A 50,510-nucleotide genomic window follows, 5' to 3' on the forward strand; every position below is an offset into this window, starting at 1 on the left:
ACAAATAACCAACGGATATATGAAAAGACATTCAACTTCACTAGCTATTACGAAATGCAAATCAAAACTATGAGACACTTCCTCACACCTGTTAGAATAACTATTACCAACAAGACAATAAATGCTGGAAAGGTGGAGAAAAAGGAACCCTCATTCACTGCTGGTGGGAATGTGAACTGATACAACCATTATGGAAAACAGTATGGAGGTTCCTCAAAGAGTTACCATGACCTTCTTCTGGGTATCGATCCGAAAAATTTGAGAACATTTATTCATAAAGATTTATGTTCCCCTATGCTCATTGCATTATCCATGGTGGCCAAGATATGGAAACAATGAAGTGTCCTTCCACAAATGCTTGGATAAAGATGTGGTACACATATATACACACACAACGGAATACTACTCAGCCAGAAGATGAAATATGGATGGATCTGGAAAATACCATACTAAGTAAAATAAGTCAGACAGAAAAAGAATAATATGATTTCACTCATGTGGAATATAAAACTGAAAGCAACAAATGAACAAACAAGACGAAAAGAACAAAAACTCAGACACAGGTAATAGTATGGTAATTACCAAAAGAAGAGGCGAGTATGAGGGAAGTATTAAAAGGGGCCAGATACATGGTAATGAAATGTTCAACTTAGGGTGGTAAACATACAATATACAGGTGACGTACATAACTGTACACTTGAAACCTATATAATTGTGTTAACCAATGTCACCCCAATAAATTTAATTTAAAAAAAAAGACAGCTGTTCTAAATTCTTAGTAAGGGACCATTTTTTTTGGTGGTGGTTGTGAAAGCTGGACATTTGATTTGTATGACATGCTAATCAGATCCTTTCTCTTCACCTGGGTGGCTGGGATTTTTTTTCCTTGATAGTTGTGCCAGCCTAGGGTATAAACTTATAAGGGCTTCTCAGTTCTCTTCTGAGGATGCGCCTTTTCTGGGGCATGTGTGCTTTTTAAATTCCAGAACAAGCAGTTGATTTTTAAAGTCCTAATCCTTAAATGTCTGTCCTCCAAAAAAGGTAAACAAGAAAAAAATAGAAAGTGAAAAAAAAGGCACTGGCCCTTTTAATTTCCTGATTCTGATTCAGCTTATGGGAATTGCATGAATGGGAGTCAATCTCTTCTACCAGAAGCAGCAATCAGCAATGAAGACATAGAATCCCAGACCTGACTGGTGTGGTCTAATGGTTTGGATATCGTCCCACAAAGCAAAAAGTTGGTTTGATTTCCAGTCAGGGCACATGCCTAGGTTTTGGGTTCAGTCTCCCAGTGGGAAGCAGGCAGTGCATAAACAGTAAGCTACAAAAGCTAAGCTGACCAAAATTACTGTGATTTATTGGCCAAGACTCTCCCTCAAAGACGCAAACCTTCAGAGTTCCAAACTAGTTACACACACAGGTTCTGCCAGAGCCACTTTAAAGAAGTTCCTGGTGCTTCCTACTCTATCTTCCAAGAGTTTGAGTTTCTCATACTATCTTTTCAGCATAGATATGTGGAAATGTATTAAGTCCTCACTTGATATCATCAGTAGGTTCTGCAACTTTAAGTGAAACGTGTATATAATAAAGCCAATAGTGACATAGGCTAATTAATACAAACTATTCATACAGCACCTCATGATGCAAGATTACTCAAGGGCCTGCTGTATGCAAAACACTAGAAGACTGTCATACACAGGTATAATTAGTGTTCCAGAAATCAGTGAAGAGGACTTGCTAAAAGCATACAAATTATATGGTAATAATGGTATTGTTTTGTGGACAAGAAGTGATGTTTTACACACTTAATATTCTAACATGTTGAGGGTTTTGAGCTGCTAAGTACCTCACAATGATATCCGTATAAAAAAAATTGAAAACAGACTCCGAAAGGTGCTTTTGTGGTAGTGTTTGGGTATTTGTGTTTTACTCATCATGTGATTTTTTAGCAATGGACTTCTGAAGCAGATATCCACATTTAATTGCTGTAGTATCTGCCTCAGGCTACATTTTTCTCCACAACAAAGTATTTTTGCTTTAAAAATTAAAAGCCCCCCCCCTTTTATTTGGCCAAATTGTCAGTAATTTGCAACTACCCTACTCTCCCCCCCTCCAAAAAACCCCAAATAATCAAAACTACTTTCCTTCAGAGTTTATTTTGGATAAAATAGCTGAAGACAGATTACAATGATACATTGTACAAAAAAAACAGAAAATAATTTAGTGCGGGCGTGAAACTGTGTCTGCAAGCAGGACTGGCAGCCTTCTGCCCACAGCCACAAGTGGAGAGGTTTTCTTTGCAAGAAAGGACTATTCACATGCAGGGAACCAAACCAAAGTTCCCTCTTGCTGAAGAGAACAATAGTCACACCAATACATTTTTCCAATTCTGCAAATCTGATGCAATCAGAAGTCCATTAAATGCAGAAACCAGTGTACTCAAAAGTATTTATAAAAGTATGCAGTGATAAAAATTTCTCAACCTGTACCATGAAGGGTTAACCAGTTTTGAGAAAAGGAACAGGTGCTTTAGTTATTTCACTATCATTTGGAGTTTACAGACCTTTGACTCCAATTTTATGAAACTATATCATATCAAACCAAGAAACAAACTACAGTCTAGCCAAACTGCTTCAGCTGAGAAGGACACTATCTCCTGTCCTTCTTACCAGCTTTCCTCTTTCCAGAGAGTAAGTGCTTGGGCTTCATATCAAATACGTGCCTATCTGCCTCCCCTTTCCTCCCCAACCGATTCATCTTCTTCTGAGCACTCTTCATCATAGTCTTGGCTTTCTTCACCATCTACAAAAGAGGAGAAAACGTAAAACGCATTAGTCACTGAAGACCCAATTTCCACGGCCCTGATAACAGAGTCTGTCTCGCCCTGGCGGGGTGGCTCAGTTAGTCGGAGTGTCATTCTGTACACCCAAAGGCGGCCAGTCTGATTTTCGGTCGGGGCCCATGCCTGGGTTATAGGTCTGGTCCCGGGATGGGATGCATATGGGAGGCAACGAATCGATGTTTTTCTCTCACATTGATGTTTCTCTCTCTCCCCCCTGCCTTCACCTCTCTAAAATCAATAAACATATCCTTGAGTGAGGATTTAAAAAAAATTCTGTCTTTGTGGTTTAGATCTGTTCTGTGTTGAGAAACCCAGGTAAATTGCATTCACTGTTATTCTGGACCCACCAGAACGTATCTGCAGCAACTCAACCAAAACCTGCATGTGAAGGCAGGAGGAAAGTTGTATCTAGACAAGTTCTGTACCTATAAGGACCAGATATATTTAGTGGAAAATTAGACTATTCTAACTCCCTCTTGGACAAAAAACTCAGATTAAGACCCATGAGACTGTACTACTCACATCTAAATGACAATGTTGATATTAAAATCCAGATTACTAGATGGAGATGGCATGGTGGAATGAAAAATTCAGGTTTCCATGAAGTAGACTGCTTACCCATTTATACAGACTTTCTCCTTTACCTGAAGTTTTAAAATGCTGAAACAATTTTTGTGTTTAATTAAAAAGCTTCATCAAGAGAGTGTACATCCAGAGTGTCTTTCCCAAGACTGACCAAAATAGGTCAGTTGGTTCCCAGGATGGTTCACTGTGGGTGAGGGCCCCAGGCCTCCAGGGGCTAAGCTGGGACTATTTCTTAGCATGTCCAAAAATGGCTGGGACCTAGGCTCAGTACCATATGATACCATGCTTCTGTCTACCCTGAGAGGACACCACGAGGGAGTGGCGTACCCAGAGCAAAGATCCAGGGACACCCAACTGAACTGGCCCAAGTATGGATATCAGGATGCAGCACACAGCCAACCCCCACCTGCAGTCCCTGTTCCAAATGACAGCTGGAAAAAAGGGGCTTTGCCCTGAGTGCTCATGCAGCCAAAAGCAGGGGCCATCTTGTTATTAACTGCGCATGGCAGAGACTAACCTTGACGTCCCGAAGACCAGACACATCACGTGGGGTTCGTGAGCAACTGCGACTCCGGGCAATAGACGTGGGTGGGACAGAGTCTTCCCGCTTCCTTTTCCTAGTGACACTCCGAGACCTTCTGGCCTGGACTGCATAATGGGCCTAAAAGGCACAAAAAGCACATTTCAGGATCCAAGCATGGCATTCAGGCTTAGTGACAAACATGAAATCACTCCAATACGGGGAAAGGACACTCAGGAGCTTTTATCAAAGCCACTGCCAAATAACCTAAAAAAAAATCTCTGAAATACACATAGTTATTAACTTTACATTAATTATCAGTCACATATTCTTTTTCATTTAATATGGCTGCATTATGTTATGAAGCTAATCGTACTCCATTAAAAAAAATTTACTTAGAGCTGCTCATTCAGCAATGTTTTCTCTTAACCTAGATCATTAGCTTAGCATCACAACTGGAATTTCAGACTTGGAGTTATCTTCTTCTTTACTCCTCCAATTTGGGTTATATATCTGAACACAGTGATGGCCATCAGAAAGCTCAGCCTCCAGGTTCGGTCAAGGCACACAGATGGCCACCGACGGGTTCTGCTGGTGGAGGGTGCAGGGTTCACCCACCCCAATTGTCTGAAAATAAGAATAACGTAGTTCCCTCAAAGGCATGTAGTTAGTAAGCCCAGCACTTAGTAAGCCCCCGAATATCAGAGGCTACATATGCATGGTAAACTAAGACTCCACACAAGCAGGGTGCTTTCTCAGTTGTTGCTGATGAAAATCCAAATCAGCCAAAACCCTCTTGGAAAGAAACTTTTAACAAACTTTACTCTGATTTCATTCTTCTGCTTCTGGGAACATGTTCTGAGTAAATAATCCAGAATATGAAAACATGCTTGCTCTGGCTAACATAGCTCACTGGACTGAGCACTGGCCTGCGAACTGAAAGGTTGCCAGTTCAATTCCCTGTCAGGGCACATGCCTGGGTTGCAGGCCAGGTCCCCAGCTGGGGACGTGTGAAAGGCAACTCATCCATGTATTTCTCACACATTGATGTTTCTCTCCCTCTCTTTCTCCCTTCCTTCCCCTCTCTTTAAAAAGTAATAAAATCTTTTAAATAAACAAAGAAAGAGTTCTTTTATATAAAGATGTATATACATAACTCACCAAGCAAAAAACAAAAACCTGGAATTCTAACAGGTAGTTGAAATGCCTTCTAATCACTGAGCTTCCAGATAAACAGCTATGAACAATTTGCAGCCTAATTTCCTTTCACAGCTGAGAGACTTATTAATAGCACTTCATGGTTATTTGGTAACTAAACTGAAGTTAATTAAAACATCACATAAAATACTCTAGTCACAAAAATCAAAGTTCAAAGAAAAAAACTGTCAGACAGACGACATCAATTTGTTTTGTTCTAACATTTCCAATTTGTGTTTTTTGTTGACACAAATACTTGTTTTTATTGGGTATTTCTTACACATCACCTTACATTCTTTCAGGCAACAACAAATGAATTTTTAAACTGCAAGTCATCCAAAAGACCTAAAATAAAGAGACTGAATTTTTTACTCAATTCCCCTAAGATGAAAAGAGCCTGTGGCACAGTAAAAAGTAGATGTAGTGTGTGGCATGAGGGTATAAACAGATTTCAAAGAAAGAAGCAGAAAGACGAAACCCCTCTGCATAAACACTGAATAAAAAAGCCCCGACTACATGGCATCCTAGTTCATTTTTGTGTGCTATAATCACAAGTGATTTTTTTCTTTCTAGTTTTCGAAACTTTCCAAATTTTGCATTAGCCTGGAACAAAAAATGTACATACAAATACAATAAAACACTGAAAAAAAGCAAACCAACAAAACCCTGAATAAAAGAAATTCAGTGCAGCCACCTCACACATGAGATATTAACTAAACAGAGCATTAGAGTGACATCCAGGGAAAACAGTCCACCTGCCTACAGAGAAGAGTTCTAATCAAGGATGATGGTGTGGGCAAGGTCTTCCCAAATGGGAACAGCAAGAACTGAGTCTGGCAACGCCATCCTGCACCAAAAGCATGGCCCCTTGACCAAATGCCCAACCTGTTTCCCAGGAGGGAAAGGATAACAGTGTAACTAACACATTTCACCTTCAACCAGCCACTTTCAACCAAAATCTCAGGCCACTGAAGGTTCTCAACAGAAAGAATGGTGGTTCTAATTTCTTTTTAAATCAACTCTGTGGTCCTATAGGTTTCTGAGCCCCTGATTTTCTAGGACACAGCTGTATCCAACTACAAAAGTATCTGAAACCATCTCTGCACACTCACGTTGTCATTATCATCCATGTTAACACCAAGACTGCGCATCTCATTCTCCAAGACTTTCCGCTGAATCTGAAAAAGGGGGAAAAGGTTATTTGTTTTAAGCAAAACCAGTTTGATGAAATGTCAAACTCAAGGGGAAGTGCCTTTTATAATGATTTGTGATATACCTCTTTTATAAATTATATCTTTTACTTGGGTTCATAATGTTGTTTTCAGACAGCTGATTGAATCTGATGAAAAATAACACTTCCTGGGCACTTGCCACGTGTAGGACAATGTATAATTTATCCCTGGATTCTGCACAACTCTGAAGGAGATTCCCTGTGTGCTGATAAAGTCACTGAGGCAGAGGTCACACAACACACACCCCAAGGCCACTGTCCCCACAGGCACACCAAGCACCACTGGAGATACTGCATCTGCCAAGAACCCCTCACTTGCCATCACATGGAAAGTGGCAAGCACAGGAATATCCATGAAGTATGTATGTGCGCTGTAGTCATTTTCTGTCCTGTCCCACTATAACTGCCTTGCACGCGGTCTGTTCTTTGGGGAGCTCTCACCCACCTCTCTTCCACTTTTGGTCCCGCCCCAAGGTTCGGAGATGACTGCAGGACCTAACCTCACCTGCAACCCCGACGAGAACGTGAGTAGCATGAGTACAGAAAGATGCCTACAGAGACAGGGCTGAGAGCTGGAAAAGAAACCTGACCTCACTGACCCACTGGAGCCTAATCTGTGGTAATCAGTCCTAACAGATCACAGGAGGCAATAAATCGCCTTCAGATTTGTTAGACTGGGTTAGGTTTCTGTAAATTTTAAAACACGAATCTGGACGAATAAATAAGAACATAAATAAGATCATAAATAAGAACATGTTAATTCATGGCTTGCTTTACAGCTACGTATCATAAATTATGATCTTATGAACTTTAAAAAATCACCAAGAAAAGGCATAATAATCAACCTACCATAAAAGCCAATACATACCAGCAAAACAAAGCATGTACAATGTTATGGCTACACACAGATAGAAATGTTTTACCTAGCAATGATTATGCAATATGCAAATAAATAGGTCACACCTCCCTGAATGACAAAAAACTTGCCTTCTTAGCAGTTCGTGGCATTCTGGGTCCCTGTGTGTTCTTCTCTTTGGACTGCAGAATTTTCAACTTCCTTTTTTCTCTGATTTGTTTTGCCAGCTGTCGGATTTCCACCATTTCTTCGTCTTCACTTTCCGTTTCACTGTCATACTCTCCAGCTGCTGTTCTTAGCTCTTCTTCTTTTTCTAACTCTTCCAATTTCTTTAATAAGAGTCACAGTTAAACAAAATCAGCAATGAAAACCTCAAAAGTGTAGGAATTCTGGGAACTAGGTTTCTCTGAAGCCTTTTGGTATGCAACGGATGCCAGGATCATTTCACGTGAGCCTCGTCACATGCCAGAATTAACCTCTCAGCGAAGATTCTGGGAAGAATATAAAGACTACATGACTGAGCTACAGCATATTCAATGCTCCGTGCCATGTCTTTTTCTTCTTTAAAAACAATGAGTGCACACACTGCAGTTATAAATGTGCAGACAGGCAGCACTTCCCTCAGTCTCTGTGCTCCCAGCAGATACAGGGAAGACATTCTTAAAGAACTTAAACTGCACTGATCTTGTCCTACAGTGTTTCATTTATCCATCCTAATGCCATCTCCAAAAACAACCTCATTGGCTATACAATTAAAATTAAACAGAAATACACATATGTAGGTTCTGGATGGGTAGCTCAGTTGGTTAGAGTGTCGTTCCAATATGCTAAGATTGCGCCTTCCATCCTGAGTCAGGGCACATACAAGAATCAACCAACAGCCCTGACCGGTGTGAGTCAGCTGGTTGGGCATCATCCCACAAAGCGAAAAGTCACGAGTTCAATTTATAGTCAGGGCGCATGCCTGGGTTGCAGGTTTGGTCCCCGGTTGGGGCATATTTGAGAGGTTGCTGATCGATGTTTCTCTCTCACATCAATGTTTCTCTCTTTCTCCCTCCCTTCCCCTCTCTCTAAAAGTAAATAAAATCTTTTAAAAAAATTAAAAAGAATCAACCATTGAATACATAAATAAGTGAAACAAGATAGCAATGTTTCTCTCTAAAATCAACAAAAAATAAAAATACATGCATGTACATCATAATCCAACAAATAAACTGGCTGGAATCCAGCAGTCCGTTGTGCCTACATCACTATTTATGTGACAGCGTTGGGGCAGAGGCTGGGAGGGGCCTCAGCGTGGGTGCTGGGTGGCCAGTCTACTCAAGAGTTTAAAGGAGGAGAGTGACATCACTTCTCATGTGAGGGAATGTAGACAACTGGATGAGAAGGGTAAGGGATGGAAAAAGCAGAAGACTAGTTAAAGCCCAGGCAGCAAGGATGAAAATCAGACAACAGAGAACAAGGACTACTTCAAAAGTGGACAAATAGGGAAAGTGTGAAAGTGGCTTACGTTCGGATTCATGCCCTTGATACCTGGAGACTACAAGTATAATTTAAGGGTACCATTTGGGAACTGAAGAGAGGAAAATGAAGAAATGTAGATGGCAAATATTTATAAAGTTCTATTTTCCAAGAAGCTTGACTGAGAAAAGACAGGATAGGAGGACCCAGATTATTTTTGTTTTTTAAAGGTGAGAGACACTTGCAGACAATAATATGCTAAGAAAAAGCAAACAGGGAAGGGACTGAAATAGGAGGGAGACGCTGGTGACAAAGCAAAACTCTGAAGGCAAGAAGGAACCAGGCCTGAGAACCAATGGTGCTGCACCCAGAGGTACCTGCTGATGAGAAGCAGCTGTGCGAGGACAGTGTTCACATCCAGGGCTGCAGGTTCTTCATAAAGGCAGGCGGCCTACTGAGACGGGCAGAGGGAAGTCGAGGAGGAGGCTGAGAAGGGAAAAGGCCTCTTTGGGAAGAGGATGAATGGTGCTGACAATGGGCAAAGCACTGGGATCTCCACGACACTTGGCAGGAGCATGCTGTTAGTGACTGGGGACAGGGAGGCTCGTGGGTGTAGAAGAAACAATGGCAACAGATGCAGTTGAGCCAAAAGCTGTGTTTGAGTCATAGACCAAAGTATTGACCAATACACCATGAGACAAGCGAAAAGCTGTGCCAGTATCTTCTTGTGGTCATATTAAAAAAGAATACAAGTCATGTAATTTAACAAGTGACACAAACCTGCATGATGTCAGGATCAATGTAATCAGCTACGTTATGGCCTTCCCAGATCTCAGGTATCTTATCGTACTTTTCTGATGAATTCATTATGTCCCAGTACTCTAAAGTTAAAAAAAAAATTTTTTAAGTTACTTTTACAGTAGTTTTAGTATCTTCAACTACATGTCCAAAATGAGTTATAACTTATACAAGTCATGCCACTCTGTAATTCGACACAATGAAAGCAAAGCCACCTGCTTATGAAAGATTCACCACCTCCCCGCCCCAGGCATTTCCCAAGGACTATCAGTACCTCGGGATGAAGTGACCACAGAAGGAAAACAAAAATAAAACAAATAAAGAGGGAAAAGGCATGAATAACAGACTGCTGACAATCAACCTGACTCAACATTTACCTGCTATGAAAGCTACAAAAATAATCCCTTATGCTGAAATGACAAAAAACTACCAGAAATTTCATCTTTAAGGAATTAAATTTAAAAAATACTGGAAAACTTGTGCTCATTAAAGCTGTTTCACACTTTTCTGAAACACTTTACACTTAACTGGCAACTTAAAATAACTATTACATGCAAGTCCTTACTTTTAAGATCCAAAATATAATCATCTCCTAGTTCCAGTTCAATATCTCGTTCCTGCAATTAAAAAAAATATGATTATGATCAGCTCTATCTGACCCTTCACGTTCAGAAATGCTAAGGCCCCTCCTTGTTCCTGTGAAATAACCTCCTCTCCCACCTAACGACCAGTCCTTTCCACACCTGACACCACTCAACTCCTACATTGAGTAGGAGAGCCACTGTGAACATCTGGAGGGCCACATACATGCGGGCAGGGATCTTTGTTGGGTTTCATTGGCTGTCTTCTCATAGAGTCTAATGGTGTGGACACTAGTGCTGCTGGCTGTTCACGCTCTAAGTCTCCATCCCTTTCTGCCCTTCTCCACAAGTAAACCCAGTGAGTCTGAGAGTGACCTACCGTCTTCCTCCGAGGCTCCCCGATCTCCATTCTCTTCCTGCGTGCCACCACTCCTTCTGGGATGAAAGGGGGCCTCTCCTAAGAGGATATTAAGGGAAATGTTTATGTAAAACACCTTGCTGAATGTGAAAGATCACAGAAATGAAAAAGAATTGTCTATCTGAGCCCCCCCCCCCAAATTATAGAACCACACCCACACTAATGAAAAACCAACAGATAATTCAGGGGGAGAGGGTAGGGTGCAGGGCCAGTTTGGGCAAGGCAGCCGAGAGAACTCCATGAACTAATTCTTAAATTCATTTAGAAAATAAACTTCAAGATTACCAAGAATAATTATTAACAAAGGAAGGAATACAGAAGTAAAGCAGATCATGAATAACAGAAATTTAGGTATAAACCTGAGATAAATGACTAGCTACCGAAAAAACAGAGCTGGACAACTACCTCCAACTGCTTCCTAACAGCAAAATGAATTCACAATCAGGTGAAGACTTTTTATTCAAAACAGATAAAATTTTAAAAAACTAAACCATCAAAGCACAGAATAAAAACTATTTTTGGAATGGATGGTAGGCATTGATATGCATGACATGGAACCCAGCAGCCACAAAGAAAATATTAATATATGTTAATAGCTTAAAATAAGGTTAAAAAAAAATCAACTCAAAAGGCAAATAAAAAAATAAAAAACATTGTTTTATAGTACAAAATATTTTGTAAAATACATGACTGTCTAACCACTATGCAATATACCTGAAACTAGTACAAAATAACACTGATTGTTAACTAATTTTTAAAAATTAAAAAAAGAATATTCAAGAGACTGATTTCCTTAACATAAAAATTGTAAGTCAATGAGAAAAGATAAACAATCTGAAGAACAGAAAAGGCCAAAAGCCCATCAAAAGTGCTCATCTGCATTAATCATTAAAGAAATAAATCACAACAAAACTATCTTGCTAAAAATTGTAGTAAAATTGGTATACAAGATTATATGTATTTTAGGTGTACTCATCATAATCCGACACTTGTATACATGACGTAGTACCCGCCACTGTCCATCCAGTTAGCAGCTGTATATTTAACCAGCTTAATTCACTATACTGACAGATGCCAACATCCAACACTAAAGGTACAGGAAACCATCAGCGCAGTACACACTTGTAAGGCACTATAGAGGATAACGTCTTCAATGCCATACCTTAAAGGTTTCCTCTACAGATAGATTTGCAAATAAAAATAAAGAACTGTATGTAAGGGTGTGCACTGGAGCACTAAAATGGCAATTAAATGAAAAATTTCAAAGAATATAATACAGTTTGTGTTTAAATATTTTAAAAATATGCTTTTATACCAAAAATATTTCTAGAAAGATAAACAGTACAGAGCTAACAGTAACCTCCCTGGTGGAGTGAGAAGCAGGTTTTCACTTGACACCTCATGCTCATCTTTTACCTTTTTGATATACACAGAATGATTTTTAGTCTGAGTAAAATGTTCAAGTCCACTCACGCCATCCATTTATGCATGTGTGTGTAACTGCATCTGCGGCCCCTGAACAAAAGCACGCAGCGTGTCCACACTGTCAGCCACAGCATCATAATCCCATCTCAAGGGCTCTCTGGAAGGGCAACCTTACCTTATCATCTCTTTTGTTTGGCACAGCCAAATGTAATCTGTTCAGCACCTCATTCACTTTATTTCCTTTCATTTTGGTTTCAACTCTATGAGCCAAAAGCCTGTCACAAGCCTAAGAAAGTGTGAAAACAAGGCACAGAGTCACAACGCATCCTGCAACAGAAACCACAGACTATGGTTCCAAAGGTTTGGAACTGCCTAAGCACTTCTGCTCACTAGTGACATCTGGTGGCTTAGTCCCCAGGACCGCTTTAAGGTCCACTAACTACCCTGGGGCAGACCCTACTCTCCAGGATGGAGGCTGCATCTCTCCCTTTCCAGGTCAGGCCCAATCTGAAGAAGAACCCAGAGACAGCACCACCACACAGCTGGCGCCAAGCGACCCCGCGGCCCTTTCTGGGCCCTTCTCCCACTGCCAGTGACCTCATGCTAACCTAATTCAACCCACAGCCCACCTCAGGACTCTAACTAGAACTGAGCCTGAGTGAAAGTTATCAGAGGTGCCCTTTCGTTTTACTTCAGGTGAAAATAACAACAAAATAAGATTATTAGGACCATGTGAAATCTAACAGGAAGTGCTTCCTTAAGCTGTTCACATTTGTACTTTTTTCCTTCTGAACAGGATCCATTAAAGTACTTTTCAGTCCAGTTCCCATGGAAATACTGGCAGGTCAGGAGAAACAGCAGGCAGTGGACGAAATTAAAATGACCTGTGCTGGCAGTGTAAGTATTTCTGCAAAGTGCCACTTTCATCGGGGCAGGTGGGACTAGGGCTTCAGTGAGGGCACCTGCAATCATGCCTCCTGCCTAAGCCACTACACATCCTCAGTGTCATATACCTGGAAAGAAAACTCTTTCCCCATGACTGACTTTTCTAAACAAGAGAAAGACAATTAAGGGCTTGACACCTGCCTCTAAGGAAGCACCCACCTCTGTTTTCACTTTGATAACCCCTTCCTCCGTCAGGGTGCTGGTCTCTATTACAGGAAATCCTTCAGCCTGCAAATCTATAAATATTTTCTGGGAATATAAAGGAAAAATGAGACACATGTTATTTCTAGGTCATCATGAACAAATCGTAGTGTTCCTTCAATGGGTATTATAAATGCTACTTAGACCAACAGCTGCAGTTTGTTTTAACTCTTGAAAAACATCTCCCAAAAACAGTTATTTACTTTTCCCTACATTGTTCCATGATTAATAAATTACTAAGAGGATCAAACCAGACTACAACAAGCAAACCGGAGGCTTTCCAGGATATTCCAACGAGATCTTACCTTACAAAAACAAAGTTGGCAAGAAGAACAAGGTAAGATTTTTTTTAGAATGTTTTCAGTTATTTTTAATAAAGTATTTGGCCTCCAAAGCCTAAGAGAATTCCTTAGAAAACAACACAGAAACGTTCACAAATAATGCTCCTTACAAACCACTAAGACTCATCGGACCTCATCTGTGCACTTTTCCACATATGGCTTCATTCAAATGGAGGTGACCAATCCCATGATCATTAAGCTTCCTGTGAACAAGACCTGCTTCCTTACTGGAAAGAGGAGTGGGCCTGAAGAACAGTGGGATTGGAGAGGCAGTCTCGCTAGTGACTGATATGTAAACCCAAGCAAGACACCTACTGCCTCTGCCTGAGCTTGTGGTGACAATGTCCATCACAAAAGATGGGGTAGTAACCTTACACTGCTGCCAATGAAGTCAAAGCACCAATGAATACAGGTTACAAGATAGCGTTATGCAGACAGTAGCATAGCAGCAGCGCCCAATGTCACTTCTCAGTTTCACTAAATCTTCCTGACAACATCACTGGTTGTAAAAATCCAATGGCGTCACTATTGCTCCAGAGAGGTGATTTTACCCACCAGGGCTGCTAGGTGACAAAGCTGAACTCAAGCCTCTGTTAATACTGGAATCAGAGCCTGAGCATCTGGTACAGCAGTCATTCCCAACCTTCCTGGTGTCCTTGACTTTCCCTTCTTCTCCGCCTTCTAGTGCTTTTAAACTGAAAAACTGAGATTGCTTGATAGGTACTTGGGTCCTTTCAAAGGTAAGTGAATTATCTGACGGCACTGTTTATATAATCAGTAATTTAAAGAATACACCACAGATCCCCAGGGAAACCAGCATACCTGTTTGAGAAAACCTAATTTTCACGAAGCATTAAATGTCCACATATGAGGGACACTGGGAAGAGAGCAGCATGATGCATCCTCAGGACCCTCTACCCGTTCAATGAAGTATGCTCCCAGAGACAAGGCCAGATGGAGTCATCATTCTACCACAGCGGCTCCTGAACCCCGTGTGCACCCATCACCCAGGGACTGTTCAAGCCCAGACTGCTGGGCGCCCCCCAGTTTCTGATTCCAGTGACCTTTTATTCAGAACATACTACCATGGGAAAGCAGCTGTCGCTGTTGCTGGGGCCACGACCTGAGAAGCACTGTACTAGTGCAAAGTTTCTCACAGTGTCTGTCCTGAAAGATGCAACTAAAGAGGGCTGCAGGGCTCAATTTAACAAGTTTCCATTCCCTGCCTCTTGGAAAACTTCAGCAGACACTACAGATTCCAGTTGTGGAGAGTCAGATGTTCATTTTCCTTTGTTCACTCAAATTTCCAACTCACTTCATCAAAGACTCTGCAGCAGACACGTAGGTAACACTACAAAACCTGATACCTAGAAATTTATTCAGCAAAGTGCTGCTCCTGTGCACCTGGCTGCCGAGGCCTGCGCTGCATTTCCTTTAAGGCCTTGGTGTAAGAGAATGGTCCCTTCGCATGTAAGCACATCTTCCAGAGGTTGTATGTACCAGCTTGTTGCGTACACAGATGTTTCCACAGCCTCTCACAAAACAGCCATCAGGAAATTTCTGGTTTAGTTTGCCACTGAGAAGTGTTTATGTTATGTTGACTGAACCAGCAAGGATACTACTGGGTTGGCCAAAAAGTCTGTTAAAAAGTTTTTTTTTTTTTTTGGATGATGCTCTAGGAGTGCTTAGCTGTCTTTAACTTCATTCAAAACAATTTTGTTACAGACTGTATTGTGATAGCTGTCATATCAGCATGCATTTTAGAAAAATATCAAAATTGGTGAATTTTTGTATAACCATTTTAATATTGAAGATGGAAGAAAATATGCAATGTTTTCAACGTAAATGCAACAGAAGATTTGTGCAGTGTATAGAGAAGGTGCTGTGACTGACTGAACGTATCAAAAGCGGTTTGCAAATTTTTGTGTTGGAGATTTCTCCCTGGACAATGCTTCATGGTTGAACAGACCAAATGAAGTTGACAGCAATCAAATCAAGACACTAATTGTGAACAATCAATGTTATACCTTGTGGGAGATAGCCGACATAGTCTAAATATCCAAATCAATAAAGTTATTAGTGAACATGAAAAATGTCTTTTATTTTATGGTAGAAACTATACGAACTTTTCCACGAACACATTATCTCAACTGTAAAACCAAAAACTGGACTACAACTGCTACACTTCTTTCTAAACTCTGGCTGTCAGATGAGATTTAGAATTGGTAAGAAATACTGAAACATTATGGTAACTTACCTGGTCATCTTCTGGAAGCTCAGCTATTCTCTTCACGTCGCATTTGTTTGCTACGACTATAAGAGGCTAGGGAGGTAAGAAAGATAACAAGGTGATTACTACCTTCACACTGCAAGTCATAAACTGTGGTACTGGTCATTGCACTCACCTTGTTGACAAAGAGAGGTTTGATATTCTGGAAGAGCTCCAGCTGCGCCTGCAGCCCATGCCCACACTGCTCAGACAAGTCCATCACATACAGCACTGCGGCGCGTAGGTGGGCCAGGGCTGTGATGGCCTGCATTTCGATTGTGTTCCGATCCTCCAAAGGGTGGTCCAAAATCCCTGGGGTATCTACAACCTAATGGTCAGACTGATCACTCCAAAGCACATCTGCTCACAAACTTACTGTCCTGGAATTGCTCACATACCGAAATTAGCCCTTATAAAACTATTTAATAAAACACAGGTCTCCCAACTGACCATGATAACATAAACCACGCTACAATGGAAAAACAGGAGATAGAGGGACCTACAGGGCTCATTAAAGAACTAGCAATGAACTTGAGAGAATGCCCCTCTGCTCACTAGTGACATGATGAAACAGAACTAGAATAATTGGTAAACACGCCCACGTGCGAAGAACCACTTACTCCCTCAATGATCAAGTTAAATTCAACTGAGGAAACAGACTGCTTCATGCTTTTCAATAGTTAGTAAATGCTATTTTTAATAACGGGGTCAAAAAGGGTGACAAGGAGACTGTCCTCAGCAGCACCATTGTTAAGGTAATGCGGAACCTTCCTGGTAGCTGGCTGCTCCCCTAAACTCCACCAGAAGAACAAGAACTGCCCCAACACAACACCAAAGCTCAGTGGAGTTCTCATCATGGGGTGCTTCTGGCAACCCCAAGAATCTACTTCCTACATCCTCAGTCTCCCCACCTCTAAGTGCACTAAGAAATGAACACTCTAGTACTCTAGGAGTCAAAAATCATACTCCACTGACAAAACCACAAGATGTCTGTTCCATTTAGAGATAAGAGCTCTCACCTGCCAGCGCAGATACTTATAATCCATGTGCCCAACAAACAAAGACTTGGTGGTAAATGCGTAAGGCTGCACATCCACATCTGCTCTTGTCACCTGGAACCAAACAGAACAATTACAGTGTTCAACTCTTTATTTTCTTTCCAACAGCATCAAAGTACCCCGGCATGTTATCAAGACTGTTTTGGTAGGCAAAAGAAAAAAAAAAAGAACAAGTGACTCCTCTATGGTTAACTGCTGGGGACAGGAGCTCTTGTGCTTTGACAAATGATGGGCTCCACTTCCTCATCACCAGCCCACAGGGGAGGAGTCTGAATCAGGAATCAGGGAGGTGAGGCAGGCCCAGGAGGAGGAGGAGGACACGCACCAGCTTCTCCTTGTCAGCCCCAGCCCCAGCAATATCCAGCACAACTTTCTTTAATGACGAATACGTTCTACATCTGCACTGTCCATATGGGGCCTGCTAGCCACACACTGTCCATGAACTGTTGAAATGCAGTCAGCATAACTGAGGAACTCCAATTTTTAATTGTTTAATTTTAATTAGGCGGCCCCTGTCTCTGCCCCACAGCACTGGCTTACTAATGTTGGAGACATAGGTAAGGCACTGTGGAGCTTCGGCTTGTCACCAGGTCAGCATAACGTGTGGACAAAATAAAAATCTACAAATCTGCTTAAAGGCAAAAGTGTTCTCAGTAGCAAAAGGCCACCTGAATGTAACAATTGTTCACTGGTATCTAAGCTGTTGCTGCTTGTGAAATGACATTTTAATAGCCGTTTCTTCTCTGCTCACATCCCTCAAAGTCACGTAAATTATCCTGAAGCATCAAGTTACTTACATAAACAATGCCCTTGAGTTCCAATTAATAAACTCACTCAAGCAAGAATGACTCAGCATTTCCCACTACATGGACTAAATAGTTTACGTGAAAGCTGATACAACAACCAAGGGGACAGTACCCAAGAAATACCGGGGGAGCCTGGGAAGTCCCATTCAATGAGAGCAGCCTGCCACAGTGAACAGCAGATCTGCTGGCAGCACTAGTCCCAGAACATGTCAAAACAACATGTCCTGTGAGAGGTTCTTGTGTGTTAATATGTTCTGAAACATCTCAAATCCCTTAGAAACTTTTAGGAAATATACAAGAATCAAAATGTGGTTTCTATAATAGCAATATAAATCTAGAATCTGACAAACTCAATCCTCCCTTCAAGGACAGAATATTTTAAGCCCAGGGCAGTATCAACTAAAGGACTAATTGGCCAGCCACCCTCCATCCCATGTGGTCAGGACATGGCATCCTTTTGGCCTCAGGTCCTTGGTTACCTATGTAATTATCAGAGACAGACCAACCTTATTGATGAAGCTGGACTTGCCAACATTTGGATACCCACAGAGAAGTAGGGTCCTCGTGTTTGGGTCAATGGTTGGCAGACGGGACAGGTGCTGACGCACTGTGAGAAGTTTGAATTAAATGTGCTTAATTTCACAAAAAAAAAAATAAATAAATAAGAAATTCAAGGTTTAAGATCTGTTTTACTTACACTCCAGGCCTGTGATTATATTACCCTTACTCCAACATTTCTAATGTAAGTGATGAAGAAAATACAAATGAATGAAAAAAAGGATCATTTGCAGAGGCACGATGGTATTAAGGATTGTATTTCTCAAATCTGACTGTATCAAGAGTACTATTCCATGGTCATACCAGCTTGGTATTTCTGTCCAACTGGTCAAAGGTGGGGTGAAAAAAAAACACACATGTCTAAGTGCCCAGGCAACTCATTAAATGAGACAGTATCTGGAAAAGTGCTTTTGAGGCCAGTACACGTGTCATCATTTTCAGGCTAGACAGAGCGCTGCTTCCATGTAATGACTACTACTCAAGGGGACTGCCCGCAGTGCACACAGTGCCAGTGACACCACTGGTTAAACAGATCATCAGAAGCACTGTCAAAGCAGCCAAGTATTGCATTCTTATTTTGCAAATTATTTGCTAGATGCTGGAGGAGGTGGAACAAACCACCTGAGTTAAAAAACATTCACAGTGAAGCCCTAGCCATTGTGGCTCAGCTGGTTGGAACATCATCCCATAGACCAAAGGGTCGTGGGTTTAATTCTTGGTCAGGGCACACGCCTGGGTTGCTTGTTTGGTCCTCAGCTGGGGCCCATACAGGAGGCAACTGGTTGGTATTTCTTTAGCTTTGATGTTTCTCTCTCTCTCCCTCACTCTCTTTCTCTCTGGAACCAGTAAATATATCAGTGGACAAGGATTAAAAAAATAAATTTGTGATGAAAATTACATGCACGTAAAACAGAAAAGAATTGTTTATAAAAAAAACTCCTACCATGTTGATTCAGATGTTGTCCTAGTAAATGAAACTATGGTATAAAGCCTTGGCTGGTGTAGCTCAGTGGACTGAGCACCAGACTGTGAAGTAAAGGGTCACTGGTTAGATTCTCAGTCAAGGCACATGCCTGGGTTTTGGGCCAGGTCCCCAGTAAGGGGCGCATGAGAGGCAGCCACACACTGAGGTTTTTCTTCCTTTTTTTCCTCCCTCCCTTCTCCTCTCTCTAAAAATAAATAAAATCTTAAAATAAAAAAAAAGAAACTATCAGGTAAGAAAACAGGTAGGAGTTTGATATTATCACGTTACAAAGCATGAAAAGAAATTAAGAAGTAAATAATATGTAAAACTATGAGTCATTTTATTTTTATACATATTTTTGGTATTTCCCCCATGGTTTATAATATATTTCTTACCTACTAAATTTTGGAAGCATAAATTCTCTTAATAGTACCTGTCAGAATTTCTCACAGGGTAGGGTAGGAAAAATATCATATTTTGCTGTGCATTATGCAATCCTATATACACTGCCCATGTTTTTGGCCCAAACTTTCAGGAAAATACCTTTTAATTTTTAGTACAATTATTTATTATTAGAAACAAAACCAATTATCACATTCCAGAGTATTATTTTGCATACAGATATTGTTATTGCTTTCTCAAGTTACACTTTTAACGTACTAGCATAAATAAAAAAAATAAAAACATTTATATAGATACGGAATTAGGACTATCCATGTATAATGCACATCCTTATTTTCCCCTCAAAAATTTTCACATTATACATAGCAAAATACGGTAACCTGACTCTGTCATTCTAAAAGGAAGCAAAAACATTTCAAAAATAAGTTTCTGACAAAGGTCAAGCACCTTAATAGAATGTACTCAAGACCATTTTTGCTAATGCATGACAAGTACCTTGTTCCAAATACTCCAAACTTTGCTTCTGCCTTTTGATAATAGTGCACATTCGCCCCAAGGCGGCACGCTTCAGCTGTTTGCAGCGGTAGAGGGAGTCTCCATATTTCATAAGCCGCACATAATCTTTAGCAACACTTAAAGAAATAAAAAGAAACACATAAGGTTTTCTTCACTTTTGACAATGTAAAAGATAATATAGTTGGAAAATACCTTACTTGTCCACTAAATTTTTGGCAATATTTATTTGTCCTAGAGCCAACTTGTAATGATCCTTGTCATAGAGAATGTTCATCAAATCAGCATAAAATGGATGGATATCCTACAAGAAAAGCAAAGCAGTCAGTTTGGTACAGGTTTCTCATTCCTATGTATAAATATTTGAAGAATATCCCTAGGGGATCTACCACACCTTTCCCTCTCTCCCCAAACCCCTAGCATCTCTCCCCATCTCTTTCTCCTGGCTAATGAGTGTCTGGCTCTCTGCGAGAACAAGAGCCACCGGGAAGTAAGTCCTGTGGTCGCCTCTGCCCACCCACAGAGCTGTGCCCGAAACATCCCCTTTATCCCTGCTTCTATGGAAGAATTGTCCTCAGGCCTAAACAAGGCCTGCTCCATCTGTGCACCAGACCCCGCCTCTTACAACTCAATAACTGAGCTCCACGAAGTCTTCCTTCTCCATTTGGCCATTCCTATCAGCCTGCAAACATGTTATCATTGCCTTCCCCCCAAGTTTTAAAACTTCCTTGGACCCCCAATCCTTCCTTTGCTTTGCTTCCCTTCTTGGCAAATGCATGACAAGAGGTACTGTGTCTTTTCTTTCCTCTTATTCCCACAAACCCCAAATTAGTCAGGTCTGTCTCTACCAGGCCCTTAAAACAGCTCACCACCACCAGTAACCTCCAGTTCTCCCTTCACCTCACCAGACCCTTCCCCACACTTCCTGGCCTCCGGGATGCGTTTACCTGGCCTCTAGGACCTTCTCTCTTGCAGGCTACTACTTCCCCAACTCCCCTGCTGGCTCAAGTTCCCACGCCAATGCTAACCACTTGCGCTCCCTGGAGCACCTTTCTTACACTCACTTCCTAGGTGACCTCACCTAGGTTTTCACACATTTACATTTTCATAAGCCCCATCTGTCCATCTCCAAGCCAGACCTCTCTTGAGCTTCAGACTACTCAGCACTTCTGCTTGAATGTCTTACCAACATCTCATGATTAACATGTACAAAATGCTCTCCACCTCCTCAAACCCATGTTCTTCCCTGTCTCAATGAAGGGCAACTCTACTGTCCAAGATGCTATGGCCCACACCTACTCTATGAGCAAATCTGTTAGCTCTTCCTTCAAAGAATACCCTGAAGCCAACCACTTCCCAACTCCTTCACCACCACCAGTCCTCTAAGTCACTGTGTTGACCTGAGTGGCCTCCTACCCCCAAGGGCCCGTCATCCTCTAAGAGCTAAGCCAGAAGATGGCCAGTCCCAAGCTCAGGTCCACAGGCTTCCTTCCTTAAGAATGTCAAGTCCTTAACAACAGAATTCAAGTCGCCTCTCTGACCCATTTCCCAATACTCTCCTTCTCATATGCCCTGCTCCACCTCCTGGGGGGGGTCCTCCTGTTTCTTGAAGACAGCATTCCCAGGTTTCACCAGGGACCCACAGAGCTCACCACCTAAATTCCTTCAGGTCTCTGCTACAAATGCTCTGCTAGGGTACTCCCTACTCTTCTTATTTATCTGACACACCAAGTACCTTTCTGTTTAGTCTTTCCTTCCACTAGACGAAGATAGGAATTGCTTTTAATACTGCTATACTCCTAGTGTCTAGAACAGTACCTGAGAGACAGTAATCATTCAATAAATGGTAACTCACTCTAGCCCTCTACTTTGAAACTGTTCTCAGATAACTAATTCTGGTTAAAAAAACAAAACACAACAAACAAAACTGTTCATAAATCTGAACCTCTAACGTATTTAAAAAAAAAAACAAAGCAAAAAACCATGATGCCAAGAATGAAAAAGGTAAAACTTCTTACAAAGAACCACAGAATACTAATTAGACCGAAATATTTTGTTTGCTCAAACTAGCTATTTCCTAGTATCAAATTAGTTTAGAATAATCTCACATTTTTTCACCCCCAGGCCTTTCCATAGAATCCTCTTTTTCTCAAAAAATAATTTACTGCTTTCAACAAGCATCCACTCAGCACATGTGCCAAGTCCTAAAGTCATAAGTGTCACTCCTCTAGTAGAAACTTTTAAATTTTAAACATTTCTGTATTAAAATTTTTTTAAAAAAAGATTGTATTCATTTTTAGAGAGGGGGAAGGGGCAGGAGAGAGAGAGAAACATCAATGTAAGAGTTTCTTGTTGCACGCTCCCAACTGTGGACCTGGCCCACAACCCAGGCATGTGCCCTCACCGGGAACTGAATCAGCAACCTTTCACTTTGTGGGGCAGTGTTTGATCCACTGAACCGCTCCAGTCAGGGCACTTCTGTATGTTTTTTAAAACAAGCCATTGTCATCTTTTTAAATATAAAAGAAATACTTGTCACGTAAAACAAGCTTTTCTCTGCTTTAACCTACCTGCAGAGACTATTTCAGGGCAGTGACAAATTTAGTCTCTCACCGTACTGCTGACCCATCCTTCACAGCCTCAAGTAACCTTGCCAATGTGTGATCCTACACAGGGACTCATAAGCAGTGTTGTTCTAGTTTTCTACAACTATTAAATAAACAGGCAAACTGCACTACACAGCAGAGTTAAGAGGTTTTTTTGGCATTGTGGAAAAGTCACAGCTCCCCTCTGCTATTGTTTACCACCAGTGAAAAAGGTAGTCAGTGATGAACTGACCACGACTGGCTGATAAACCAACAAGATCACAAACAGTGGTAGACCTTGGGCCACTGACCCAGCGTGAGGCCAGAAAAAGGAAATAGGGAGGAGAGGAAATTAGACAACCTGGTGAGCCACCAGAATCCTGGGCTTCCAGATTCATTCACAGCTTTTAGAGACGTTGGTGTTGGCTCCTGTCAATCCAAGAGATTACAAAGCCTCAAGAGAGCTCTGGGCCTCTTATATGGGGTACGGTTGGTAGAAAATAGGAATACTAAGAAATAAAAACACTTGTGTTCTGTTTCCAACTTTGCCATTAACTCCCTGAGTAAACTCAGACAATTCTATTATTTTGCTTCCTTCATTATCTGTCAGATGAGTAGACCAAGCTGATTAAACCCCCATGATCTGAAAGCTTACATTTATATATGAGCATCAATGGCCCCCAGAGTCACTTACATCCAATTTGGGGAAATCTGTCAGAATCTGTGAGAGTCTGTCATGGTAGTTTTGTTGAGTAAATTTGACTTTTCTCATATAAAAATGTCTAATGCGATGAATTTGGTAATGTTTATGAACAACTGTTGGAGTCTTTCGTTGAGTCTTCGATAACGTTAGGTCAATAAAGTCCTGCAATTAAATAAAATAAGAGTTATACCAAACACGTCTATTTTTCACCCACTTTATTTGAAACCTTATTAAAAGACCAATGTTTAATAATAGTATATTATTTTAAACTACATTTTTCTTAACTAAATCTTTTATATACAACTTTGTTCATCTTTATAATTTCTGGCCGTTAAGAAATACTTATCCAAAGCCTGCTGAAATTTTAAACCAAATTTCCTTTTATCAAACACCGAAGAACTTTTGAAACTTAAGTAGTCAGACAACTCAAGTATAAATCTGAAAACATATTTAAAAAAGAGAACACCCTACAATTTCAATTCGTGTATCTTTCACAATATAAAAATTACGGGCAAAACAAAAACCCAGTTTATAATTTCCTAAAACATGTAAGGTGACTTAAAACATTGAAGATTTTTGCATGAATTCCCCGGTGCAGAGACAAGTTAACAGGTGCACACAGCACTCTCAGTACCAGCAGGGATACAGATTTCAGACCCTGAGATCGCTACTCCCTCCTCCATCTACCAGCTTTATGAATCCTCGAGGGGCCAGTTCAGAAGTTAGCTGCTTCATAAAGTATTCGGACTCTCACCCTTCTCTCGGGAAAGGACCTCTCCTCTCTGCGGAAGGCCTTCCCCTCAGAGGAAGGACCCTCTCATCTCTGAGAACTCTGACGGCTGAGGAAGGACACCCCCCTCCTAGGAAAAGACTCCAACCGCTAAGGAAAGACAGCCTCGTCTCCATAGAAGACTCATGTCTGAGAAAAGAACCCTACCCTCTGGAGGGAACCCTAACCCGAGGAGCCCTAATCTCGAGGACGTGGCCTTGGCAGCGGTGCCCGGCGGGGGAGCACTGCAGGCCTGTGCCGTCCCAGCGACCCGGCAGAAGAACAAGGCAAGAGGGGAAGGCCTCAGGATGCCTACCTTGGCAGATGGCACCACCGTGATTTTCTTGAAGTTGTAGTGCGCCATAATTGCTGCCCGCCACGAGAAAAGAGAACGAGCACGTGTGACTTCCGCGAAGGGCGGGGGACAGGACTTCCGCCGACGGCGGAGTACTTCCGGGTGCTCCCGGCGTCTCCCTTGCACAGTCCGCGCCTCACACAGCACCCCCGCCTGGCCGGAGGTTCATGGCAGCGGAGTTCTGAGGCTGCGGTTGGGCTGGAGCCACGCGGGGGACCAGGAGGACCGCGGGAAGAGGGAGGGACGGAGGGTTCAGTCCCTCCCGGATAAAGAAGGGGTCCGGACAGTCTGTCCTGGGGGTGTGTGCTGCCCTCGCCCGGCTTGGCTCGGAGGCTCTAAGGCCTTGGGGGTCTCCGGGGACTCGTGTGTTTTTCCGGGGACTCGGAGGGTCCAGGGATGTCTGGGGGTCTCCGCGATCCATGGGTATCCGGGCACTCGGGGGTCCGGGGATCTTGGGGATGTTGAGAGTTCGGGTTGTCTTGGGGACTCGGTTTCCTGGTATCTCGGGGATCTCGGAGATGCGGTGGGGTCTCTGGGGTCTCGGGGACTCAAGGATTCTCTGGGGACTCGGGGGTTCTTTGGGGACTCAAGGAATCTCGGCAGGGGGGTGTCTCCGGGGTGTCAGGGTCCAGGGATCTTGGTGGTCTTATTGGTCCGTGGTTCTCTCGGGATGTCGGGGGTCTTGGGGACTCGAGGGTCTCCGGGTACTCGGGGTCAGGGATCTGCGGGGTGTTCTTGGACTCAGGGTTTCCGAGTCTCGGCGGTCTGGGGGAATCGGGGATATCCGGGGGTCTTGGGGGCTCGGGGGAGTGTCCGGGGACTCAGGGGTCTAGGGATTCTGGGGATCTTGGAGGTCCAAGGACTTGGGGTTGTGGGCGCGGGTCCTGCGCTCCCAGAGAGGGTGGGTGCGCTGTGAGAGCAGTGAGGCCCTTAACTAAGTCCTGCGTCTCCCCTCACCCCCACCCCCACCCTAGGGTTCTAACCTGACCCAAACCAAGAGGACAATACAACACAAAAAAATTAGATTATATGCCAACCTCATTCATTGACATAGTCACAAAAATTTTAAATAAAATGTTATATAAACAGTTATGCAAGAAAAGTGATAAAATACTGCATCCATGCATGACAAAACAAATTTTAAAAGAACCTCTTGGCAAAATAGTAAGAATTTCCTTCTTCAGCGAATCTACCTAAGGAAACAAACAGAAGCAACTTAGGGAACACCTTACTCAGTGGGGAAACATGGAAAACATTCTGTTCAAAATTGGGGACAAGATTATCCATCCATGAGTTGGTCATTGCTAAAAATGGGTGACATTTGATATGTAGTGATCAATTATATGTTTTCTCCAGTATGTGTTTGAAATCTTCCAAAATAAAAATTAAAAAGAAATTTAAAAAGTGTTTCCTACATGTCTCAGTTCTTGAATCCTGGTCCGTAGAATGAACCCACTACTCAAACCAAACAGAAGAGAGGAAGAGAACATATGTAAGAAAATCAACAAAAATTTATACAGTGGACCCAGTGTTTATCTTAGCAAGTGACTGAATGGCATGAATCTAAACAGCAGTAGCCAAGTTACTGCCAAGTTAGTTCCTTGAAAAGTAACAACAAAATCATTAGCTACACATGTGAAGACTGACATGTTTTTAAATATAGTGAGAATTCATCAGGGTAATTTTCCAGGGGTTGATAAAGAATATAATAAAATGCCATCAATCCGTTTACATGCCTGCGCAGCTATTATACAAGCACACAGGCTTTATTACATGTAAAGTGTTGAGTGGAACATAATATAGCATAAAAAACATCTTCTATGTGCTCAAGAATTTTTCATTTTAGCTGGGCAGACAAAATTGAACACAGAACAGTCTAAGCCAACACAATTTACAGTATATTCCTAAGTGGTCACTTCTACCCTCTTCCTTCAGAGCTACAGGGGCTAATGTCCTCTAAGCAGCACAGCTCCACCTGCACCCACTTTTGTCCTATCTGATGTCTTTCTCTTCCTACCTGATGGCTTTTCCTTCCTTGATGTCTCTCTCTCTCCCCTTTGGTTAGTTACTACCTTCACACACAATGACCCTTCTTCTGTTCCCTCCCACGTGAGCCAGGCAGTGACACTGTGGACTTCAGTACCCTGAGCCAAGTCCAAGTGCTGCTGCACACAGATTTTTCTAGGTCTTCAGTCTAAGTCTATTATGCATGGCATGTCTGTGGTGGGATATCCTGAGAATCTGGCAGGTTTTTATTATACTGCTTATGGGGAAACAAGCTTTAAAGTAAAAAACACCAACTGACCATTTAACTTTTAAACCTGTTATAACACAGTTCAGTGAGAACTGCCTATACATGGAATGTCAAATTAGAAATAGAAATGGGTGGTTCTCAAACTCAGTGTCATGACATTACTGTCATTATGAGATTTGTTACAAGCAATTTGTCATTGTAAATTTCTCAAGTTTGCAATGTTTTCTTTTTTTTACATGAAAAATGCAAACTGAAGACTCTCATTGTAAGCTATTCATTGAGATTTCTTTTTGACTAGGAGAGGAAAGGTCCTGATTCAAGAATTACTATAACCCACAGACTACTTAATTTGTCTGAAAAATGGAATTTCTGCAGACTCAATTTTGAACAGAAATGAAGCACAGCAAAAGAGTGCTGACAAATACTGTGTAGACAACCTTTCAAAGTTCTAGGAGAGAAAGCCCGGGGCGGGGGAGGGGGCAGCTCTCAGAACCAGGAAGGTGTCTGAGAAGGTGAATTCCGTCTGCTCCTTGGTGAGTATTATTTCAAACAGGGGAGAGGGCAAGTCAGGTGAGGGGAGTGGCCTCTTCTAAAGGATGAATCCATGGCACCACGGTTCACTGAGGTCGGCTTGGTTTTGTTTTCTTCCATGTGTGCGTTAATGGATAAGGCGTTTGACCCATGCCAGGCAGGTGACTAAAGAATGGTTAAATGTTTTCTCAAGCACTGTAAACATATCAAGAGTGAAGGACATTGCTGTGGCCTCAACAATATTCACACTCCCTGAGCACCAGCTGTGTCCTCTCACAGAATCCTCACCAAGGCCTGGGGGTCAGTCAGTGACCTGGGGCTAGGGGCACAAATTGAGGGAGAGGTTGCAACCTGGGGAAAGACACTATTGTTATGTCTGTTTTGCACATGAAGAAGTGAAGCATGGAGACCTTGTCTCCTGCCTCAAGCCTGACAGTGGAGATAGGGCTGAACTCAGGCTGTCTGATGGCAGGGCTTCCTTCTTCGGTCCCCAATGCACTGAGGACCTTTTGGGATCGGGTCCTGGCACAGGCCCTGTCTCCTCATGTAACCTCACCACCAGCACAGGATGGCATGCATCATACATATGTATGGAAGGCACATAGGTACCTAAGAAAGAGGCCATTACATTATATGGGGAGTGATGGCAAACACCTTTTTTATTTTACTTAATTCTTTAATCAATGGCACTTGTTTGGCTCCAGCAGCTTCTGACAACTGAAAACTAATGATAGTGCATTGTACTCAACTGAGCAATTCTTTGCACCAATAGAGACTTGCAGCCTTCATAAATATTCTATTTGGAAAACATTCAGTGGTTGACAAATGACCATGATGTTGACATGTGAAGTCATTCAGAATCATACTTGGAGAAGGCATAGAGAAAATTGTTTCAGCAAATATTGACAAACTGATATAGCTGATTTAAAAGATATATTAAAAAACTTAGCCAACTTCCGTGAAAATTTTTTGAGTTGACTAGTTGGAGTGACGAGGAGATCATCTATTTGCATATCTCTGTTTTCTTGCTTTTCTCAGATTCCAATATTATTATTTCTTTCCTGGACCCTATTGTGAAAGGAATATTAACTGAACCCAAAAGGAAGTATGAGGAAAGGTAAAAGAACAGCCAAGGTTCTTCACTTTTTTTAATATAAATAAAAAGGATCAGGATTTAAGAGGAGGTAGCCAACAGTGATACTGAATATCTCTGAAACAGACACATCTTCGCAAAAGGTTTACCACATGCTGTGGCCTGAATGCCATGCATTTTCCCCCCATATCATACATTGAAAGCTAACCCCCAGTGTGATGGTATTAGAAGGTGGGGCCTTTGGAAGGTGATGAGGTCATGAGGGTAAACCCAGAGAGCCTTCCTCTTCCGCCATGTGAGGTCACAGCCAGAGATATACATCTATGCCAGCTGTTGTGAACCAGTAAAATTATAAAAGCCCTGGCTGGTGTGGTGCAGTGGATTGAATGCCAGCCTGCAAACCAAAGGGTCACTGGTTCGATTCCCAGTCATGGCACATGCCTGGGTTGCAGGCTAGGTCCCCACTAGGGGGCACAAGAGAGGCAACCACACATTGATGTTTCTTTTCCTCTCTTTCTCCCTCCCTTCCCCTCTCTCTAAAAATAAATAAAATCTTTAAAAATAATAAAAATAATGTTCATGTGTTTCCAGTGTAAATAAGAGTATTTTATACAAATGGTTTCATGGTGCACAGAGGCTGGTGTGTACTGTATAGATAAGTTGTGGTTGAGACATATGCTCATTCCCATATATTTCAAAAATTATATTTTATTGTTTATGTTATTATAGCTGTCCCAGTTTTTCCCCCTTTACCCCCTTTTATCCAGGCCCACACTCTACTCCCTCAGGCAATCCCCACACCATTGCCCATGTCCATATATGTTCATTGGCTACTCTCTTCCCTATGCTGTACTTTGATCCCTATGACTATTCCATAGCCACCAATTTGTACTACTTAATCTCTTTCGCCAATCCCCGCAACCCCCCTCCTATCTGGCAACCATCAAAATGTTCTCTCTATCCATGATTGTGTTTCTGTTCTGCTTATTTATTTTGTTTTTTAGAATCAATTTTATAGATATGTATTCATTGCCATTTCATTGTTCATATTTTTCATCTTCTTCTTAAAGAAGACCCTTTAACATTTCATATAATGCTGGTTTGGTGATGATGAATGCCTTTAACTTTTCTTGTCTGGTAAACTCTTTATCTGTCCTTTGATTTTAAATGATAGCTTAACTGGATAGAGTAATCTTGGTTGTAGATCCTTGCTTTTCATCACTTTGAATATTTCTTGCCAGTCCCTTCTAGCATGCAAAGTTTATTTTTAGAAATCAGCTGACAGTCTTATGGGAGCTCCCTTGTAAGTAACTAACTGCTTTTTTCTTGCTGCTTTTAAGATTCTCTTCTTGTCTTTAACCTTTGGCCTCTTAATTATTATGTGTCTTGATGTGGGCTTCTTCGGATTCATCTTGTTTGGGACTCTCAGCACATTCTGGGCTTGTATGTCTATTTCCTTTACCAAGTCAGGGAAGTTTTCTGTCATTATTTTTTTCAAATAGGTTTCCAATTTCTTGCTCTCTCTCTTCTCCTTCCAGAACCCACATGATATGAATGTTGGTATGGTTGAAGTTGTCACAGAGGCTCCTTATGCTAGCTTCATTTTTTGGATTCTTTTTTTCTTCTTGCTGTTCTGATTGGTTGTTTTTTGCTTTCTTATATTCCATATTGCTGATTTGATTCTTGGCATCACCCATTCTACTGCGGATTCCATGGAAATCGTTATTTGAAAAAAGAAAATTTTATTTATTTATTTTTATAGAGATGGTAAGGGAGGGAGAAAGGGAGGGAGAGAAACATTGATGCAGAGAAAATCATCGACTGGTTGCCTCTCACACACCTCCAACCAGGGACCTGGCCCACAACCCAGGCATTGCCCTGACTGGGAACTGAACTGGCAACCATTCAGTTTGTGGGATGACAGTCAACTCACAGAGCCACACCAGTCAGGGCTGTAAATTGTTCTTTATTTCAATTCGTGTAGCCTTCATTTCTGACTCGATCTTTTGTATGCTGTTGAAGTCCTCACTAAGTTCCTTGAGCATCCATAAAACCAGTGTTTTGAACTCTACATCTAGTAGAAGCTTGTCTCCATTTTGTTTCATTCTTTTTCTGGTATTTTGTTCTAATCTTTCATTTGGGCCATATTTCCTTGTCTCCTCATTTTGGAAGCCCCCCTTGTTTCTATGTACTAGGTAGGGCTGCTATATCCCCCAGGCTTGGTAGAGTGGCCTAATGTAGTAGGTGTCCTGTAGAGTCCAGTGGCATAGTTGCCCCTATTACCCAAGCTGAGTACTCAAGGTGTACCCACTGTGTGGACTGTGTACATCTTCCTTCTGTAATATAACCTTGATTGCTGTTGGCACATCCAAGGTCAGCCACTGCTTATATTCTGTCGAGGGTCACACAGCATAAGCTACAAAGCAATCTGTAGATGGCTGCTACTTGTGCTGGAGGCCCCCAGGTGAGGCCAAGCTGTGAACCAAGGCTGGCTGGGGCAACTTAGAGAGAGGTACAGGGCTCGCTGAAGCTAAGTTCTGCTTGTTTGAGGGAGTTTAGGAAAATCTGAAGCATAGGCCAAGTCAAGTATGGAATAGCCACTGGAAACAGCTTGGGTGGCCCGAAAGTTGGGTGAGGCAGGGCCTCAAGGAATCTACAGGTTGGGGGCAGGGAGGGAAAGTGTGAGCAAGGTTGATGGAGTCTCAGATATTGCTCCCACCTGCCAGCCCTGTGGCTCTGTTGGGGGGAGGGCTCAGAAAAGGAACAGTGGAACCCGCCAGCACTTCTACCTGGGAGGAAGCTGACCTCTAGCTGTCTCCCTGATGCCAGACAACTCAGTTTCTCCCTGCAGGTCTCTTATGCTTTTCAATCAGCTTGCCGTCATCCTAAAGCTCAAAGGAAGTAAGCCCAAGGAAGTCTGTACATGGGCCCTTTAAGAGGAACTTTCTGGGAATCCAGCAGTTTCTGTTGGAATTGCCTCAAACTCTGCTGGTTTTCACAGCCAGAAGTTATGGAGACTTATATCCCTGGCACTGGAACCTTGGTTTGGGGACTGTACTATGGGGGTGGGATGCCTCACTCTTGAGATATCTCTCCAGATTTTTATCTGCCACACATAGGTGTGGGATCAGCCCATTCCGCTTCTCCACCCCACCTACCAGTCCTGACGTGGTTTCTTCTTTAATTCTGTAGTTGTAGGACTTCCATTCTGATGGTTCTGACTGATGGTTGTTCTACAGTTTAGTTGTAATTTTGATGTGGTTGCATAAGGAGGTGAGCTGTGTTTATCTGCTCTGCTATCTTGACCAGAAATCCAATTATTCCATATATTTTTTTAAAACTATTTCAGAAGGTTTTCATACCTGCTCCCAACAAACAAATAACACCCTTGTCTTTGTGTGCCCAGCATATCCAGTCTGCTCCCAATGATTATGTGTATGGGACCCTAAAGATATTTTTCTGTCATCCAATATACACTGCAAAGTGCCTGCTATCAACTTTTCATTACAAAGAATGTTTTCTTTCTTTTAATTGTGTAGCTCCCAGATTTGCTTCTCTCACCAAACTCTTAGGGTTCCATGGTACACATTCTGTGGCAGTGGGAAGAATGCTTCCAAGACTCTTATTCTGATAGAGGAGCAATTTCTAGGTGGAATCTAAAGGGAAAGAAGATCTCACCCTCATGGCACCCCAACATTGGCCTCATCACCAACAAACACCAACTAAGTGTTGACCACCTTAGGTTCATCTTTGTCTACCAAGCTGAGGATGGGCTTAGAATTAGTCAGAGGTACACAGAAGCAAACACAAACCCTCAAGACCTCATTCACGCAGATGCTTCTCAACCCTGTCAGCATGGCGTTCCTTCTGGTTTCTGAATCATCACCTTAGGACTAAATGCATGTGGTTTTATGGTGGTGCTTTGTTATATCCGGTTGTCATGCTGGCAGACTGTGCCGCAGATACACAGGAATCTCTATTGTACAGGAAACAATATATGTATTTGAAAATATTAGTAACTTTTATAATGATTTAAGTTAGAGGATGAGGTAAAAATGATGGCTTAATCACAGAAAATGACACAATTGTTAGCAAGACAGTATACAAAAGTTAAATTGATTCAATAGCGTTGAATATAAAGGTATATTTATTTATTTTGTTTTACTTAAGAAACCTGCATTATGTGCCTACTACATGCCAACCATATTGGTGGCATGTGGATGGCAGAAGTGGTCCCCAAAGATGCCTACATCCTGGTCCCAAAGACATCCATGTCTTGGCCCCTGGAACCTGTCTATGTCACCAAACCATGGTGAGGGGGATCAAGGTCGAGAGAGAATGACGTTCACTCACCACCTGACCTGAAGGTAGGGAGATGACCCTGCATCAGTGAAGTAGGCCAAACTAATCACCAGGGTCCATGTAAGTGGAAGGGGGTCAGTGTCGGTGCCATTTGATGTAACAAGGGCTTAACTGCCACTGTTGGCTTTGAAATGGAGGGAGGCACCTGGATCCCTTGGAAATCCAGGAAGGAGTCCATTCCCTAGACCTTCAGAAAGAACACAGCTCTACCAATGTGTTCACATCAGTCTAGGGAAACCCTTTGCAGATTTACAGCCTGAAGGACTGTAAGGTAACGAACATGTGGTGTTTTAAACCACAGTTGTGGTCATTTTTTTTTTTTGCAGCAGCGCCAGCAATAGAAAGCACAGTCACCTACTAATCTATCAGTTTGTCTGACTGGTATCTTGCTAAAGAAAAGAGATATGACTTTTGACCGCAGACATGTTCACAACCAACTATAGTTAAGTAGAAGTCTGTACATGTTTACATGTGTGTTCGTTTATATGTGCTGTCCAAGCAGAAGGGAACTATTAAACATAAAGGTATCGAAAGGCACTATGTGAGCATGGATTTCTTTTTTCTTCATTGTGAATCCTGTGGGGACCCAAAATAGTTGATGTAGAGACGGAATAATTAGGAACTGCTCTCAGCTGGGTGCCAGGCCTGGCTTCCTCTATCTTTCTCCAGTTCACCCTTTGGTAGGAGGACTATGCTGCCCTCCTCTTCCCTGAGGAAGAGTATTTGAATTCTTGCTGATGATTACAACAAGGGGACAGAGTTCTTGTTGCAGAACCCACCTGGTTCCCAAGTGTGTGCACTGCTCAATTGTCTAGAGAGGTGGCATAAACAGAAACAGATACTTCCTGCGGAATCCAGGTCCTCCTGCTGAACTGTGCAGTGAATGGAAGGTCTTCTCAGGTTTGGTTGTTCCTGGGGCCATGGTAGAATTCCATCTTTCACTGCACTTAAAAAATTTTTCTTTTACTTATCAATTTTAGGGAGGGATTAAGGGAAAGAGAGAGAGAGAAAGAGAGAGAGAGAGAGAGAGAAATATCAATTCCACTTATTTATGTATTTATTGCTTGATTCTTCTATGTGCCTTGCCAGGACGACGCTCTAATCAACCTAGCTACCCAGCCAGGGTCTTGACCATCTTCTTAATTCTGTCAAAGTCTTCATCAGACTAGGCAATGCCAGGCTGGGACATTGTGGAAAACACTAAAATAGTCACCATAGAAATGTACCCATTACCTTCTCAATTTTAAACAACTTATTTTCAAATCTAATTTGAAATATGAGTGAGTGCGGGAGGACTCTTCTTCAGGACTCAGAACCAACAGGTCAGTGTTGATCTAGCCAGTTACGGACGTGGTTAACAATCTTTCCAAATTCTATTGGTGGCCTTTTCTTTGCACTCTTGTCAGCACCTCCCCTGGCCACCTAGACTCTGGCTGACAAGGTTTCCGGATATCCTTGGACTGTTCCAGAACATTCTATCAAGGGACTGGTGGCATGCATCCTGGCCCTGAGAAAGATGAGGACACTTCAGCATGTCAGCCCCTCATCTGAACCTGGAGGACCTAGTTATCACAGGACCTGTTTCCTAACTCTAACAGGACTCTTAACAGGACTCTGAGTTCCCTCAGTGCTCAGGGCTGAAAAACCTAACTCTGACACTCCTGCTGGGCTTTTCAGAGGTGCTCAGAGCAGGCTGAGTGTGAGCAGGGGGGCTTCCCATTCCGCAGGGTCCCTCTGACCGCCCCTTGGATAGCATGTGCCCTATGGTCGGGGGAGGGGACCGCAGCACATACGGCCTGGCTACTGTGCTATGAAGCAGCTCTCCCACACTGCGGAACATTCCCCACACTCCTAGTCTCCTCCTTCGGCTCCTTCCTGCAGTGAGAGGTGCTGACAACTCAAGTGCCATTACAGGGACACACCTCTTGTGGGCTAGGAATGTCGGCTAATTGAGAAGGAGGAAGACATTGCCAGCATTTAGGCTACTGCTCCCAGGAAGGCGGAAGAAATTATTCTGCCACACCACAGGAGCCTGTTCATGACGTAGAAGGAGGGGAGGGCAGAGCAGAGGATGGAAATTCATGTTCTGCGAGAGTGTGCCTGACCTTTTCTGCTTGTTGGCTTAGCGCCCATAAGCCAACAGCAGGAATACACAGTCCATAGGATGGCGGAGGGGTGCCCAGCCCACCCAACTCCATGGTGATTAAACACCTACTATGCACTCACTTCCAACATGCCACACTACTTAAATGTCCCCAGCAATGGGACTTCTCATTTTCCACATTCAATACCTAGTAGTAGTTATATTTTAAAAATAAGAGATAGTAGGTTTTTGAAAACAAAATTGTATCACAGGGTAAAATATATACTTAAGTCCAAGAATGGAGAGGTAATATGATAAACAGGGAAGTTCCAGGAGAAGTGCAAACGGCAGTCTCCAGAGGAGTTCAGCTGGGAAATGAGAGATGGTTTCCCAGGGAGCTGTTGGTGATCACCATCTGAGCATTTAATTAATTAATTAATTAATATTTTCAAATCCTCACCCAAGGATATGTTTATTGATTTTAGGAAGAGAGGAAAGGAATGAGAGAGAGAGAGAAAGAGAGACACTGATGTGAATGAGAAACATTGCTCAGGTGCCTCCTGTGCACCCCCTGACCAGGGATCAAACTTGCAATCTAGGTATGTGCCCTGACCAGGAACTGAACCCACAACCTTTTGGTCTAGGGGATGACACTCCAACCAACTGAGCCACTCAGCCCATCTAAGTATTTTAAATCCAGATGACTAGCCACTCGCAGCACAATCAGATCAGGTTTTCTGGGGGTGGATTTAGGCAGTTTTATGAAGCTTCTTGGGGGTGAGAACAAAACAGGGGGGTGTGAACAAAACAGGCCGACACACTGAAAGTAACCACGTGACCAAGCAGACAGGGGTCTGTTCACATGGTATGTTGGTGTAAGACCCAACAATTAATGCTGGAAGAAACAGGTTTTTACTTATAACATTCCAACCTTGGGAGGTTCTCAGAGCCCTCCCTTCCCACAAGACCCAGTGCTTCCCTTGTTCCCCAAAAGGCTGTAAGCCAAAAGGAAACCCAATAGTTCCCCATTTCCTTTTCTCAAGCCAGCTGCACAAATAATTTTCCAGTCTCTCCGGAAGGTACCAAAGCCGCCATCCTCATGCAGCAGCTCTCTCCTTCAGGACCTGGGGTAGGCTATCATCGCCCTCTGTGTAGTAGTCCAGAAAAACATGTGCTGTCTTACACTGGATCATGGTGAAGTCCAGGTAAGGCACAAGTCCCAAGTGTCCAGATACAGATGGCAGCAGGTCAGTCTTGCAAGGCAGTTTTGGGTGGCTTCAGAGTCAGCTAGAGCAGGCATGATCACGGCAGCATGCCTGTTTTCTTACTAGCCCACGGCGGACCAGCTCCTACAGCCTGCATGGCTCCTATCTCACTGCCGGCAGCCTTCTGGAATCTACCCTCACTACCAGCTGTATCACATCTCTTCCTCCTCACTCCTCCTCGCAAGGCTGCCCACACGTAGTTTAAACCCTGACCCAGAACTTCCTTCATCACCTCATCTCCAACTCCTCCCACAATGAGCTACATTTGCCAGTTTTTTGTATAGTTTACATTCTCTCCGCCGCCGTCCCCAGTCAGGGCAAGAGTGATTCAATGATCCAGGGGAAGGAATCAGGATAGTCTGAAAGCCACACCCACCTAGCCCTGAGGTGGTAGCAGAGCTATTAAACTAGCTACCAAGTTTCCACTGTAATGCAAAGTACGCTGATCCTATCATCTGCTCTTCTACATCCCCCAACCAAGGTTTGTGGAGGCTTTGTGGGCCACTCAGTCTACACCCAATTTCAACCACACAGGATATTTCACTCACAAAAATTTCTAACTGGGCAGGTTATGGTGGAAAGTGCCATCCTAAGGCCTATATGACAAATTAATCTCTACCTTGAGCAGCCCTGTCCAGTTTTTTGTGTGTATCTGGAATAACATACTTAAAATATCAGAACAATCTCTCTCCAGACCTGCAGAGATAAGAGCGAGACAGCCACAACAGTCCTCATCACTTTAACCCACATACCTCTATAAACTATGCATGGGAAATGTTAACAACCCTGTACCTACCAGTCTAAAAGAAGTATGCGTCTCTCTATTTTGACTTTTGTCCAATTCTACAGATCTTCCCACTTTACTCTCTTTCTCCTTACTTTGCCAGTGATTTCCTGTAACCCTCCTTACACTCTTACATCTTCTCCTTTGATTCTAAATGCACGAAAGAAATTACAATCCTTTGAGATTTTGCTTCTGGGACTCGCCTCTAAACCTTGGCTCAAATAAACTCTTTAAATCTTTCTTCAGGATTGGAATTTCCTCCCCACACCCGAGGAGCCAGGCTCAGCCTGCTCTGATCACACACGGGACTGGGATGATTTGGAGACTTCTTCCATGCACATTTGCTCCTTGGAAGCCAGGAAAGTAATTAATTCACAACATCCAGCCTTGTTATTTGTATCAATTAAAAAATGTTCATGGATGGAAGGTGTGAGTGAATGAGTGATGACACAGCTAGGAAGTTAGCATGTCAAGGGTTGGCTTATTCTGATATTCATGTCAGCATAATCAGCTGTTACTGTGTTGGATAACAATTATGCATAGCTGGTACCAGTTTCATCAGCTGCTTTCCCCTGCTTCACATATCCTGTAGGTGCCCATCACCCAAAGACACAAATGCTGTCCCTCACCACACAGGGCCCCCACTTCATCCCAGGGCCTTGGTAGGTTTTTGGATCAGAAATTGGGAAATGAGGCTGCAGGTCACACACTTGCTGGGTGGGGTGGGAAGAAAAGGAGCCGGAGGTACTACTCTCTCTCTCAGAGATTAGGGTAGGGGCTGAGGGTACAGAGGAGAGCCTGCATTCTTCTAACCCTGTAGCTGCTCCCAGAAATTGTGCTCTAAACCTGCCCAGAGGAGGCCAAGCCTCAGGCCCAGCAGGGCATTGCCTCCCACCACACCGCCCCCATACACACAGGGGACCATGTTTCTCTTTATGCAACTAACTCACGTACTGTGAACACTTCTGTCAAAGGGTAAGCATGAATCTCACAGGAGCTGTGAGGATTGGGGAGATAGGGGGAGCCACCAGGGGGCAGAAAAGCAAGCTGGAGACGTTAGGGCAAATTTTGAAACCCATTGTGAACCACTCAGACCACATTGCTTCTCCTCTCCTTCTGCCTACCTGCTACCGTTTCCCTTCTTACTGGTGTTTCTGTCTAGGAACTGTTCAAGAAGACTCAGGGCAAGTGAAACTCCAGGGTGTGCTTTGTTTTGTCTGTCTGTCCATCTGACATTCCGATTTAGTGACAGGAGCCCTTCTGGAGCCAAAGGGCTGGATTTGGACCCAGCTCCCCACTGAAACAACTTAGATGAGTTGTTTGCTTCTCTTTACTTCAGTTTTCTCTTCATAAAGTTGGACATAATAATAATGGTGGAAGGAAGCATAATGGCACCCAAAGATGTCCACATCCTAATCCTCAGAACATGGGAATGTTTCCTCACCTCACAACAAGGGCTTTGTAGATGTGATTAAGATTATATAGGACCTTGAGCCTTCACCGGTGTGGTTCAGGTGGTTGGCTGTCATCCCACAAAGTGAAGGGTCATATGTTTGATTCCTAGTCAGGGCACATGCCTAGGCTGTGGGCTGGTTCCCACTTGGGGTTTATGCAAGACACAACTGATTGATGTTTCTCTCACACATCGATATTTCTCTCCCTCTCCTTCTCACTCCCTTCCCCCTCTCTAAGAGTAAATAAATAAAATCTTCAAAAAAAATTATATAGGACCTTGAAGTGAGGAGATTATCCCCAATTATCTGGGCCCAGTCTAATTATGAGTACTTAAGAGCAGGGAATTGTTCCCAACTGTGTTCTGGGAAAGAAATGTGACCATGAAAATAGGTCTGAGAGATGAGAGTTTGCTAGCTGTGAGGATGGAGGGGGAAGACATGAGCCAAGGATGCTTCTAAAAGCTAGAAAAGGCCAGGAACAGATCTTCCCCTAGAGCCTGCAGAAGGAATCAGCCCTGCAGACACCTGGATTTTAGTCCAGTGAGACTCTGTGCTGCTAACCTGCAGAACTGTAAGGTAACAGATTTGAGTCCTTTTAAGCCACTAAATTCATGGGTATTTGTTGCAACAGCCACAGGAAAACATACTTCTTTCTCCTAGGACTGTTGTATTAAATGAGGTTACATGTGCCAAGGCAACAGTAAGTGTTTCAGATGCACACATGCATGCACACTCTCATGGACACATGTGGTTTTCTCAGTCTCAGCGCTGCTGACATTTTGGGTTGCCACCTCCTTATTGGGGGCTGTCCTGTGCATTGTAGGATGCTTAGCAGCATCCATGACCCCTACCCACTAGACGCCGGTAGCACTAACCTCTCCACCCCAGGCGTGGCAACCAAAACTGTCTCCAGACATTGCCAGGTGTCCCCTGGCAGGCAGTCACCCACAGCTGAGAACCACTAATATATATGTTAGCTACTGTTGTTATTTATAATACCAACAACATGCCAGACACTATGCATGGCGATATAATTTCCTTTGCTAACCACCATGATTTAAATAAGAATGTGTCAAGGAGAGTTCACAATTATAAATGTAATTGTACATTCACAGATTTCAGTAATGTGAACCATTGTCTGACTGCAAGCTAGATTATCACCTCCAGGTCCAATTATAAACTGAAAGTCAAAACCCATGCTTTGAATTCCCATACACCTCACAGTACCTAGAACAATGCTGGGTCCATAAAATAATTGAATGCTAGAGCTGGAAAGGGTCTTTCGGATGATCTTCTCCTACTGTGAAAAACACCCACCAGATACTGGATGAAAGGGTGGGTGTGTGGCTGATACAAGAATACCTAAGGGGTCAACATATAAAACTCTGTGATACCAGGTATCCTTTGCGCTTATTAAGTATCTCACCAGCACAGCCTGAGATTGCATAGGTCCACCCAGATCCCCAAAGGGAAGTGTGAGGGGAATTCTACAACATTCCGGGTGCAGCACAGATTTACCTGTAACTTATCTGTTGAACCAAAGGACGATGACAACAAGATGTGGGAATTGGGAAACTTTGGGTGGTTCAGGACTAATTCACAGGTTTAATATACTGAAAGAAATAATTTTCAGAAATATTGTCCTTAAAATACAAAATGGTGAAAATTCTTAAAACAGTGGAAATGGAATCATTAATATTGAAGCACAAGAGAACCAAACAATCTGATTCTCCTAATTTCTGTTACTTTTGTTTTGTTGTTACCATTCCTCTGGCCCCACCCCTCCCTATTCCTAAATTGGATCTATAATAACTCTCAGGCTGAGAGATTCATTGCTCTAACTCCTGCACCACTGTAAATAGTGCCCTTCTCAGAAAGAACAAATGTTTTCAAAAGTTCTATGTCCCAGCTGTGGGTCTCCCATGAGGCCATAGCCACCCCCATGGACAGGGGCCCTCTGTAGCCCTCTGTTCACATCACCTGTGGGGGCAGTCATCTTCCAATGAATGTTTGCCAAGTTAACGAACTAATCACTTACTCCTTACTGTGGGAGTAAGAATTCAACTATGGTTACTCTAGACGTGAACAACAGAGGCTTGAATGTAAGGAACCAGCAAACATTTCCATCGAACACATATTTTACATGTGGGACCACGTAAAATAGACACTTCAACACCTGTATTGCATGTGAGGCCATATAGCAGCCATGTGAACATGTGTATTATAAGCAAAGCCTACAATACACATTTGTCAGAAAAGTAAACAGAGTCACTTAATAAAGGCAACAAACCAAGTAAAAATAAATGCATAGAAATGTTCTCTTTTAACCTTTTACTTAAACATCATTTAAAGTCAGTATTTTATTTGGTCAGTTTCCATGTTTACTATGGAGAAACCTGAAGCCCAGAGTTGACCCAGAACATGCCACATAGCTAGTTAATGGCAAACTGAAATAGGAACACATGCCTCTTCATGCTCTTCATGGCCATGCCAGCACTTCAACTTAAGATCGTCCAGAGTGGGTGCATATCCTCTCTTGGTGCAGGGGAGGCTGAGGAAGAGGTCAGGGGGCAGTGGTGACTCACTGGGCCACATGGCTTCCTGTCCCCCCGTGTCTGAGGAGTCTCCTGATTCATTAGAATCATCTCAGTGATTCAAGCTTCCTGTTCCATTTATAGTCTGGCCATTGGATGAGCTTGCTGTGGCCATGCGTCTCTCCTAGGTTCTGGTGGCAGGGCTGGTTCCCCTGGGGTCATGGAACAGGATTTCCATTCCTGACTTGTAGCAGAGCCCAGTGATGGGGGGCAGGTGGCTCAGAGCTAAACCTCCCAACTGAGATGCATTCATTCAACATGTTCATTTAACACTAACATGCCAAGCATCATCACATGCTCTGGGGATACAACACTGAGTGGAACAGACAGAACCCTCACCTCAGAGAGCCAAATTCCAGTGGAAGACATGTCAGATAGCCATCACTGTTGTGAAGAGGAAATACAGAGCAAGAAGGAGAGCAGGGGCCGTGGTCACGGAGGGCCCCATGGACAAATGATGTTTGAGCAAAGACCTGACAGGGAAGAGGGTGCAAACCACATGGATACTGTGGGGCTTGTTCCAACAGACGGCACAAGTAAGTAAGGCACATGCCTGTGAACTGGGGAGTCTCACCACTGGAGCAGTGGACTGGGAGATTCACACAGCCCCAGTGACATGGGAAACCCTGCAGGGCTCAGGAAAAGTCACCTGACCTGGCTCCTATTTCACAGGGATACCTCTGCTGCCATGTTAAGAGGAAACGTAGGCAGAAGCCTAGAGCTTGAGTAGACACAGTGGCAGTGACTGGGTGAAAGGTGGATGTGGGCATATGCCAGGTATCATGTCTGTTATACCTAGAACCACAGCTCCACAGACGTGCAGCGGAGGGAGCAGGCTTGAGATGATGAGCCAGGGCCCAGGGCAGGAAGGGAGGGTGTTTCAGTGCCCCGTCATGTTTTAGTTCTTAAGGTGGATGGTGAGTACACAGGTGATGATTCTATTTTAAAATGCTCCAAATCCTTCCTGTAAGTGAAAGGGAGAACCAGGAACCAAAGCCCATGGAGGTGAGATGATTTTGCAGTGGGCCTCATTCCAGAAAGTGTGGCCAGTGTTCTGCAGCTCCATCGTGAGACTTCATCTCCTAAAATTCTTGTATTTCAGGGAAATCTGAATAACTTGCCTCTTTCGGTCCAAGGGAATGAAGTGCAAAATGCATGTCACGGATGAGGGGCCTGCTCTGAGGGACTCTAGGTGATAGAAACGGGGGCAAGGGGCAAGGAGGCTGATACCTCTTTCTCTAGAGATGTGGTCCTTGAGTCCTTACAACCCCCAAAAGCAAAGATTCTCATGCTCACGGGTCCCATCAGGAACTACTGTCTTATTGGCACAATGTATAACAAGGAATCATCACAAAACATGGAAAAGCTCTTAGCACTTCTTAAAAACCCTCGCTGGATTTCCCTTCCTGCATCCCCTTTCTTCTGCTCACTAGCTAACTGGCTATCATGTGCAATGGAGCCTCAAGTGCTGACTCCCCTTGGAGAGGCCTGATGGATGGAGCCTAGACTCCAACCCAGTCGAAGCTCTGTGGCCAGCCTGCCAAATACCCACAGGCTGCTGGTCCCATCCGCTCAACTCCCTGCCACCTGTCCATGGTCAGGGATGCTGAAAACAAACTAGGAATCTTTACCAAAGCTGCCCACACTTCTGCACTCAGCAGACTCTATGGTGTACCCACTGTATTCCAGGACCTCCTTGGCACCAGGAATATAAATAGGTATAAAAAAATTACCATGCGCTTAAAGAGTTCACAATCTGATAGACAACTTTATAACATTATTTCCTTTTTCTGAATATGAAATACATGTACTTATTATAGAAATACAGAAAATAAGAAAACTAAAATCATTCCTAAGCTCAACAACTATAGGCAACCATTGCTAAAATTTCATTTATATCTTAGTCTCCTTCTCTTGACAATTCTAGTCATTTTTCTTTCTTGTTCACCAGTTATCATTCATTCTGCTCAGCAGTTTGTCTGGTGTTCAGAAGAAGCAGCATCTTCATAGGATAGGTGGTTTCTCTCCTGGTCAGGGGACTTAACTACCCCCCCCCCATGCCCAGTTTGTTGGTGTGGCTTATTTTCAACTGAACAGATATCATGAGTGACAATTTGCCAGCTGTGAAATGTTCACAACCTCTCAATATATGTCGGACTTACACAAGTCCCTTCCGTTAGGTTTGATATCCTAGAGAGGATACACTGGGGCACAATCACAAAAGTCTGCCAAGGACAGATAAAGTCTAAAAAAATTCCAGTCTTTCACCATGAAGTAAATTGACCACTGTCACAACCGGCCAGCATGGCCTGTGACTTCAGGCCGTGGGAGGAATGGGCCATGCTCTTCCCTGGAGGATGGCACTGGGTGCCGGGGAGATCTACTAGGAAGAAGTGCCCCTTGTAATGGGTTACACTGACAAGGTCAAGTGTTCATTACTTTGTGAGAAAAATTTATATTTTAAATATATAAAATGTTTTCTATATTACTAGAATTTTTACATTTAACTTGTCAAACAACTCATCTCCATATTTCCTTGTCAGGAAACTCTAAAGAATTTAGGACCAATTATGAAATCAAGCTATTTTATAACAATACCATTGGGCCTAAAACACCTTAAACTTTGTTCCTTCCTTCTCTCTTATCAGTCAATTATGTAACTAAATGCCCTGATTTCTGACAACAATGTGCAAACAGGTCTTATGATCACCATGTTTTGGGACATGCTTCACCTTCCTTATTCTTCTGTGTCAAAGCCTGCCTCTTCCTTACTTTGAACTTTGGCAACAGACCATAACCTTACAACCCAGTCAGCCTCCAATCCATTAAGCAACACTCATGCTTCAGCTGTGGAAAACGTCACCCCATGTCATGGTGGATAAGCATCTTTACCCTGGGAGATGCAGGAACAGGGATGTGATTGAACACACGGCCAGCATTACAGAGAGAAGACTGACAGAATTTAGTGCTTTTTCAGTAAGATCATATAAAATAAGCAACACGAGACCAATCAAGCCCATGCTATGTATCTGTGAGCGTCTAAGCGGGCAGTGTGGTATACACTGAGGCACTGACTTGATTTAGGCCACATCAACCTGGACTTGTTGTGGGACTTCCCCTTGTCCCCAAGGGTACTTGTCTGGGCCTCCTCTTCTTCCAGTGGTTTCCAAGAAAATGGACCTTCTTCCCCCACCCGGCCTACCCTAACAAGGGCAGGAATTTAGAGTGTCACCAAGAGTCCTGGTGACTTTTTTCAATTAGTGCTAACAGAAATCAAGGTGCTGGAGACATTGGTGTGGTTGTTCATGGATGCCATCCCCAGCCAGATTAAATTATCTTTTTAAAGGGTTGACTGGCATTGAACCATTAGCTAGTTGGCTATCCAGTGTCACTTAAACATGGACTCCGATTTCAGTAAGGGAAATATGATACAGATATTCATGGTCTTCTACACCTGGAGCATCTACTCACAGCCTGTATTATATAACTCTTTTACATAAGCGTTGTCTTTGAGATTTGAGTGTCCACAGTGCTCTGGAATGACAGCAGGGGTTTCACCTGCATCAACTGCATTGTCTCCTTGTTGGGAGGAGGATGGCCATGGTGATGAACCTTGAGGAACCAATAAGCATTTCTAGCCATTCTTTTTTCTTTTTAACCCTCAACCAAGAATATGTGTATTGATTTTAGAAAGAGAGGAAGGGAGGGTGGAGAGAGAGAGAGAAACATCGATCTCAGAGAGAAACCTAGATTAGTTGCCTCCTCTACATGTCCTGACCAGGGATCGAACCTGCAACCTAGGTGTGTGTCTTGACCAAGGATTAAACCTACAACCCTTTTGGTGTATGGGACGATCTGAGGCGTCTAGCCAGGGCTACCCATTCTATTTTGCCTGCCTCCTGGACCAGGGAACTGCCTTGCTGTCCTGGGCAGGCTCTTGCTTTCCATATTTCTGGGGCATTAACACATCCTGGAGTGTGAGGTGAGAGAGACCAGTGGCTCTTAAACCAGGTCCACACCATTGGCATCCCCTGGCAAACACTGCAAATGAAGATTCAGACCCACCCAGACACATTGCTTTACTTGGCCCACGAGGGCCAAGGGTAACCCCTTACCTGGTGTTTACAGCTCCTTCCCCTGAGTCCACCACCAGCTCTGCCTGACCAGGGGCTACAGCTTCTGGCCCTCAGCAGCCCTGCTCCTCCCTAGGTTTTGCTTGACCTCTGTTCTCAGGTGCCTGACAGAACAGGAAATGTTCTCAAGGGAGGAAAGTCAGATGGATGTGGCTAAGCTACACTCCCTAGCTTGCTTCCCCTGTCTCCAGAACTGTGCTTCCAGTTTCCATATGCTTTTGTTCATCTCTGATGTCTTCAGACTATTGTTCTTAATATTTAATACTGAGTTTGTGATTGTTATCAGCAGGAGAATTAGTCCGATAAGAGCATCTCTGCTGTGGCCTACCACAGATTTTCCCAAGTATTTTCCTGTGTGTTCAGATTATCAAATAATGTGGAATCGAGATCAGAAATCCTTATAAACTGAGACAAAGTTATTTTCCCACTATTATTACAAAATAACTTTGGTCACTTCAACTTTTTAGTACCCCTAAATTATGTAATATGAACAGTTGTAATTGAGTTGACACATTTTATATTTAAAGAGCAATACATCAGGGTAATTTCTTCCTCATTTACAGCCTCCCTTTGGCCCTAGTTAATGTATATGGCATTTATATAGAACTTGTTGATAGTTCACTTGAAAGGGACAAAAATAATTGTCATAAGCTTATCAAAAAAAGATGGAAAAGGTACTTTTCCACATTTTGCTATTTGAACCAACATTTGAACTAATGGAATTCTTGAAGTTTTCAATAAAATGAAAAGTAATTAAAATTGAAGAATGAATTTCTGTTCCAAATGTTTACCCAAATAACTCTACTAAAACGATTAATGGGCTTGAACAACTACCAAGGAGTTGGGCATGAATGCTGTGTGGGCAGCTTAGTGTGTGTGTGTTTGCACGTGCACACAAATGCCACTTTAATTGGTTTGTAAACACTGACAACTTCATCTGACACACAGCAGAGTGATCACCGGAGGACAGCTGAGCCAAGCCCAACACTGGGAGTGCCAGCACATCCTGTAATAAACCTTTAATGTGGCTTGGAAATGGTTTTTGCCAGGTTGCCATTCTTCCTTCTCAATCTGTCTTTTTTTTTGTTTGTTTATAATTCTTCCAGTTGTATTTTTCAGTCTTTATTTAACTCTCTTCTTTCTGGATGCTCAGTATAGTCTTTTAGTTACCACAATAGACATCAAGGAAGAAAAAATTCACCCCCAACTTTGAGGGGTCAAATTTGATGCAGCAGCCTTTTCTCTCTTTGCTTCCGAGATCAGACAAGATGGGGCGTGTTCAGGGTGGTATGGCCATAGACTGCCTTTTCACTCTTTGAATAACAAGTTCCGTCACCCATTCTAAGAGCCAGAGTAAAAATGAGCATTTCAGTTGTTTTCAGTGCAAGGTTCCCGATCATGATACAGAAGGTGTGATCATTGCTTTTAAAGGACTCCTGTGTAAACATGTACGAGCTACGTAGATTCTCAGTCCTACTTTCACTTTTGAGCCATGGATTCCAACGATTCACAAAACCAGGAAATCCCCGATTTGGAAGAGACAGGAGAGATAGCTAACCCAATTTGTACCAGCCATCATGAAATTTTCCTGTAAAACACCCCTGAAGGACAGACACAAGCACAAGCTCTCACCTGTGACCGGAGCTCATGCGAGTTCATCCTATTGTTGGGCAGTGCAATACATATAAAGCTCTTTCTTGTGTTAACTAAAATACTCCTTCCAGAACCTTTACCCATTGGTCCTTGCTCTGTCATTGAGCTATACAAATGCATAGTTATCAATCCGTAAATGCAGATGTGCAAGAAATTGCCATTTCTTTAAATCAACTTACATCTACATCCAGGCCTCTGGCAGTGTTGCTGTTAGTATTCCATCTCAGTGGTGATGAAGTTCCCAGTCACTAATCAGTAACCAGGGCCTAGGCAGAGCCAAATGTCATGGCCATTCCTACTTTAATCAATCCACGCTCATTACCACTGGAATGCTCATGGCCACCTAACTTCCTGTCCTATTGGGGCTATTGTGGGATGTGCAGCCCCCTGACACACCACCCAGGGACAGCGTCACAGAAAGGGAATCAGGGTGCCCACTTTCATTCCATAACTCCCAGAATATCTCTTTTTCTCTAATAAAAGTATCACTCCTGTCTCTATCCTACCACTTGAAACCTTTAACTTCTCACAAGATTTTGTAAAGGTCAGGAGGAGCCCTTGTCATCACACTTCCCTGCAAAGACCCCAAGCAATAAAATTTAGTCTGGACTCTTACCTGCAATGGGGTGGGATGGCAGGAAAGACAAATAGGGAAGGTAAATATGGGAAGACCAAATGCAAGTTTTAATAGCCACACCTAGTAAAAATGAATCATTTTCTTAATTTCCTTCCAAATATTTGAAAATATCTATGACATTTGTTCAAAATCTTATCCAATTCAGAAACTATCCCCATTTCAATTATTTGCCATAAAACATAGTTTCCAGGATTTTTTTTTAACCCCCAGGCCAACCTGCTATTGTTTGCTCAAGTCTTTCTTGAAATATGGAGCTGAGACCTAAACACAGCGTCCAGGTGTGGTCTGACCACAGCAGAGGATCACAGTGCCGGGACTGTCCTTGGTTTGGACAATGCACAAAAAGCTGAAGGTGACATCATTTTCCTCCCCAAACGCCACACTGTAGACTCATACTGAATTTGCAGTCAAGACAGAATCGCATTCTCTTTCTAGAACATTCTCCAGAGCATACTGCTGACTCATGTACAGCTGTGTGTACTGGGGCTCACCTCCTCTGCTGCTACAGTTTCTGAGAAAAGATGTCTCTTCCTCCCTATGCTTTTTCATCACTTTGATTCATCAGCCAAGTTCTTCATGTGGTTCAGAGGAACTTCAGCTTGTTGAGAGAGCACCAACAAAGCCAATGAAACTCAAGTACCTAGATTTTAGGGGTGTCCCTTGACAAAAGCCAGCCTGGAAGTGGAAGTCTGTCCCAAGTGTCTTCTCTGTATGTTCGCTTCATTAGAGGAACTTCATTAAAACCTTCCTTTGGCATCTGTATTTAAGATGCACACATGAAGCAAAATCTTATCAATGTAGGCTAATTGGAGGAAAGGCCAATGGAAGTAGTGAAAAGTCAAGTATATTTGTTAACCAAAAATATGCTAATAAAGGGTTGCTGAGTAGAAAAAAATTCTTCGGAAACTATCTCTAAGCATTCTCTTAATTAGCATACACATTGTATATCGCGTCTATAATGTTTAACCTCAAGGAGCTCTTAAGTAGCATGACTTGCTCTGGAAAGCCCTTTTATTAACTCAAAGGTATACTATAGCTTGAGCCCTGGATGATTATTGCAAATTACCAGGTTCCAATTTAATGAGGTTTTCATGCCATAAGGATTATAGGGTCTTGGAGACAGAATCTCAGTGGACATTGACTGTAAATTTCAAGCCATTGCTACAAAGCCTCTGCTTGAATATTTCTCCTGAGCACAGATTATGTAATATAATACATTAAATATATATAATATATTACAGAATATCTGGAGAAATAGAGAGAGAGAAAGAAACAGAGAACTTGTTTTAATTGAGCCAAAATCCTCTGGTTAATTTCAAACTCCCTGTTTTAGATTTGCTTTCTGAAACAAATCATTTCTTCTGATAATTTTTTGTCACAGGCTGAATACCCGTAACACTAGCTACCTGGATAGGGATAGGTAACTATCTGCCTGCCCGCTCCTAATCCCTAACCCGCTACATGGTAGCACCCCACACACAGAGCACACAGCGCTCACAGAGCACAGCGGCAAGGTGAGCATCACTGAGTGTCAGCTGACTACAGCTTTGATTCCTTGGCCTTGAACCAGACTCTAGGCAGCCCCATTCCTTATTTTCCTTATCCATATGACTCCTAAGCGTAGAACTGTATGCCAAATACCTAACACAGTGCTTGACACATAGAGGAGATCGAAACTATTGGTTTTCTCTGCCTCCTCTCTTTCCCAAACAACACAAAGGACAGAGGGACTCCATCAGCCAAGATCCAGACATTCTGCTTCTCTATGCAGGACCTTAAGGGAGAGGCAGGTGCATCCCAGAAACGGTGACCATGACTGACTGCGGCCATCTTCATGGACATGATGGGTCCCCAGAGAGCTCTGTTCACAGAATCTTAAGCTTGGCTACACACTAAATCATGTGATGCTCCGGTGACACCTGGACCAATAAGACCAGCTGACAGATTTACCTCTGAAAGTGTTTATGATGTTTCCTCTTCCTTTTGTTTTAGGGTCACCCATTAACTCCCATCTTGTATGCCAGGATGTTAGCTATTCACTGTTGGCTGCTGCTCACCACCAAACACACACATGCTCACACACATTCAACCCCCACCCTAGCCATCGTATTCTCAACATGCCCTGTCGCAAACACTGGGTTACTTGACTTGTATCCATGTAAACACTTTTCACATAAAAAACTGTGATTCCATTTCCTTTCTTCTATACTTTTCCTCCCTAAAGTGAATAACTGCTTCGGTTGTTCTACTGTTTATTTTTCTATGCACTTATAAAAAAATCCAACAAAACAAATACAAAAAGTTGCTCTGGGCGAGATCAGGTGAATAGGGAGGGTGGGGGCATGGGGGTCATGCTGCTTTTGGTCAAGAACTGCTCACTACCCAGCGCCAGGTGTGGACAGGTGCACTAGTAAATCACCCATCACGAAATGGGCAAACGTGTTGAGTCTTCAAAAAAAAAAAATTCATTGAAGCTGAACACAGCCTCTCACAACAATGCCAGCTGGTACAGTGACACTGATAGATTCCTAGAACACACATCTATCAGGGGAAGCCTGTACTACAAGGGGCCCACCTTCCAGAAAATAAATCCGTTTTGGAGGGGTTCTCCCTTGTAAATCTCTTCCTGACATGCACATCACGTCTGCATCCCATCTGTCCCATCTCCTGGTGCTGAGCTCCTGAGGCTGTGGTCTTCCTCTCCAGTCTGTGCTGGGTTTGCTCAGGGTCCTCCAAGTGACTCTGGACTCTTTTCCCCTCTTTCCTGTGTTGGATTTTCTTTCTGGACCCAGTGACCTTTTCTTCCTTGTCTATTCCCTCATTCAGTAGGAACACATCTCCACTAGCTTCCCGAGGAAGTGACCCTGAATGTCTGAGAATGTCAGGTCTCCCCGTGACCAGTTCCAAAAAGTGGGCTGGATAAGGGTTCTAGTGGCAGGTCTCTAAGGCCAGGGATCCTCGCCCCATTACCTTCTGTAGTCCAGCGTTACCTTTCAGTCATAGGGGGCATCCGTTCCCAGGCCTACGCATGGCCGCGCTCCTCCCCTTTGACTGCAGCCCTGAGGACCACCCCTCCCCCTAGCCCAGGAACGCTGTGACAGCCCACCTTGTGGGAGGTCTGGGCCACCCCTCAGCCCACCACCACTCCCTCACATGTTTTACCTATGCTCCAAACCACAAATATTTCTTTGTTCTTGTTTCCTGTGTGCAGTGTCTACTCTCCTCTCTCTGGGATGCCAATCTCTAGTGTTTTCGGGTTTCTCTGCATTGCGTCCCTTTCCTCT

At 43.0% G+C, this 50,510-nt stretch overlaps 1 protein-coding gene across 1 annotated transcript; it reads right to left on the bottom strand.

Moving 5' to 3' along the window:
* Nucleotides 1-2,166: 2,166 nt before the first annotated feature.
* On the bottom strand, nt 2,167-24,499 carry GTPBP4 (GTP binding protein 4). Its single transcript, XM_054591590.1, has 17 exons — nt 24,345-24,499; nt 23,251-23,421; nt 20,172-20,275; nt 19,954-20,090; nt 18,041-18,141; nt 16,690-16,782; nt 15,807-15,998; nt 15,659-15,724; nt 13,019-13,108; nt 12,090-12,200; nt 10,451-10,528; nt 10,056-10,107; nt 9,473-9,573; nt 7,363-7,560; nt 6,257-6,322; nt 3,945-4,088; nt 2,167-2,802 (listed from the first exon to the last, which is right to left on the bottom strand). The coding sequence occupies exons 1-17, from the start codon at nt 24,390-24,392 to the stop codon at nt 2,650-2,652; spliced, it is 1,905 nt and encodes a 634-aa protein (XP_054447565.1). The 5' UTR covers nt 24,393-24,499; the 3' UTR covers nt 2,167-2,649.
* Between the last annotated feature and the right edge of the window lie 26,011 nt (nt 24,500-50,510).

Source organism: Pteronotus mesoamericanus, unplaced genomic scaffold (genome assembly GCF_021234165.1).
Source record: "Pteronotus mesoamericanus isolate MK-2021 breed Mesoamerican mustached bat unplaced genomic scaffold, CSHL_Meso_final scaffold_232, whole genome shotgun sequence".
Classification (NCBI taxonomy): Eukaryota; Metazoa; Chordata; class Mammalia; order Chiroptera; family Mormoopidae; genus Pteronotus; species Pteronotus mesoamericanus.

Bases quoted from the DNA above. Each gene is read 5' to 3' on its own strand.
- GTPBP4 (XM_054591590.1), bottom strand. From the start codon at position 24,392: ATGGCGCACTACAACTTCAAGAAAATCACGGTGGTGCCATCTGCCAAG. The intron at 10,529-12,089 runs GTAAGGTTGCCC...ATATCCTCTTAG, and splicing joins CAAACAAAAGAGATGATAAG to GAGAGGCCCCCTTTCATCCC. The intron at 4,089-6,256 runs GTGAGTGTGCAG...TGTGCCTTTTAG, and splicing joins ACATGGATGATAATGACAAC to GCCCATTATGCAGTCCAGGC.